Source organism: Cannabis sativa, chromosome 8 (genome assembly GCF_029168945.1).
Source record: "Cannabis sativa cultivar Pink pepper isolate KNU-18-1 chromosome 8, ASM2916894v1, whole genome shotgun sequence".
In the NCBI taxonomy this organism is placed as follows: domain Eukaryota; kingdom Viridiplantae; phylum Streptophyta; class Magnoliopsida; order Rosales; family Cannabaceae; genus Cannabis; species Cannabis sativa.
In genome coordinates, this window is record NC_083608.1 from 37403843 (window position 1) to 37469397 (window position 65555).

Sequence of the window (65555 nt, forward strand, 5' to 3'; positions counted from 1 at the left end):
ATAATACAAATATCTTTGATTGCTATATGGCTTGTGGAAATGGTCCGACTTGGCATTTTACTGCTTTTTATGGTGAACCGGCTGTTCATAATAGACATCTCACTTGGACACTCTTAGAACGATTGAGGGATGTTGCTCCTTTACTACCTTGGATAGTAATTGGAGATTTCAATGAAATCTTGTCAAATGCCAATAAGTCAGGTGGAGCCCTTCGTCGAGAGTCGCAAATGGACAAATTTAGACAAGTTCTTGACCATTGTCATCTTCATGAGCAGGCCTTTGAAGGTGATTCATTCACTTGGATTAAGGGCAGGCTGTCACTTGATGCTTTAAAAGAGAGACTTGACTGGTGTTTTGTGAACACTTCATGGTGTGATACCTTTCAACCAATTTTAACTCAGCATCTAGATTACTATGGCTCAGACCATCGAGCAATCTCTGTCAAAGTTTTGCAGCATTCGGCTACACACCAGAAACAGTCTGTGCAAAGAAGGTTTCGCTTTGAAAAAATTTGGTTACAAGAGGAAGAAGCTACTGATATCATCAAACAAAATTGGCAAGGTGCTGATGCTGAAAATGCGTGTGCAATCTTTAACAACAACATCAGTAACTGTGCTGGTTTGCTACAGCAGTGGCACAAACACAAGTTCGGAAATCTCAAAAAAAAGATTTCAAAAGTGCAGAAAACTGTTACAGACTTGAATAACAGCAGTCATCGTACCCCTATTGTTTTAAATGACCTGAAATGCCAAGAAAATATTCTAGATGACTTGCTAGCTCAAGAAGAGATGTATTGGCAACAGCGTTCACGAGTGGATTGGATGCAGAATGGGGACGAAAATACCAAGTTTTTTCATGCATATGCCTCTTCCCGCAAACAACATAATACCATTAAATCACTGGTTGATAATAATGGTCATGTAGTGAGTTCAAAAACTGGTATGACAGCCATCATTACATCTTACTTTGAGGATCTTTTTTCTGCAACTACAGCTAACAGAGAAGCTTTAAACCATATTTTGGACACCATTCCAACAACAATCACCTCAGCTATGAATGATGCTCTAACACAGCCTTTCACGAGTACTGAAGTGTTTAGTGCTCTTAAAACAATTAATCCCGATAAGAGCCCAGGAAGTGATGGAATGTCTGCTATGTTCTACCACCAATATTGGCCTATTGTTGGAGATGTTGTCACAAAGGTTGCTTTGGGAGTTCTTAATGAAGGGCACAGTATGGCATCTTTCAATCAATCACTCATCACATTAATACCAAAGATTAAGGCTACTCAAGGAATGAGTGATTTCCGACCAATTAGCCTATGTAATGTCATTTACAAAATAATTTCCAAGACCCTAGCTATCAGATTCAAAGAGGTTCTTCCCGTGGTTATCTCTGAAACACAAAGTGCTTTTCTCTCGAATCGACTCATCACTGATAATATTCTTGTTGCTTTTGAGTTGGTACATCATTTGAAACATAAAACAAGAGGAAACAAAAGCTACTCAGCCCTCAAACTGGATATGAGCAAAGCGTTTGATAGAGTGGAATGGCTTTACATTCAAGAAGTTATGCGAAAAATGGGCTTCCATCAGAAATGGATTTCTTTGATTATGAGTTGCCTGAGCACCACTAGCTTCTCATTTATGTTAAATGGAGAAGAGGTTGGGAATGTGCAACCTACTCGAGGTCTTCGCCAAGGTGACCCGCTATCACCATATTTGTTCTTGATTTGTTCTGAAGGGCTCTCACGTCTTCTACAACATGAAGAAGAAATTCAAAATCTAAGAGGGTTGAGGTTAACACGTCATGCTCCTTCCATTTCCCATTTGTTATTTGCTGACGACAGTCTCCTCTTTTGTGAAGCTACCAACAATTCAGCCATTGCCATTCATAGTGTCTTGGATATCTATCATAAAGCATCTGGCCAGTTGCTCAACACCTCCAAGTCAGTCATGTCTTTCTCCCCCAACACTACTCAAGCAGCAAAAACGTTTTTCCATCAAACTCTTGGAATGCCAATAAGTGAATGTCATGAACGTTACCTTGGTCTCCCTGCTTTCTCGGAGCGAGATAAAAAGGAAATGTTTAGTGATATCAAGGAACGAATATGGCAAAGATTACATGCATGGAATGAAAAACTTTTTTCAGTTGGTGGAAAAGAGGTGCTCTTGAAAGCTGTGGTTCAATCCATTCCAACATATGCAATGAGTTGTTTCCGTTTACCAGTTACTTTCTGCAATCAGTTGGAATCCATGATGGCTAATTTTTGGTGGGGCTCCAATAAAGATGGTTCAAAGATTCATTGGCGTAGTTGGAAATTGCTCTGTAAGTCTAAATTTGAAGGGGGAATGGGTTTCCGATCATTCGTACATTTCAACCAAGCTCTACTAGCTAAACAAGCTTGGAGAATTTTCCACATGCCTAATTCTTTGCTCAGCCGCCTTCTAAAGCATCGATACTTCTCCAACAACACCTTCTTGGAAGCTCGTCTTGGCCACTCTCCTTCTCTTACTTGGCAAGGAATTCATTGGGGTCGCCAATTATTGGAAGAAGGATTGCGTTATAAGATTGGTAATGGACACAACGTATTGGCTGGTGTGGATAAATGGATACCAAGCCATTTTAATTTTAAACCAGTCAGTTATATGGGCCCAAGTAACATTCCAGTTTCATCATTCATTAATGATCACAGAGAATGGAATCTCCCTTTGCTAAATCAACATTTTCAACCAATTGATGTGGATAAAATTGTTGCAATCCCATTAAGCTTTTTCCCAAGCCAAGATCAGTATATTTGGCATCATACTACAACTGGTTTGTATACTGTAAATTCTGGTTTTCATTTGGCTGAGAACTTAGCAGAAAACCGAGAATCAAGTGGTTCAAGTGCTCATAGGGATTGGTGGAAAACTTTTTGGGGCCTAAGTCTACCATCAAAAGTGAAGATCTTTGCTTGGAGAGTAATGCAAAATGCACTCCCTGTGGCCACTGCTCTTTGCCGAAGGAAAGTAATAAATTCTGCCACTTGCTCTTTGTGTAGTAATGCTTGGGAATCCATTGGTCATGCCATGTTTAATTGCACAAAGGCAAAGAAAGTTTGGAGAGAAACTAAGTTCAAAATAGACCATACTCATGCTCATAATATGCACAATGGTGACTATCTCATTCACTTGTCTTCAATTCACTCAAAACATGATTTTGAGTTGATTATATGTACCATGTGGGCTATTTGGCATGAGCGCAACAAGGTAACTCATGGGGGCGTTCCACGATCAAGTCGCACTATTGCCACTTTTGCAAACACGCACCTGGAGAGATATGCACGAAGTAGAACAAAAAAACGGCCTGAATCTCACTGCACCAGTACAGCTACTGTAACAGCACCAAACCAGCAACAAAATGGACTTGTTCGTCCACGTACGCATCCTACAGATCACAGAGCTGAATCGTCTACTGCTGTACAACATTCTGACCGAAGCTTCAAGGCGTTTCCCTGGACACCACCACCAGTTTCTGGCCTCAAATTAAATGTTGATGTTGCTGTAAACACAAACTTAAAAATTCTAGGATGTGGAGCAATTGTACGTGACCATCATGGTATTGTCATAGCAGCTCTATCCAAGCCAGTCCAAGGATGCTTTCGATCTGATGAAATGGAAGCTAAGTCACTTTTTCATAGTCTCAATTGGGTGTTACAAAAACAATTTCCAATTACACATATTGAGACGGATGCATTGCGAGTTTCTTCGGCTATCAATTCAGTTTCTCGGGATCTTTCTAGTTTTACTGACTTAATAGTTGATATTAGTTGTCTTTTGTCCTTTTTCTCAAGAGTAACTGTCTCTCATGTTAAGAGACAAGCTAACCAGGCTGCACATGGTTTAGCTAAGTATGCTCTCGAGGTGGATGAAGATGTCTGTTGGATGGGTGAAATCCCAAATCCTATTTTCTCTGTTGTTATAAACGATTGCCAGTTATAATAACATGGAAATTTCTCAAAAAAAAATATATATATAAATATATATTTGAATGTTAAAATGTAAAAGAAAACCACTGATTACATCGGATATCCCCTTTTACACTAATATTACTAATTCATATTTTTACATGCCATTAAAATGAACTTAGTTTTCTACTTGGTAGTGAAACTTTTTTAACTATCCAACCATATCATACATCAGATAATCCCCTTTCCCTTTTCTTTCTTAAAAACAAAGTGCTGCAGATAGTTTTTTCTCTTGTAATAGGGTGCAACATCTTGATGTCACCTTTCTTTTGGGGGGCTCTATAATTTTTCAAAATATATATAATGCAAATGTTTTTATGTGACCATATATTTTATAGTTATACTTACTAAGTATCGATCTCACCTCTATTTTGAATATTAATGGTAAATAGTTTAAAATAATAAAAGCAGTGTTCAAAATAATTAGCTATATACGCTTATTGTTTTCTAATTTTTTAATCACAAAATAAAAGTAAAATTTTTGCTTTTAAAAATTTTGTTTTTGAAAAATAAAAATGTGTTTTGTAACCACTTTTGTTTTTTAATTTTAAAAACAAAAAACAAAAGTGTGTTGTGTAAAGTTTATTTTTATTTTTATTTTTTGATTTTATTTTACATACCATTGTCTTTTAAATATTAATTTTATTATATGTACACATTAATAATTGTCTTTAAATTTCAACATTATTAATATCATTAGAGCATTCATTTTTTGTACGAGTAACTTTTCTTTTTATGTAGTTGTATTGGGACTTTGATAAACATATATATTATTAGTTTATTTAAAACAAATTGTACGGGTTTATATAAATTCTTTTATTTATTATTTATAACTGAGTGTTTAAATTATATTTCAGTATAGTAAATTATTTTATTTCTTTTATTTCAGTATAGTATTTCACTAAATACTAAATTTGAAAACGTTTCCACGCTTAGAAATGTACCTTATTTTAAAAAAAATTTACGTACTAAACTATATATGAATGAATATATATCAATTATCTTTTTGATATGACAATATCATAATAGTAATAATAACAATAATTGCCAGGTCTTAACGTGTATAAATATACATATATTTTATTTTTGGGTAAATACCCAAAGTTTTAGATTTGTAAGCGGTATAAATTCAATTATTTTTGGGAAATTTGATTTTCTATACTTAAAAAATTTAATTTTTTTTTTAAACCAATACATTTTACACTACAAAAAATATGACACTTTTTTCAAAATCCCAAAAATACCTCCCCTCTATCTACTTTGTCTCTCTCTCGGACCGAACAAAAAAAAAAGGCACATTGGTCCAATGGTCGGACCCATTGTCCGATGGGTCCGATTGAAAAAAAAAATGCACATGGTCCGATGGTCGGACCCATGGTCTGATGGGTCTGATTGGTCGGACCCCATCGGACCATATGGTCCGACCATCGGACCATGTGCATTTTTTTTTCTGTTCGGTCCGAGAGAGAGACGAAGAGAGAGAGGGGCTGTCGTGCGCCGTGAGTGGGGCCGGTCAACAGTGGGTGGGTGGGTTTGAGGCTCACGGTGAGAGAGAGGAAGAGAGAGGGGGTGGGGGCGGTCAACAGTGGGTGGGTGGGGCGGTCACGGTGAGAGAGAGGAAGAGAGATGGGTTTTGACAGAGAAAGGAGGAAGAGAGAGATGGTTGAGAATAATGAGAGGAGTATTTTAGGATTTAGGGAAAAGTGGTCATATTTTTTGTAGTGTAAAATGTATGGTTTAAAAAAAAAAAATTTAAGTTTAAGTATAGAAAATCAAATTTCCCTTATTTTTTTAGTGGCGTAAGTACCCAATGTTTATAAAACTGTAATTTTCTTCCTGTTTTATCAGTACAGATTCTGTTATTAACTTAAATATACACATATAAGACCCAAATTTTATATTATTTGGTCGGGACAAAAAATATATGGTATCAGTTACTTCAAAATCTTTTTTCAATAAATTTAAAATGGAGCCTGTATTGACGAAAATAAAGAAAAATTACAGTTTTACAAACATTAATACTTATGCAACTAAAAAAATTATTGAGTTTATGCCGCTTACAAACTTAAAACTTTTGGTACTTATGCTGCTATTTAATCTTTTTTTTTAAAGGGTAATGTATATTTATAGGTAACGTAACGCGAATACCTTTATCGCCACATGCAAATGATTGATCAGAGCAAATTGAGGGCGGTGAGGGAAGAGAAACAGAACAAGTGGGAGTCAAATAAAAACAATCAGCCAATTATAAACTAGTAACATTGCATCCAAGTGGATTTTGATTTTCTTTTCTTTTATCTAAGCATCAAAGGGGAATTGATAGTAGTGTACGTCTAAACAAAATAATATTAATATATATTCTAAATATATTTTTTTTATAAGAGAATTGCTATTTGGTAATTTTTTTTTATTATTTTTTGAAAGAAAGCTATTTGGTATTTGAAGTTGGCACTATATTATAGTATATATATAATTATTTAGCTGTTTTTCTACATTAATTATTTATTCAATCAAATTATATGAGATCCAAAATTAGGCTAATTACAACAATATTTGGCACTTTATAAGGTGTTGTTTAACATTTCTCTTTTGACTATTCTTTTTATTTTTATTTTTATATGAAATTTCTCTTTTTATAATTAGTTGGGAATATGTATGGTGGTGACTAGAGTGACACCAGATTAGATTAATTATATTTTGGGGTTTTGTGTGGGTTGTTTGTTATCTCTCTCTATACATATATATGACATAAAATATATAATAATGGAGTACTTGACTATCATATATATGTCCCACATCCATCCCATGCTACATATGTATATACAGCTTCTCTTGTTGGTTACTGGTTAGATAGCAATTAATAATTAATTGTGAATCATATGAATATCATAATATCACAGCTCACTTTTAACAAAACAACCTCCACCACGCTTTGAATTCTCACTACTTTTTCTTCTTAATGCGCGCATAAATATCGTATACAAAATTGTTAAAGAGTTACTTTTGGACCAGTTTATTGTATATTATAATTAGGCTATTTAGAATTTTCGCTCCTGAATTTTAATGTAATCGTGCATTTCAAATTTTTAGGTCATTAAAAGTTTTTCTTTTAACTATTTGTATTGTCTGATGCAAAAACGTTTATCCAATTTTATTAATGAATGTCTACCGATGAAAATTCATGAAACATAATTTTGTACAAGTTATTAATTAATGTTATGAGACATGATTGGTACATATCAAAGTTTGAGAGGTATGATTTAATACATGAACAATCATCACGTTACTTAAATTAAACAAAAATAGATAAAAATACTAAAATTTAACAATCTCAATAATTTGAAGGATTTTTAATAACTTCAAAAGTAAACATCTTAATTAATCTTACAATTAGAATAAACATTTTGTCCATTTTAAAAAAAAAAATCAAAATAATTTACAATGTGAAAATTTTAATTTAAATAGTCAGTTACACACGTAGGTATTTTGTTTTACACTTGTACAATTAATTATCTAAATTTTTTATTTGACATCATAAATTATTTAAAATTTCTCAAAGATAAAATATATACCTAGTAATCCCGTGAGTTTCGGAGCTCTTGAAACTGACTGGGAATCGTAGTCCTTTCATGGGAAGGGTGGAGTCGACATCTCCGATCGGCATTTTTATACAGTTTTTGTTGATTTTTCGTGCGATCATCATGGATTTGGAGCTGGTATCTCGGTTGACAGAGGTCTTGCGCCTGGATGATTCCGACGGACCGGTTCTGGCTTTGAACAAAGCCGGCGTTGAGGAAGGTAAGAGGAGTTTGGATTTGTCTCTGGTGGGCAAAGTCATTGGCCCGAAACCGGCCAACAAGGATGGAATTGAGAATGCAATGAAGGGGGTTTGGAAACTCAATCATCGTTTTCAGGTGGAAGAATTGAGCTCAAAGAACGTCTTTCGATTTTTCTTCGGTAGCCGTGAGGATAGGCAGCGGGTTTATGGCGGGGGACCTTGGACTTTCGATAAACAATTGATTTGCTTTGTGAAACCGATGGGATTGGGAGAGATTTCAAAGATGAATTTTGATTTTACATCCTTTTGGATATCGATCAATAATGTTCCGTTGGCATGTATGACCGAGTTGTTTGCAAGGGAATGGGGCGAGCGGATTGGTAAACTTGAAGACATTAAGCTTGTCAATGGGACTATGAAGGTTAGAGTGAGGATGAATATTACTGAACCCCTTAAACGTGGGCTGCGGGTGGCGGTTGACGAGCAAGGTAATGAGGTTTCATTATTATTTCAATATGAACATTTACCTGATTTTTGTTTTGATTGTGGTATTATTGGCCATAAGGCATTGGATTGTCCTTTGAGGGACTTTGGTGGGGATAATCCTAGACCCGATCGTGGGCGTTACGGTTCTTGGATGTGTGCTCCAAGTTCACCACCGCGTGATCGATTTCGGTACCAGAAAAAGCGTGATAACTCTCCTTCTAATAGACCGATCATGTCTATGGGAGAGGCATCGCGAATACTAGCGGCGGTGGAGAAAGGTCGAGTTCGTTATTCGGGTCCATCGCTTGAAGAGTTGGCGCCGACGGCTGTGTTAGAAGCCCGTGAACGTGAGGCTGAAGTAATGAAGGGAGTTGATGCCACGGCTCATATTGGGTCAATATCGGCTCGTGTGCAAGCCGAGCCTTTGGTTGCACAATCTGCCTTGGTTGGGACACGAGTGGAGGGGGTTAGTAAGACTAATAGTGTGGTGGAGAGGATGATGTCAACATGTGAATTGGGAGGGATAAATGGGGCATTGGCGGATAAGAATAATGGTGAGGGTAAGAATAATGGTGAAGGTGGTGAGTGTCCTTTGATGCATGTTGTAACCGATTGTGATAATGGTAAGATTGTGATGGAGGGGGAGTGTTCTATGGATGTGGTTAGTGAGGGAGTTGTTGGACAAGGGACCGAGAGTGATGTGGGGATAGTGGAAAATAATAATATGCTTGGATTGAATAGTGTTGATAAGGGTAAGGGTGTAATGGACATTTCGTCTCAAGTTGAAGTTTCATTTACCCAAGCTCTACAAGAAACTTTTGAACCACTTATTCAAGCACAAAAGGCCAAGACTTGGAAACGTCTAAATTCAGCTCGTGGCCGTGGGTCTAAAGGTAAGCCGAGTTCTATTCCCATTAGCCCAAAATTATCACATGTGTTAGTTGCTAATGCTATAAATAAAGTGAGTCCGAAAGTGGGAGGTGGAGGTAAAAGGAAAATGGTTGTTGATGTTCACTATGAGAATGTGAAGAAGGGGCGATTGGAGGAGCTGTCTAAGGTGGTTCCTGAGAATGATGGTAGTGTATTGGCGAAGCCTGCGGAGCAGGCTCGCCAGGCGCCATGAGTCTGCTATGCTGGAACGCACGAGGACTGGGGAATCCTGGTGCGTTGACTGCTTTACGAACGGTGGTTCGTAAGTATTCCCCAAGTTTAGTTTTTCTTTCGGAAACTAAACTTTATGGTGGGTGGGCGGAAGGCATACGTCGTCAGATTAGTTTTTCTAATAGTTTTCATGTTGATTGTGTGGGGAAGAGTGGTGGGTTGTTATTATTGTGGAACGATGATTGGGAGGTGTCTGTTAAGTCTTTTTCGGTTGGTCATATTGATGCTTTGGTGAAATGCCCGGGGTTGAATGTATGGCGATTTACTGGGTTTTATGGGAATCCTAAGGCAAGTTCTAGAAGTGATTCTTGGCAGTTGTTGTGTCGGCTTAAGGGTTTGTTTGATCTCCCTTGGATATGTGGTGGTGATTTTAATGAAATCCTTTCAATTAATGAAAAGAAGGGTGGTGTTGACCGTAGCTTGTCTGCTATTTCTGACTTTCAACAAGCCTTGGATAAGTGTGATTTGGTTGATATGGGGTTTGAAGGACAGTGCTTTACTTGGCTCAATAAACGGCAAGGTGTGGCGCATGTGCAAGAACGATTGGATCGCTACTTTTGTAACCAGGATTGGCATAATTTGTTTCCATCAGTCAAGGTCATTAATGGAGATTTTATTCATTCAGATCATCGACCTATTGTTGCTATTCTGGAAAATGTTGTTTGTAGTCGCCAGCATGACAAGAAGAAAAGATTCAGATTTGAAACTCATTGGTTGAAAGATAGTGAATGCCGTGACATTGTTACTCAAGCGTGGTTGTCTCCAGATGTTCCTTTGGATCACCAAGACAGTATTCTTGATATTTTTGGGAGGTGTGCTGATCGATTAGGGGCTTGGAACAAAACCAAGTTCGGCTCAATCCCAAAGTTGGTGCGTGAAACTCAGAAACAGTTGGATGATCTTCTCAGTGTAGATGCCCCGTTGGTTCGAATGGATGAAGTTAAACGCCTTGAGATTAAGTTGAATGATTTGTTATCCAGGGAGGAGTGTTATTGGAGGTTGAGATCTAGGGCGGATTGGCTAGCTATGGGTGATCGGAATACAAAGTATTTTCATAATAAAGCTACGGGAAGGAAGAAGAAGAATGCGATTGTGGAAATCATGACGGAAGATGGTAGGAAGTTCACTACGGAAGAGGATATTGTGGGTGAGATTGAACATTACTTTGGTACCATTTTTTCTTCGACATCTCCATCGCCACAACAGGTGGAAAATGGTATCGCCAATATCGGTGCTACAATTTCTCAAGAAGAGTGTGATAAGCTTGAATCGCCTTTCACTTATGAGGATGTGGTGTGTGCGGTGAAGGCTATTGGGGCTACTAAGGCTCCTGGGCCGGATGGGTTTCATGCTATTTTCTTTCAGAAATATTGGGATATTGTTGGTCCACGGGTTTCAGCGGTGTGTCTTGCGATTTTGAATGGTCACCAATCGGTCAGAAAGTTTAATAAGTCGAATGTGGTGTTGATTCCAAAAGTCTCTAAGCCGTCGCTGGTCAAGGAGTATCGGCCTATTAGTCTTTGTAGTGTGATGTATAAGATCGTGGCGAAGGCTGTGGCTCTAAGATTGAAGGGTACCTTATCTCCGCTAATTTCTTCATTTCAAAGTGCGTTTGTGCCGGGTCGCTCGATTCATGATAATGTGATGGTGGGGTTTGAATTGCTACATTCTCTCTTTAAAAAGAATAATGGTGTAAGGGGGTTTATGGCTTTGAAGCTGGACATGAGTAAAGCATATGATCGAGTTGAGTGGTCTTTTCTGAGTGCTATTATGGATAAGTTTGGGTTTCCTAGACGGTGGGTGGAGTTAATCATGGATTGTGTTACTTCAGCTCAGTATAGCTTTTTGGTCAATGGAAAGCCTCGGGGTTGTGTGGTGCCTACTAGGGGGTTGAGACAAGGATGTCCGCTCTCTCCTTATTTGTTTCTTTTTTGTGCGGAGGCCTTGTCTTCCCTGTTGTGTCACGCGGAGCTTAGTGGGGAGTTGATGGGGTTTCGGTGTTCCAGATCTGGGCCTAGGGTGTCTCATCTATTCTTTGCTGATGACAGTCTGATTTTTGCGAGAGCTAATGGAAGGGAAGCGGAATCTATTCGTCGGATTCTTCAGTGTTATGAGAGGGCTTCTGGTCAACAAGTCAATTTTGATAAATCTGCTATCACATTCAGTCCGAATGTTCTACCTGCGGATCGTACAAGTGTATTGGGTATTTTAGGCTTGGGATCAGTTGCTACTCACGATAAGTATTTGGGTTTACCGACGGTTATTGGAAGGAATAAGAAGCGGACTTTTGCTAGTATTTGTGACAAAGTTCAAAAGCGAGTGAGAGGGTGGAAGCGAAGTTTCTTTTCTGCTGGGGGAAGGGAGATTCTGATTAAGGCTATTCTACAAGCGGTCCCGAATTATTTGATGAGTATGTTCCAGCTGCCTGTGGCGACATGTGATAAGCTTCGTTCGATTGTCCTTCAGTTTTGGTGGGGTACTAAGAGTGATAAGAGAAAGATTGCATGGGTGAAGTGGGAGAGTGTGTGTCAACCGAAGTCTAAGGGGGGGTTAGGCTTCAAGGATTTTGTGCTTTTTAATCAGGCTATGGTTGCTAAGCAAGTGTGGAGATTGTTACACTCGCCTAATTCTTTGCCTGGTCGGGTTTTGAAGCATAAGTACTTTCCCCATTCGTCTATTTTGGAAGCGAAAGATCGCCAAGGGTCGTCTCATCTGTGGTCGAGTTTAATGTGGGGCTTGGAGTTGTTGCAGAAGGGAATGAGGAAGGTTGTCGGGGATGGTATGAGTATTAATGCTTTTCGGGATCCCTGGCTACCCAGAGCTAGAACGTTTCGGCCTATTTCTCCGTCTCCTCCTAGTGATGTGATGGTGAATGATTTGATTTGTGGGGATGGCGTCTGGGATGTCCATGCGTTGTCTCAATATTTTTTGGGGTTGGACATTGATATTATCCTTAGTATCCCACTGCGAAATGGTCTCTGTCCGGATCGGTGGTGTTGGCATTATACTTCCAATGGGTGTTATACTGTCAAGAGTGGGTACGCTGTTGCTCTGGAGTTGGTGGGTGAGAGGAATGGTAGTTCTTCTGTGAATCAGGCACATTGGTGGAATGGGATGTGGAAGATGAGGGTGCCGCAAAAAGTAAAGATTTTCCTTTGGAGAATGTATCATCGTGCCCTTCCGACTAATTCCCAGCTTATCAAGCGCAAGCTTCCTCTTCAACCGACGTGTCAAAGGTGTGGTGAGGAAGCTGAGACGCCAGAGCATGCTTTAGTCTTCTGCTCTTCCTTGCGACCGTTGTGGGCTCAGATGCGGGTTTGGAATAGGCTCGTTCGGGGTAGTGCTGGATCTTTGGCGGAGTTGTTGGTGTTTCTTTTTGAGGTACTTGATCTTAATACTTTTTCATTATTGGCGATGGTGTGGTGGTGGATTTGGTTTGATAGGAACTCGGTGCTGTTTGGGAAGAAGCAATCTAGATTGGATGTGATTGTTGATTTGGCTAGGGATGCTTTGGCGGAATTTCAGGGGGTGGGTGTGGGGGATGTGGGCCGGGTGTTGGGTGTCTCCGCGGCGTCAGGGGGGTTGTGGGGGAGTGGGGGTGGTGTGGGGAGGCGAATCAATTGGTGTCCGCCCGGGAGAGGGGAGTTTGTGTTGTCGGTGGATGCGGCGGTTACTCCGGGGAGGGGTTTTGTGGGCCTTGGGGGGGTTGTGCGCGGTGGTGATGGGGAGGTGTGGGCGGCTTCAGCTATTGGTGCCGTGGGGGATTTTCAGGTGGTGGTGGCTGAGCTTCTTGCTATCCGAGCGGGCCTTTGTTGGGCTATCTCATGTGGGTTCAACTTGGTGCGTGTGGAAACAGATTCTTTAATTGCTAGTTCTTGGATTCAGTGTTCGGATAATAATCTTATGTTTAAGCCTATTGTTGAGGAGATTATTTCTCTTTTAGCGGCTGCTGGTGGTGGTTCTTGTTGTGCCATTTCGCGTAATGCGAATGGTGTGGCCCACGCACTGGCTAAGTCTGTTACTAGTCCTTCAGGGGTTCATTTGTGGGCAGATGCTTGTCCTAGATTTATTGGTCCTCTTGTAACAGCTGATTTGCTTTGATTTAATGACATACTTTCTTTCAAAAAAAAAAAAAAAATATATACCTAGTACATCTTGTCTTTCAAAAAATAAAATAGAATATAATTCCTCTTAAGTGTCGGAAACAAAAAAGCACTATGGGCAAAAATGATGCCCACCTAACAAGCTTTATACATATGTATATGAAAAAATATTTACAGTTAAAATTTCTTTAATAAATGATTAGATATAATTAAGTTCTTTTTCTACTCCTAAGTAAATTTTTCTCGACAATGCATGTGTCTCTTTAATTATTATAGCAGTATACCGTCAATCAATGTGTGTGTGTGTATGACCTTTAGGCCAACATCCTTGGCTTATAGAAGATATTATTAGGATACATATTTAGGGAGAGATAATAAGACAATTTGATATTGTGAGAAAAATGTGTGTCTACCCAAAATTATAAAATTTAGTTATAGTCATGGATGGACCCACCTAAAGGTGAGATGACAGTCGTTCCTCTTGAAAAAAAAAAATTCGAAAAAAAAAAATATATTTTAATTAATTACAATATACATTTGTAATTAAATGTAATTAATATAAGTAGAATAATAATTTTGACATATTAGTTAAGTTATTGTACGTACTACATATGTTATAGAGATTAATTGTTTAAATCTTAATAAAACATCTTTATATTTAATATTTAGTGTACTTTTTGCTTCTCCTCATAAAAAAGAATATTCACCCTCAACTTTAGTTCTCCATCCGCCACTGGTTACATTAATTTGCTTATAATATCATTTTCCTCTACACATTCATGGATCACTTAATTACTTAATTATTGAATTAAGAACTTAATAACCACACCACACATTAAATTAAAGTATTAATAATATTTAAGTTTAGTTTTCGGTTGCAAATAAATAATTAAATTTAATATTTAATGATAATACACTACAAAAAAAATAGGCCTATATCTTGGTGGGCTCGGCCCTCCGTTATTGTTCTATCTCGACGGGCGCAACCTATCGTAAATTTGAATGCCGACATTGAGAAATGGTCATTCTCGACGGGCTAAGCCCGCCGAAATAGGTAGGCAATCTCGGTGGGCCTAGCCCCCAAAATAGATGAGCAATCTCGGCAGGCTAAGCCCCCCGTGATAAGTCAACTTTTTATTAAAAAAAAATACCGAAATTAAAATTCACTTATTACTGCCAATGTTATACATCTATGCTTTCACCCAAATTTTAAACCATAATAATCACTGATATAAAGCAAAAATAATTTTTTACACAAGTATCAATACATAATCATAACAAAAAAATTTCACCAAAGGTTTTCCTTTGAATTGAATGAACATTCCAATCAAGAAAATTCCAACAACTACTCACATAGAAACCAAGATAAATATCTATATATACATCAATAAATTTTTATTAATCATAAATAAAAAAAAAAATTAATCTAAATAACCCAATTTAAAAAATGAAATCAATAAAAAAACCCTTATAATGACATTGAAAGTTTTTGCCTTTGATATGAAAAGTCCACTTTATTTCAACTATTTATCTTTCTTTCAATAATACCATATTTTTTAATTTCAATTTTATAAATATCAAAATTATTTATTAATTAGACTTAACAAAGTCTCTTAATTAACAAATAAATCTTAAAACTTTTTTTCTTCACAATTAAGCTATTGTTTAGTGAAAATTCATAATAAGACATAGTCTAATTTTAGAATTATAATTGATTAATTAAAACCAATTAACTGAGTCTACAAGCAGTATTATCTCAACTAGTGTGGGGGACCATGAGCCTATATAATCAAGCTTCCAATAAGTAGAACTAGAATTTACCAAATAAATTCTTTTACTTATTAATTCCTCCTTGCGCCATTATAGATTTGAAATTGCACTCTTAATATATAGAACGCTCTATATGTGTCAAGATATAGATACGCTATACATAATCCATCGTTCTAATCGAAATAGTCAAAGATTCTCTATAGATGATCTACATCGAATAGGGATAAATTTATCGGTCTACCCTTCAATGTATTTTATCCTTAAAACACTTAGCTACCTGTAAATGATATTTCAGTAAACTAATATAATTACTGAAATGAGGCCTCAATCATTTATCTCTATTAAGCTAAGCTCAAAGGAAATCATCGTTTCACTTCTAAATACTTATAGAAACTATAGATTCCATATCTATGATCAGCGCTCCCACTTAATTGCACTATCATGTTCCCAAGATGCGAGTATTCGACCAACTGAGTTTTAACGAACGGCTATAATACAATTGAGATCGAACCTAACCAGATTAAGATTAAGATCTATTGACCTAAGATCAACTAACTGATATTGACTTAGATAGATATAACAGTAAGTTTATGATAACTTATCCAAGTTCAATATCGGTCCAGTCCGATGTATACTCCATACACTCAATCCTAGCATACTTTGCTAATGTCCAAGGTGTAAGTAAGCTCTTATCGCTGATTATCATGTCAGTCTAAATCTAGTGTACTGACAAATCATGGGACTTAAACTTTAAAACATATAATCACAATTATATTCCACTGTGTTAACAATATTATAATCATAAATAACTATATGTTTTAGATTTAATAGAATTTATACATTAAACATATAATCATGTGAACCATGCAACATAAACTAATTTATGATCTTTTATTAATTAGTAAATCTAATTATATTGAAATAAATTTTATTTAGGACACAAAACCCAACAACTACAGAGTTAGTGTTGTAGTATGTGCCCTCCTTCATGTGAAGCCTTGTGCAAAATTCTTCACACGGGCCTCGACACTACATGGTAGTGTTGCAGCATTTAAAGCTTGATTTTTGGCAGCAAGCTTCCTAGTGCGACGACTGATAATATTTTAGTCATAACTCTTTAAATATTGCTCAAAATTATATTAGTCAAAATGTTTTAAAAAGTTAAAAAAGAGATAAAACTTCTATGTTTTGACTTTCTCCAAAATCTGATCAAAACATAAGTCAAATTTTTTAAATTTTAGCTTTATTTTCTTATAAAATTTTCTTTATTTTGTAGATCACCATTTCTGAAATTTGACCAACTTATACAATTCAAGTGTGAAACATGAAAACTCATACAAATTAGATCTAACCAATTTTTGAGACTGAAGAATGGTTTGAATAATGCTTGTTATGAAATTTTCTCACTAACTCCAACCAAAACTCGTTTCTCAAGATGAACATCACTGCAGTATAACCTCAAAGTATTAAAAAGCAGGTCAAATAGTTAACAACAACAAAATTGGGTTATGCTTTCTTCACTTGTGATACATAATCTTTGTTACATAGTTTAGGTTGATGTTTCTTAATATGGTAATCTTACTAGGTTTTCTTGCTGCCAAAACTTTATAGTCTTCAGAAAACATTATACAATACAATGATTTGGCTTCTTAGTTCAAATGACAGATGCCTAGAGTAAAAAAGGGTCCGTCTAAAACTGCACATTAATCTACCTTAGCTAAGGAATTACACAGATAATCCTTTCATAAGCTTACTTTACCAGGGTCTTGGGTTGTGGGTGACTTTGTCAGGTGGAAACTGGATGAGTTTCCTACCTTTGAACTTGACTTGTTAGCCTTCACCAATGGAACAAGGGACTGCACGACATCTGCCATCAGCGGTCTGTAATCTGCCTCTGGTTGTACACACATTGCAGCGATTGCCGCCACCTGGATAACCTCCTTCATCGAGTATTGACCCTCAAGTGCGGGATCCATAATCTGTACAACCTTCTCCCTGTCTGTAAGTCGGGGCAAAGCCTATCACATAAGTGAAAAAAACAACAGAGAAATAGGATTAGAAATGGGACTTCATGGGTATTTAAAGGACTGAAACCAAAAACAAGAAGCGGATAATCTGCTAAGTAACTCAGCTAACAATTTTCCTAAGAACTGAAGAGGAGAGCTAGAAAAACTTACCCAAGTAACAAGAACACCTTCTCCAGAAGGTCTTTTCATATCAACTGGAACTCTGCCTGTTAGTAACTCCAAAAGGACAACCCCGTAACTATACACATCTGACTTGGTTGTAAGATGCCCCGTTAATGCATACCTAAATGACAGCAGGAATTGCAATACAACTTATATGGGATGCACAACTAAAATAAACACTTGAGCATCTATCTACAGTCAAAGCTTAAATCAGAACACTTACTCAGGTGCAACATATCCCTGTGTGCCCAATACTCGAGTTGAGACGTGCCCTCCAGCCTTGTCAGACCCGATCTTAGCCAATCCAAAATCAGAAACTTTCGCATGTAAACTTTTGTCCAAAAGAATGTTGCTGCTTTTAAAATCTCTGTGAATCACAGGAGGACTGACATGTTCGTGGAGATATTCCAAACCCTTTGCAGCTTCAATGGCTATCCTCAACCGTGTCTCCCAGTCCAAATTTAGAGACGGAGCATTTGAACCTGCACACATAAAACATGAAATAAAGTTCAGCAGCAAACTGCCTCCTCAAATATAAAATATTGCATAAAAACTTCAAGTATGAAACAATAGACAGTAGACACTAAGGATAACACATTGACACAGCAGAAAGAGTGCCAGCATATTAAATATATTCTTTTGAAAGCTGGTCATCTAAAGATTTCACACTCAGTTGGGAAAAGATTTACACATTATCTGATGCAATAAAATTAAGATGCCCATTAATTAGTCAAATAATAACTATGCAGTGTAGAAGCAAAACTAAAATTAGAGCACATAATTTATCCGTTATTCTGACATAATCACATACATTGTCCTCATTCACATACATTGTTTCAATATGTTCCTCTAGCAGCATCATAAAGGACCTCCAGGATGCAAGCCGGTTTATTCTGTACCCTTATCTCAGTTCAGGGCTTTCAATGTTTCATACCCAGCATAAAAAGTATTAATTAACCATATGAATTTCATTTTTCTAATTTTCTAAATTTTAAAAAATAGTTTATACTTTATAGTAGGACGAACCCAAGGACACATAAGTTCAGCCTATACCTGTTCAATAACTAAGATATCATCATGCCCCAAACCAAATGGAAACGAGAAAGGAAAAATGAGCCAGTGAAGCAAATAGTTAGACAAGTAGGTAAAACAAGTTTTCACAACTACAAAGATTACTTAAAACTTTTAAAACAATCACGCTTGTGTTGGGTAGCAGAAGATTAGTGGAAAGAATAATAATGAACTAATATATAGTGTGCATTATATATATATATATATATGACTCTGACACTCCCAAAGGTAATAATATGCATAAGGAAATAATTAAAGGTGCAAGGAGTCCAATTTCTTTTTTATTTTTTCAGTTCAGACATAATAAAAACTTTAAACTAATAGTAAAGTATGCTACTTACCGCCAACAGGGTACAAATGTTCCTGAAGACCACCATTTGGCATAAATTCGTACACCAAAACTTTGTGATTACTATGTGAGCAATAACCAACCAAAGTCAGCAAATATGGAGACCGCAATCTACTTAATAATTCCACCTACAATTGCATATCATTAGTAGCCCACTTCACATTTGAGATCAAACACAAAACCATTAATGATATGCCCACAATGAATTTCCACATTCATAGTGATACATCTTTAGAGATAAATAAATAAATAAATGCTTGATTACCCAGAACAAAATAGAGAAAAGTTGAATAAGTAAAATGATCAAACCTCCATTTTAAATTCTTCTTCTCCTTGCTTTCCAGCCTGATCCATCAGCTTAATTGCAACTTTGCGCCCATCACTCAGGACTCCTCGGTATACTAAACCAAACCCACCATGTCCAACCACATTTGACTTGCTGAAACCACTAGTTGCAGAATGCAGCTGCTTAAAGGTGAAAACTTGGAGCCCTTTTTCCGAAATAGGAGTAGTAACTTGAGGGTTTGAAAAGTCAGTTTTACTTTCATAATCAACTCCTTCAAAAGCAATTCAACCCAAAAGAATTATCAGTTTAATGCTCCTTTAACCACTAACCAAAGATATAAAGTACAACTAACCAAGCAGAGCAAAATGATTTCTCATCGTGACAAACACTACTTCAGAATTAAAACAAAGCATTTTTCAACCTTGAAATGCTAAAACATTTTCTTTTATTGGCAAAAATAGAAAGATATAATGTATGTAGTCATAAGTCGGAACCCAGTAAATTAGAAAAGGGAAAAGAAAATGATTTTTTTTTTTTAATAAAAAAATAGCAAAGGAGAAAAGGGTATTAACTGGCATTGAGTAACAAATGTTACACTTTTGGAAAGTTTGGCAAAAAGAAAGTGATTTTTTTTTTTTTGTTTTTGTTTCTTCAGCAACCAAAAACTGTGGAGTGGAAGCTGAAGTGAGAAAAAGAGGTGACTAAAAAAGTTTCATACTTTCTGTTGCAGTTCCTTTGCTACCAAACAGAGGATTAAGGATTAAATGAGGCTCACTTGAGCGGTTCTTCTTCCCGAGCCTTGTGACCTTGTTTCGGATATAACAGTAGTAGCTCAACGCCACCAGTAATGAAGCCACTGCTATTGAAGCAAACACAACAATGGCCGCCAGTACAACTCTCTCTTTTCTTCTCTCCTCGTCATCTGCCTCCATTATTTTTTTCTGAGCTTTGAATTAATAAAGGAAGAAAGAAAAAGAAAAAATAAGCTTTGAAGCCAACCCTAACCCTAAATGGGATGGAAAATAAGTTCAGTGAAGGGAAGAGAGTGGACCAGTAAAATCTGAGTTTCTCTTTTTGGACAGTCTCTCTCTCTCTCCCTATCTCCTGTGAGTCACTGTCTTGTTTTGTGGCGCGGAGTACAGTCTTATTGGAGAGAAAAAATTTGCAACAAGTCCTCATTTATATTATAATTAACTTTTCATCCATGGAATTATCACTATTTCTTATTTGAGATACCCTGTTTTTTAAAAAAATGAAAAATTAAAAAAAGTATTCTAGAATAATTAATTAATTATTATTTCTATTGTCTGAACTCAAAACGTTGTTTGTTTTTAAGAATAATTTCCATTTCTTATCCTCCGAACTTACATTATCTGATTATGCTTTTAAAATATGAGAAATGTTAAAGTAAGTGCTTAGCACTATTTAAAATGTCATATTACTATTAATATATTAAATATTAGTTTTTATATTCAGATGATTTAATATAATAATTTTTATAAAGTATTATTAATCATTTGAAAAATATCACCATAAATACTTAAATATGATTTTAATATATAATATATTGTAGTCATACAGCATAAATAATTAAGTTTAATCTTACTTGTAAATAAATACTTAAATTTAATTTTTGACAGTATTAATACCTAAGTTATATTTCTGTAATTCTGTAGGTACCTAACCGTTAAATATTAAGCCATTATATACACGTGTCATTTTTCATTGGTATATTTGAACTAATTTGTTTTTAATAATAAAAATTAATGACTTAGATCAATCAGGGATTGCCACGTGACAATTTATTTAACCAGGTACCTACAGAAGTTTTAATTATAACTTAAGTATTATTACAGCCAAAAATTAAACTTAAGTATTTATGTGCAATTGAAAGTTAAACTATAGTATTTATACCGCAAATTACTCTAAAAATAACTTAGTTGTTCACACTTTTCTTCACATAAAGGAAGTCTAGTTCATTAAAGTCTTAAGAGAATTTTGAGAGAAATCTTGGTTATTGAAAATGAATTGAATGAATATTGTTACAAAAGAGGTACTTATAGTGCACATACACAATTTAGGAGTGTGTAGAAAGTCATCCAATCTAATTACAACTGATCGATCCAATCCCAACCGATCCAATAGAATCGAATATCCATTCATAATTGGATCGGATCAGGTGTAAATTTTGAAAATCCAATCAGATTGAATCGGTTGTTGGATGGGACATCTGATCCAATGGATAACCGACCAAACTGATTCAATTATCATCCATTGGTCATCCAATTATATTTATATATTTTTAAAATATATTTATAAATTTATATATCTAATATATTTTATTTAAAAATATATATTAATTAATTTAATATACATTTAACAAATGAGATTAATAAAAAACCTTAGATCTAAAATATTAATTTTTATCTTTCTAAACGCTAATAAAATTGTTAATGCGTATTGAATAAATTTAATTTTTTAGCGGTTTTATTATGAGATCATGAGAATTAGGTTGGATTAAACTAATGTTTATTATATATGTTGGATTATAAAGTTTTGAATTATGTTTTATATATATATTTTTATTTTTAATGAAATTAACTTAAATGGTAGCTAAAATAGATTGGATGGATCCAATCCAATCTAATAAAAAACCAATCAATGTATCCAATGGTTGGAACCGATCCAATCTAATACATTCATTGGATTGGATCAGATCGGATGACTCGATTCGATTGGATTGGATCGGATGACAAAATTCAACATCCAATAAATAATTGGATTGGATCGGTTGGGTCCAAATCCATTGAATGTGATCCAATGAACATCCCTAAATTACACATACTAATCAGAGAGTAAAAGAGCTAAGTAATAGCTCAACTCATGGTTGGAAAAAGAAACGACATTGCAGACATCATCCATTAGCACTGCCTAAATAATCTCCCACAGATCAACCTCAATGAAGAAATAGAAAACTCAAATGACGAAGAACTGTCATCATCATCCAGCCAATCTGATGATTGGAAAACCGATGAGCAAAGTAGCAGTGATGATGAAGCAATTCCACCGCAATTTATGACCACCAACCATACAACAGCAGCCTCAGGAGTTGAAAGAGAACAGAATTTTAACCCAACATAACATATCATAGAAGAAGAAGTGTCTTCAGAAGAACGGCTTAAATCCACTAAATACAAATTTAGTGGAAACCCCAACACATTCATGCTTGATGATCTTCCTCCAAATCAATGGAGATCTCGCTTTCAAGAATTCAGAGCATGGACCCTTCTAGAAGCACAAAAATCGAGGGCAGAGATACAAGATATATTGCTACAATTAGTATCAAGATTCACTGGAATCTTACAAGATTGGTGGCAAAGCCTTGGAGAATATAGGCAACTTCAATTTTTACAAGTAGATTCTATTGAAACAGCACTAAATCACTTGTACGTTGAATTTTGTGGTCAAGATTCCCAAGTAATCGAACGTTTCAGGGCCGAATTTTTTAAAATGAAGTGTTGAACAATGAAAAAAGAGGATTTAGAACTGCACTTTCAAAGAATGACTAAGAGGTTTTATTTAATCAGCGGTGTCAACGATCCAAACCTCAAACAAGCATTCTTGGCGTTTATTCCAGAACTACTCGGAGAAAAAACATTTAGACTCCTTTCCGCAAATAACAGGACGCTGCAAAACACAACTTTTGGAGAATTATTCCAAATGGTGATGAGAGCCTTACAAAAGATGTGCTCTCAAAACAAGTTCTTACAAGAGTACATGAAGCAAACAAAACAACTCGACGGTCTTACAATCAAATATTCTACCAAAGACACATGCTCATGCTCAAAGCGGAAGGGTGAAAAGAAGAAAAGCTTCAAGTATAGGTCCTCAAAGAATAAAACTCCTTGGAAATTCCTTCTAAAAAAGAAAAATCTGATAAAATCATCAAATCGATGTTTCTTGTGCAGAGAAAAGGGCCACTTTGCAAACCAATGTCTGAAAGGCAAAACTGCCAAAATGATAACACACATAGAAGACGCCACTGGGGTGTCTCTCTTCGATAGTGACGTCGACTCAGTCTTCTCAGTCGAAGATGAAATATCCCTAAATAATATGTGCGCATTACAACTGAGTTCTGATTCCGACGATGACAGATATGGTGGACTCTTCAACATGCATGCATTCACTGCTGGTCAATCGATCCCGATTGTAAAAATGCAAGTCATCCCAACAAAATACTCAAGACCAATAAAAGTAGCTGCATTTTTTGACATGGGAGCATTATACACAATCATAAACCCGAACATCCTACCCCCCCGAACTATGGAAGAAAAAGAAGCAATATTTCCATGTTGGGAATAATCAAGTGCTCCGCACAAAATTAATCAGCAAGCCAATAAAGCTGCAATTCTTCCCCGGATGTTCTGTTGTCCACAGGGTCATTGGATCAAAACTTCCAGGAAAGGACCTCATAGTGGGATTCGACCTTTACACAAAAAAGAAAGGGCTTAGAATACTTCCACAAGGATTGGTCTACAAGAATTTCTTCACCCAATGGGAGCAAATCTCGAATTATTTTCACATGGCTCAAGACGTATTCTTACCAATCAAAGAAAGGTTGATTCAAAAGTCATGTGCAAACTCTCACTCTGAATTCTCAGCAAAATGCAACCACCCATTATGAAAAAATGAAGAATTCTACATCTCTCTCCCATTCAAACAAAATGAAGATGTCAATCCGACAAAAGTAAGCCACCCCGAAATGAATCTAGAACATCAGAAAATGGCGAGCTAAGAATGCCAGCAACTTCAATCACAAGGACTGATCGAGGACACTGACTCGCCATGGGTGTGCCATGCCTTTTATGTCAACAATAGGGTAGAGAAAACTAGAGGAAAACAAAGTCAAGAGCCAGGCATTTGAAGTTGGTGATCTCATCTTGAGAAGAGTGTTCCTAGCTTCTCACGAGTTGGGAGTGGGGGTTCTAGGACCCAACTGGGAAGGACCTTACGAAATCCAGCACAAAGTGGGTAATGGAACATATCAGTTGAAAAAAATGGATGGATTAGAGATTCCACAAACTTGGAATGCAGACCACCTGCGCCGATACTATCAGTATACTAGGGGTGTTCAGATCCAACCATATTCTTCTCTAATTACATTTTTTTTCTTCTCCCTTTTCATGTATGCCTCCAAATTAAATATAAATTAAATGAAATCAGAGAAATTGCTCAAAAAATGTATTTCATTAATGTATTCTGTTAAATCTTTAGTTGCATTTCAAGAAGTGACTAGGAATTTAGAGACGTCTCACTTCCCAGCTCACTTGGGGGGTAGGATACACAACTATGTATCCATGAAAATGTATAATGTCTTTCATTTTTTATTCTTTAATTTTCTTACAAAGTTAATTAAGTATGGGGGTAGGAGGTCTCGCCTGAAATTGGAACTTGAAGGAACCTAAAGTAAGTTATTCCCTTACCATATATTTTTTTTTTAAAAAAAAATCAATTGCCATAAATATGGGAGTGGAAACTTTGTTTCAATTTAGAATATTTTTAGCTATTTTCTTACCATACTTTAAAAGGACAGTTTACATCTTGTCGCTTTACATTGTTAATTAAAAACATGGGAGTAGAAATTTTTTCTTGAATTTGAAATATTTTTAGATATTTTCAAAACGCAAATTAGTATTGGGCTAAGCACAAAATTAAAGAGCTCTGCCTGAAATCAAAGACGCTTTGATATGGAAGTAAACCCCTCTATTGTCATGCCTAAAATTAATAATTTGCTAAGTTATCTAGTCCAAGAATAAAAGCATAGACTGAAATCTGCGAGTGCATGACCTCCTTAACAGAAACCAGGAGTCATCTGGAAGTAACTGCAGCCTTATACAACTTGGAGTTAACAATTGAAAAAGGTTTCTATTTCATGAAAAGTTTATAAGTCCGTAAGACGTACACCTATCTGGGAGAAGAAGTTTGAATCGAAGATTTTAGGTACTAATCTTTGGAACCAAGCACCAAAAAGTGTAAAAAGTAAAATTACTTCTCAACCCTTCCAAAAGCGAGAAGCACATGGAAGTGCATGACTTAGATCAATCATAATCAGAGCCTAAGTCTTAGAGTTCATGTCGTTGGAACCAAGAACTCGAGACATTTAAAGTAGTCTGAAAGACAGTTATGTAATTAAAAATACTTGAGAGGCAAGTTGGAGTAAAGATAGTTCACAAACATACATAAAATAAAAATTAAGTTATTACACCTAGCCTCACGGTTAATGCATAATAATTGTCTCTGCAAATACCAAAAGGGGGCCAGTAGTCTCCAAAGAGAAAAAACATTGTTAGGCTATTTTTAGCCTAAGTTTTGGGTCACATTTTATAGTTGTTTTTCTTCTTTATTATTATTTTTGGAATAGAATTACGCTTGTTTTCTTTGGTTTTAGGTTTCTACACTTGGAATGTAGAAATTGGACAAATTTCGGAAAACAGTGATCTATAAAATAGAGAAAATTTTGAAAGAGAATAAAGCTGAAACTTCAAGCCTAAATTCGACTATGTTCTGATCATATTTTGGAAAAAGTCAAAACATAAAAATTTTAGATTTTTTTTTTATCTTTCCAACACATCTTGAATCAGCTCATTTGGAGTTTGGATGAGAAAGTTATGCTCATTTTACTAAAACAGATTGAAGTAGAAAATTCCATCTCGTCGCGGCGAGATTTCCATGGCCGCGGCTAGAAAGTCTGGGCAGAAACGTGGTTTTTGGATGCACTTTTGGCCGCGGCGAGACCACTTTTGGTCGCGGCGAGCGTCCGTACGGTCAGGGGTATTTTTGTCCGACGAACCCTAAAAATTAGATATAAATAGAAAACTGCGATTGGAAGTGAAGGGAAGCGATTTGGAACCCTAAAACACAGCATAGAGCAGTAGGAAGAGCAGAGGAAATCAAAGTGAAGATCCAGAATTCATCCACCAACAGTTTCTTTCTCTATTCCTCTTTAATTTATTTATGTTGAATATTGTCATAGGAATGGTTATGGATTTATTTCTGAACTAAATTTCCATTTAGGGAGGATGATGATTGTTGTTTAATGTTTTGCCTAGTTAATGTTTAATTGTCATTCCTCCATTCTTGTTTGTGAAATTATCTTAATTTGTGTTTAATTTCATGTTTAAGATTGATCACCTTGTGCATGTTCTATGATCTCAATTCAAAATCTGAAAAGTGAGAATTGAGAATGCTAAAATTGGATAATCGATGTTCTATGTGAAACGAGAGTATTCACATGACTTATGTGACAAGTAGATTATTACCTAATGCTGATTTCATGTTAGTTTAATTAAGGAATTAATTAGATAACATGTGATTTAGAACCTAGAAGATCTGAAAAGAGCTAGGTTACTTTATAATCTGTCAATCACTTCAAGAATAGGATAGCAATTAGGCATTAACAATTTGGGTAAACAACAACAGGATTCTCCTCCCTATTATCTCATCTTGCTCAACTTTTAATTGTGTTATTTAAGTTTTCTGAATTACTTTCATTCTTTTTAAATCATAAATACTTTTGATTTGCCAAATAGAATTATAAGTATAGTTTAGTAGTAATTAATCCAATTCCCTGTGGTTCGACCTCACTTGCGTGAGTATACTACTTGATTGCGTGCACTTGCGTAGTAATTAATAATTTTCGCAACAAACATAATAATAAGGAACTCAAGATTGGGTTTGATCAACTCCTTCCTTAGGGGCAACAACATTAGTACCTAGAGAGTGAACGACCTATGGTTCGAAAGTCTCGGCCTCAAGATATGTACCAGCTTCCATTGCGTGCACCTTGGCCAAATAAGCTTCCTCCTCCTCACCAAGAACTAGGGTTGAGCATAAAATCCAAAAAATCAAAAAACTGTTCAAACTGACCTAGCGAACACCGTTGGAACCGAAACTGACGGAACCAAAAATCAAAAAAATCGCTAACGGTTAAAACCACCATTGAACGGTCAGTTGTTTTTAGTAATAAACTGACCGTTATACATATATATTAATTTATTAAGTTTTTTTTTACTTTATGTATTGTAGTTACTAATAATATATAATAATAATAACATATTATTATTTTATTAATATTAAAGTTAAAATAATAAAATAATTAGTTTTTGAACAATTAATTTGTATATTTGTAGTTGTTAAATGTAGAATAATGTGTTTATAGAATAAGTTAAATCATATTTTTTTTTTTAAAAAAAAAAAGTTCAGTTTGGGTGGTTTAAATCGACCAAACTGAGGTTCAAAACGATCAGTTTTAAGATAGGTTCTGAATTGGTCGGTCGATTTTTAGATTGTACCAATCCAGACTGAAAACTAAATTTTAGATTTTTATATAGAAAAAAACTGACCAAACCGACCGATGCTCAACCCTACCAAGAACCTTCAAGACTTTGGGATCCTTTTTTCCATAGATAATGGAGTGTGGTCATGAGGGTCATCTCTACGCTCTACATGTGACACACTTTTGCAACGTCAATGACTTCCCTAAGAGCAGCCTCCATGGTTTTCTCCATTTCATTCTTAGTTTTGATGGTGGCTTTCTAGGATTCCCTGACAAATTAAGGGTATGAAGCCGCAAACCTACTTAAAGTATCGACAACTACAAAAGCCTTGGACCTTTCACCAGTCCAGTTCTTCTCCATTGAAATGCCTCCTCCAAATCCTCTCTGCTTCCAGTCAATCTCCGGAGAAATTACCCTTTTTCTCCTGGCCTCAGCATCGGCAGCAAGCTCTCATATTCTTCCTTGAGCTCTGCGGCATTAACCTCAATTTGTTTCTTCGTAAGCTTTTCGGCCTATGCCGGCATTTGGGCATCCAAAATGTCAGCTCGCTCTTGAGCCTCCTTGTGCTTCCCAATAGTGGAAATAACTTCAGCTTTAAGTTAAAGGTTTCATCCCTATAGGAAGCGGTGGCCTAGTTAACATAAGATTCAAGCTTTTGATTAGCCTTCCTCTCGGCTTCTTTGGTAGCTTATCTCTTTGATGTTTCCAGATTGACTTCCATCTTCTCCATCTTAGAAACCAAATTCATGTTCTCCGCCTTGAGTTGAGTCAGTTCCACTTTCGCGACATTAGCTGTTTCAAATGTCCTCTCAATAATCATAGTCATTTAACATAGTAAAAAAAGAAAGGAAGTGTTAGAAGAAAATAAGGTTACAAAGAAAGGATATTTATCAAGAGTGTAAAGAAAATCCTACTCTGGTAGCCTGTTGATTGGCAGTGTGTGCCAAAAGGATGAGATCATTGTTGGATGCCACAACCCACTTCTCAGGGGTATGCTCACAGATATTGTTGGCGGTTAGGTCTATCATCTCTGCAAAGAAAGGTGTAGTGTCATTTCTGACCCTGGGCATAAGATATATGGCCAATGTCGTAATATCTATGATCGGACCAAAGCTCGTGCCCTTGGCCTTGCCTACAATCCTAGCCTTCCATCTGGCAGAGAGAATAAAAGCCTTCTTTTGAGCAGTGATTTGTTCATGGTCTCAACGTTTCTGAATACAAGCATTAACCTCTTTGACCTTTTTCCAAACCTCTGCTGAAACTAATGTTGGTTGAATAGGCCAGGCAAAATCAAAGGGTGGGAGAGAAGGAAGAGTAGTTGGAGGCTGCTATGTTTGAGCTTCGAGTGATTGAGGCTTTAAACTCACTTTTAAATCCTTAGATTGAGTCTCTAAGTTCCTCAAGTCCCTTTCACTTCTAAAAGGCCACTACTTGTCAGTTTCTTTCCTCACCTTCCTCTCATCCACGACATCTTTCCTTCGTCTTGAGTCTTCACTGCTGGGATCCTGGGCTTGCTTCGAACTGGGGTTATCCTCTCATCTTACCTTCTTGGCCTCCCTTTTCAAGTTCAAAGAGGGATCAGACTGTTTCAGTGTTTGGACAACATGTTCTGGGAAGAAAATTTCTTCCCCTTTCTCGTCTATTAGGATAGGTGCCTCTACACCATTAATGGGGAGTTTGTCAACAGTCCGCTCAGTGATGGGACTTGTTGAAGTGACTAAATGATTAGAGCTCCCCTAGAAGTAGAACCTTTTTCGACTGGAGCAAACTCTTTCCTCTTTGTTGGAAGAGCTGGGTGGAAGCCAGAAGGGCCAAACTTTGGGTCTTCAATTTGGACGAACCCACTGCTTTGCTTTTGCCTTTAGCTGCACCGACAAGCGTTTGGGCCGCAGCCTTGGCACTGATCATGGCTATGTTATCATTGATTTTCCCGATGACTGAGTCTAACAACCCTATTTGATGAGTCTAGAGATTTTTTACAAAATGGAAGAATGCAAAAAAAAAAAAAAAAGTTAGACACATATGTAATTAAAGGAATATATCTGACTCAAGGTTAGTTAAAAGCAGAGAGAAGACTCGAGTCTAGAAGCAACCGTTGACTTTGCTATATTTTGGTTTTTCCTGAGCAAACAAAGATACATCCTCCTTGTCCAAAAAGCTACCATACTCCTCAAAACCTGGATAAGACATGAGGAGGAATGGATCTATCTTATAAGACTAGGATGAGTATTTGAAGTGCTCTAAGCTCTTTATGATCTCAACTACCCTATCAAGATATTCATCTATTAGATACCTATATGGATCTACACTTATAAAATAAGCATCAAAGCCTCCTTGGTCGACATAAGCCATATTATCAAAACGTGGAGCGTAAGCGAGATGAAAATATTTTTTTACTTCTTCCAAAATTACTGGCTCCCGAAGTGCCCTCATTTTTGTCCACTACAATGAATCAATCCGCCAGTTTTGCCTCCTTGCTATTGAGATTCAGATCAACTCACTCCTAATCATCCAACCACACTCTGTCCAACTTCACCGCCTTTTGCATTTCCTCAGCAACCATCGCGATGTGCTCTTCTTTGACTTCCGGAGGATCGCGAGAGCTATCATGATTGATGAATGGTCCAATGCTATATATTCCAACAATGAGCCTGTATTTTTGGAAATTCTTTGTAGTGACCATTTTCCACCTGCAGAACATTGGGGAGAATCTTCTGATACCACACTTCTTTAATCACCAAGGCTAGGGTTGGAGGCGTTTGTTCTATATTGGAGGCAAGGTTAGAACCTCTTCCATAAGAATAATGGATGTAACACATAAGAAAATGAATGAGAAGAAAGAAAAATGACTGGAGTGCTTACCAGAGTAAAAAAGACCAGGGATAAGGTTGGAACCCTTTTCAGTGGAAACCTAGTGGTGACGAACCAATACTCTTGGAAGTGTGGGACATATTTGGTGAAGATGGTGGGGCAAGTTGACTTGTTGGAATGCTTTTACAGCCTATAAAAATGTAAAGACCGCTTAGTTTTAATTTGGAATTAGCAGATAATAAGGGTTTAATGATGAATATAGAATATTATTTATGATTTATCATTTTATGGAGATTTATTTGAATTCGGGGTGTATTATTTATGCCACATATGAAATTTTACATTTTTGCATCTTTTGTGCCCGGTAATATTGGAACGCGGTGTTTGGCCATCAGAATCACATCTTAGTATTTTAGTAGTAGCGGGGAAATATAGCTAAACATTGACAATGTCGGGAATATCCGAGGATTTAGAAATGACCAAAATACCCTTTATGGGCAATATGGTCTTTTTGGCCTTTTGTCTCTTTTGTCTTTAGTGACTTTATTTACCTTTCTAGGTTATGTTATAAATCTGATATTGGGACTTATTATAGAATTATTATTGATTTAATTCATTATCAAAGAAAATTAAGAAAGAACACTTAGCCATTCTTTCTCCAAACTCTCTTTCTTTCTTGAGCTCCCTAGAAGCAGCTAGGTTTTGGAATTTTTCAGCTTCATTTCTGGATAATCTAGCAAGTTTTTAGTGTTTCCAATTGAAGGTAATCCCTTTAGCACATTTTCTATTGATTTCTTAAGCTTGAAATTAAGATATTGCATGAATTTGTTAGTCAAGGTTCTGTAGCTTTTAGAATTGTTTGATTTTGTGTTATGATGTTATTTTGAAGTTATCTAAGTTACATTGAAGTGTATGGTGGCTGATTGTGAGATTTATTCAAGGTTTGAGCATAAGAGCTCAAACTTTGCTCTCACATGGTGAATTTTGTTTCTAGGTTTATTGCTTGATGTTATTATATGGATTATGTTGGTTATGGTATATTTAGGTAATTTAAAAGTTATTGTGAGGTTTGGGTTTGATTTGAAGAGTATAGGTGATTTTTGGTGATTTCTGCACTAAATCAAAATTTTGGTTCAAGGGGACCTGTAGGAACCGAAATTCCAGTTGGTCCCTAAGAAACCCCATAGAATTCCAATTGGGGAACCGGTCTACCAGTTGGGGCATTTTAGGGAGCCCTAATTTTTCCCATTTTTACAACATTTAGGATATTACTATGTTATCCATCGATAGGGAAAATTTTAGTTTCAAGTTTAAGTCCCCGAAAAGTGATTTAACGTGTCACTCATCAGTTTTACGAATAATGTGATTTAGGGGCTTGTAAATTGTCGAGCAGCTATTCCACTCAGGTTGGCCGGCATACCTAAATTCGAAAACAAGGTAAGATTAGTATAATGATATGCATATGTATTTACATATTTAGCGTACATGTTAGCTAAGCCTGTTAGATTACATTATAATAGCGGTATCAGTATATTTAGTATTATATTAGATATCGATAAATGTATGTTGGCTTAAGTATTATTCGACAATATCACATCGTACTACTAGAGTACGACTAGCGTACCAAGTATAGGCTAATAATATGGTCGATAGTACTGTACTACTAGAGTACATAGCGTACCGAGTATAAGCCGATATTATGGTCACTTGTACTGTCGTTTGAACGTTCTTGACTCAGTACCGTGTTGGAAACAGGGATTTGGTTATGGTTGGGTGTATGGGCGCCTGATTATAATCTGAGTTATAGTTATGTTATTGTTATACTTTTCTTAATGAGTCTGCCGACTCAGAAATATTGTTTGCATGGTCGTTGGGACAGCTAGACATATTTTGTATAGTCACTAGGCGACAACTTTTGTACTATACACTATGAAACTTTTGTAAATATTTTGTAAACAGGATCCCAATTTTATATAAGTAAGTTATTTTAGTATTTATAAATAGTTAAATAAAGTTTTAATTATTTACGATTTTTAATAAACTCGTTGATTAGCAACGAGTTGCACAATTAAGTTAAAAATCATGTCAACAAGCCTAAACTAGTAGGGTGTTACAATTTGGTATCACAGTCGCCAGGTTATCTTCTGAAGATCGTCACGACATGTACAATCATCATCAGCGATCAGCTCGACTCACGATTCAATAAGCCTTTATTGCTTTAGTAGTTTATTTGATTAGTATGTTATAAGAAAAGTTTGATAGGAAGCATGTTAGTAGCTTGATAGCTGAATAGGCATATGTTTTAATTTCCAAAATAAGCGGTAATCAGTAAGTTATTCTTGATCGTGATCTGACCAGGCTAGCTTTTGGTTTTCCTGGTTGTTCTAATATCATGGACGCCAGATGAAACACTAGGAATCAGGGTAACTCGGTCAAATCCAGTGGCAATCAGGGAGTTCAAATTCCCTCGAATGTACGTGGCCGAGGAAGAGGCCCTAGAGGCAGGGCACGTGGTCAGGGAGATGTTAACCCACTGCAGGCTGCCTAGGAGTGGGAAAACAAGTTTGCAGCAATGCAAGCCAAAATCAATGAGCAAGACGAAGAAATCAGACGCCTGAGGCAGCAGGGTGCTCTTACAATGCCTGCTCCAGAAATGCAGGTGGCTCCTGCCGCTGCTGTACAGGCAGGGCCGATTACTGCAGTAAACCGAATGGAACCACTGTATGAAAGGTTTTGCAAGGAGGCACCTCCAGTCTTTCTGGAAGGTCACGATGTAATAAAAGCCGAGTAGTGGCTGACGGTTATTACAAGAATTTTGAATTTGATGGGCGTCACTAGCAATGACAGAGTGGCCTGTGCCACATTCCAGTTGCAGGAGGTTTCCTTGGTTTGGTGGACATGGTGTCCTTGACTCGTGATGTTACTACTGTTACCTGGGAAGAGTTCCAGGAGTTGTTCAACGCAAAGTATTACAACGAGGCGGTCAGAATTGCGAAAAGAAAAGAATTTACTCAGGTGACTCAAAAGGAAAATATGAGTGTTATTGAATACACAACTCATTTCGACCGATTGGCTAGGTTGGCCTCGAGAATTGTGCCAATCGATTTCAACAAGAAAAAAAAGTACCTGGATGGATTGAATTTAAAAATCAAACATGACCTTATGATTTTTACTGACGACAACACCACCTATGCTGACATGGTGGAAAAGGCACTACGAGCTGAGGGCGTAGTTGAGTGCACCCAGGAGTCCCGAGGGGACTTAGGTTGCTGGTGGAGCCCCTACTCCTCCTACCTCTGGTTATGGTAGGGGTGGTAGCGACTCGACCACTGACCACTTACCACTGGCCAAAATTTAAATTTAGAAGATTAAATGCAATTGAAATTTAACCGCAAATTACTCTTTAAAAAAAATACTCTCACTCTTTCTAAATTCAAACAAAACAAATCCTCTCTCTCTCATATCTATTTTACCCTAAATCCAAACAAAGCAAACCAACTCCCATTCCTTCCTTCCCCACACACCTACGCAGCTAGGTAATGACCACCTGACACCTTTGGGCTTTTTTTGTCTCAGTTTTATTAATGATTGTTGTCGCTGCCTTCTAAGCCATCTCCTCGACTCCGGCGGTGGTGGTTGCTTGGCTCCAAATCTGAGCTCTCTGCTAACCAAAATGTAAAAAAAAGATAATAATAAGAATAATAAAATAATGTAGACAAGGCCCAACCCGGTTGTCCCACTCGTATCGACCCAAAACCTAGTCAAGCCCGACACACATACGGGTGGGTTCATTATTGATTTTCCCAAACTTAAAACTCAAAACTCGAATGCGCCCAAAATCTGGTACACACCTGAATATGCATCGCTAGTGGCCACTGCATGTGGTTCTTAGCTTAACTCGTTACTCTTAGACACTTTTTCCTTTATCCTTCGACAAGTGCATTTATTTATGGTTTTTAGGTTTTTCTAGTGATGCATTTTTGTCAATGGCCTAATGTATTGTATGTAGAGAGGTGGGCCTTGCACTACCACTAGGTTGGTGGCTCTAGGGTGGGGCGAGGTTTTTTCCTGGAGGCCATGAATTAGAAAGATCGGAATATATGAGTTACAATGCGAGTGAAATTCGTCTTCTACAATGTAGGATTACATGACACTACTGTATTTTCAATCTGAGTGGCAAACGCTATTGCTTGCAACAGATAAAGCACTCATTTGATGAATATCCTTCGTTATGAACAAACGACAAAAGTTAGTATCGTTTAGGAAAAGTTTTAAAACCAAATGAATGACATCGACAGTGATATTTATCCTCAATACAGCTTTCACTCTACTCATTCAGGTAGAATCTGAATCGATTGTCATAACATGACTGTCTCTTGCTCATCTGATTACAAGTTTTGCTGAGAGGGGAATAATAGTCTCTCTACCTACAAACATAAAGAAAACGACAAAGAAAAAAAGTTTTTGACGTTGATCTTACTGTGTAATTGTTAAGAGATATCATTTATAGCTTTAATAACTTAGCAGACTACAGCAAGAGTAAGAAACGCAAGCAAAACTTTCAATCTGTTCAAATGGGTAACCCCTACATAACCTGACTGTTTATTGCTTTGATGTATATAAGGGTCCAAGGGAGTCATAGATTGAAACAAAGGAAACACCTTCATCTCGGACATTCACCTCTTCTAGCGGTTGAGACTCTTCAAAGTTGAAAAGACTTGAGAAGTAGAATAAATGGAATATTGCTCTACGCTGGACTTGTCAGCTCACATAAGAGGCAAAGGCATCATTTAAGGTGCACTTTGTTGTAATGATCTGCGGCCTTGGATATTGATTGTATAGAGACAGGGAATCCTGGGCCCATCTGTGTATGTAACCAATGTGAAATGTTACTAATAATAGATGGAATGGCTAAAACTATTTGAATGAGATGTAAAGTGTCCGAAAAAGAAATGGTTTTGAGGGCTGACCGTGCTGCATATATGGAAGGATGTGATATACCCTGCGTATTTGGATGCTGCAGAAAAAAGTAAGTACACAAGTAAGCAAGCAAATAGCTAAAGTCCTTGTGAAGGAAAATATTCAACTAAGGAAGGTGAACCTTGAGCTTGAAAAGTTACAAGTATATAAAACTGAGAAAAGACTAAAAATGTTTCTGATCTTGTTCTTGTTCAAAGAAATCTAGAGTTTCTAAACATCACTCTGAGCTAGCCAAACATATTGAATCGAGTATGGCCAGTTGTATAATGTTAAATTAACATTGCTAATCAGCATTGAGGAAAATATAATCCTTTTTCTCTCTCTCTCTCTCTCAATCCTCTTTAAGTTACCATTTTAAGCATGTATTAGGTGAAGAGACATGTTAATATTCCTTCATCTGAAATTCATTTATGACTGTTGGTCCTAAACATCGAATTATTCATTTAATAGTTGGTAAATTGCTATGATGTGGTAGTATAGGAAGTAAAGGGCAGTGTATTGACAAGTCATAGCTATTAGTACATCTATAATAATGTTTGCGGAAACAAAAAACAGCATCAGTTACCCTTTTTCAAGCCTTGAGGTTTGGCAAGCAGAAGAGCGTTTACAAATGCACCAATATTCTCACGTAGAAAATCCTCTGAATAGCTTACCTGAAGAGTAATAATAATGTCATCATATAACAAAAAAAAAATAGAAAATAATAAATATGTAAGCACATAACTTTGTCTCCAGCAAACTACTCCTTGAATGCAACAGAATGTTTTATAACAAATAAATTGGTACCTTCCCAACTCCAACGTGGACAATGGATGTCTTGTCCATTTTAAAGTCCGTATGACTTGTTACTTTGTTGAGTGCCTCTGAAACATCATTTGTCACAGTGCCTAGCTATACAATGTATTAGTACAAAAATAACAATTTCACTCATCTCAAATAATTTTTGAATCAAAGATAGAAGACAATGAACTCACTTTACGATCAGGCCAAAGACCGCGCTCTCTAAGAATCCTTGAAATCTGAAAAAAGAAAGTCAAAACAGTATTAGATTGAAAAAAAAAAAAAAAAAAAACTCAAAATCACTAATACAAACTAGGAACAGCATTAGATTTTTAGAAAACCTTTCCCATTCGAAGAATCATTTCATTTGTTGCAAAACACTTGTCAACATTAAGCTTGTTACTGCCTGCAAAGATTCAAGCTCAAGTTTCAGATCCATAACCTAAATTGATTATAATTGAAAGCTTGTACTTATCCAAAGCTAAGTATGAATAACAAGGAAACAACGACATATGATTTAAAGATATATAATGTGAAAAAAGGTAATGGAATTATCTATTTTAAAAACTTAAATTGGACATATAGAGAGGGAAGTTAGGTCAATACTAGCAACTTCGTCTACGAGTTCGGCACCACCAACAATATCAGCTCCTGCTGCTCTAGCTTCATCTGCAAGTTCCCCTTCAGCAAAATAGGCAACCCTTACAACCTGATATTTGAAAATGTTAAGGCAATCAGCTTCAACTAAAGTGGCTAACAAATGTTACAACAAACGATTATTCAAGATTTTTAAGTAATACCTTCCCACTACCATGAGGCAGAGTCATGTTACCGCGAACTCCTCGTCCCTGAAATATTAAGATAAAAAGGTGTAAAAAGAAAATCAATGAGAAATGATTCTATAGTTATCTCAAACAAGCTATGTCCAGGTGTATAAAACCATATGATAAAACAAATTAAATTATGAAGAACCTACCAATTAAGTTTCAATTACTCATTCATATGTTAAAATCACTCACAAAAATACTTCATAACACTGAAAATCTGAAGGCCAAATTTGACAACCCTATAGAAGGATTATTATAACAAACTAAATGCCCCAACAATCAGGCCAGTTCACACCTATAAGACTCCAATTGTTCATACATATAAGAGAAAATCAAGCTTGACTAGAAAGAAGTCTTTTGCTATATAAGAGTCTCTTACCGCTCGCTTTGCATCAATACCCAATTTCACATGTGCTTCAACAGTTTCATCAAAATTGCATTTGGCACTAGCCTGAAAACTAGAAAATAACATATAAGATTAGTACAGAGGGTTTATACTACTTATTCTCAGAAACCAAACAGGGAAAAAAAAAAAGAGAAACCTCTACACTGACCTTGACTTGCCGAATTGCCTCCATTAAATCAAGAATAGGTTTTCTCTCCTTCTTCTCCACATCAATTAACATTGGGAAAGGAGCCACTACCTTGTCCTCCTCCAGAACTTTAAACACTCTCCTCCTCATTCGATTCTCCATTTCGATTTGTTGTTTCTCCCTCTGCAATTCATCGCTCTCAGTCGCCGGATTTTCGGCCGAAACCTTGTCTTCCGGCAACGGCGCTGTGCGTGAAGGATACGAGACCGGCGTAATGGATGGCACATCCCTCATGAACCGTGCATCCTCGCGGGTCCAGTTGGAGCGGATTTCCTCGTTCGGCGTCTGGCGAGTCCCACGGGGTTGTTGCGGCGGAGTTGTTGACTGAGGAAGCTCTTCTTCGGCCGGAGACTGGTCTTTGGGTTTGATGGCGTACGAAACAGGCTGTATTGGTACAGACTCCGTGGATCGTATTGGGGGTTCGGGTGGGGAAGGGTTTGGATCAGATTCGGATAATGGTTGGGAGGAGGAGCAAAGAAATCTGTGAAATCGGAGAGCTGGTGGAAGAGGTAGATTGTGGGAAGGGGAAGCTAGGTAATGGCGGCGAGCTTCCGCGAGGAGCCTAAGGGCCGCCATGGAAACCAGACGAGAATGTGTGTTTGGGAGTGGGAGAGTGAGAGTCAGAACCGGGCAAACTCGGGCTTTGGCCTTTGCGGGGTTTATGAGGTTTAAGGCAATGCAAGGTTTACACTTGCAGTACTAAAAGAAATGTAATTTCTCAATTTTTTTTTTGTGTGATAAATTTAGATTTTTGCTCTCTTAATTTTAAAATATGTCTTACGAACTTTTTATGTCGTTAAAAATTCATCTAAATTATTAAAATTGTTAGATTTAAAAACTTTTGTCTAATTTTACTAAAGAAAGTCTTACAAAATATAGAAGTACTATTTTGTATATGTTAAAGTTTAGAGACATATATTAGTATAGGACATGATTTAATATATGGACAATTACTACATTAGCAAAATTGAATAAAATTAGACATAATTCTTTAAATCCAACAATTTCAATAGTTTGAGCGGAATTTTTAACTGGTTGAAAAGTTCAGGGGCATAATTTGGTTGATGTCAAAGTTCAGGGGACAAAAATCTTAATTAGTCTTTTTTTTACCATTTCAAAAGGGAAAAAAAATTAACATTCTCTCTCTCTCTCTCTCTCTCTCTCTCTCTCTCTCTCTCTCTCTCTCTCTCTCTCTCTATATATATATATATATATATATACCTACTGAATCGACGATCTAAAAAAGAACAAGCAACACGAGCCAAACAATTGGCCGCCTTGTTCGCACATCGTTTAACAAAAATAATAGAGACATTGTGTTAAGAAAAAAGTAAACGTTTACAATAAGAAAATAATCAGCCTAAATAGAGAAGATATTTGAAGAGTATGACGGATTGTATGAACAACTATTTGACAATCAGTCTCTATAACAACTTGAGAAAGATTCTGATATTTGATCCAACTAAGAATCTCTTTGACTCCTACAGCTTCTACCATAGTCGATTGCACACAACTAGATGTTGACGGTTGAAACTCGCCAACTAATAACTTGTGGCAGAAAAGTCAAGATTAGAAATCAAAACTTCTAAAGAATATGAAGATGAAAGCGAGAAATGATAATATTCAAATTCTGGAGGACATGTTACGAGCCTGTGTGTTAGATTTTGGAGGTTTATGGAGCAAGTACCTACCATTGATAGAATTTTCTTATAACAAATATAAGAGTACAATAGGGATGGCTCCCTATGAGTTGTTGTATGGTAAGAAGTTGTTGGGTTTTATGCCCTAAATAAAACTCTTTACAATCTGATTAGTTATCAATATAAGAAATTTGAAGTGATTGATGTTTGCATGAATTCTACATGCTAATGGTTTAATATGTTTGATATGTTTATTACATTCATACACACAAAATCAGTTAAATCCAGATCATATGTTTATTCACAATTACAGTATCGTCAACACAGTGGAATGTGTTTGTGATCATATGAATCAAAAGTTTTGGTTCCTGTTTCATCAGTGTTATTGGATTTACACTAATGTGATAATCAGCGATGATGTGTACTTACACTTGGAGTAAGTGTTATGTTCTTTCCAGGACATTAGTAAAGTATACTAGTTTCGAATGTATGGAGTATACATTGGACTGGACCGATATTGCAACTAAGTTAAGATATTACAAACTTACCGTTATACATATCTTTCCAAGTCAATATCAGTAGTTGATCTTAAGATTAAAAGAATCTAAATCCTGATATGCTTAGGCTCAACTCAGGAGTGCTATTCATGTTCTTAGATTTATTAGTTAAGCCTACTTTCGGGTCAGGGTGATACGTATATTTTGGGAACATGATAGTATGATTGAGTGGGAGTCTTTGAACATAAATATGGAATCTATAGCCTACTTGGTGTATAGAAGTCAAGTGATGATTCCCTTCGAGCTTAGCAAATAGAAGTAAATGGATGAGCTCTTGTTTAACTGACTAATTATTAGATCACTAAACACCATTTACAGGTAGCTAAGTGTTTTAAGGGGCAAAATACATTGAGGGGTGAGAACGGTAAAGAAATCCCATCTCGATGTAAATCATCTATATAGAGGATCTTTAAATCACAATAAGATTATAACAATGGTTAAATGAGATAGTATATTGGTATCGTGAAACATACAATATGCTCTATATAAGTCTGAGAGTGCAATTCTAAGTTCTAAGAGTGGATTCAACGAAGAATTAATAAGTAGGAATTTACTTGGTAAATTTGGTTCACTTATTGGAAGCTCAGCATATAGATCCATGGTCCCCATTCTAGTTGAGAACATTCTGCTTGTAAGACTCATTAATTGATTCGTGATTGATCAATTATAATTCTAAAGTTAGACTATGTCTAATTTTATGAATTTTCACTAAACAGGGGCGAAATTGTAAGGAAAAGAGTTTTCTAGGTTTATTTATTTATTAATGGACTTTATATGTCTAATTAATAATTAAATTAAATGACAATATTATTTAATAATCTATTTTAGTTATTAAATAATTAGTTTCGGCATTTAAAAGGTTAGAATTGGAAAATTGGCTTTTTTGAGAAAATAGAGATAAAATTTGATAAAATTGTAAAATTAAGTGAGGCCCAATAACACCATATGGCCGGCCACTTAAAAGGCTTTTTCAAATTATTATTTTCATTATTTTAATGCCAAATAATTCTAAACCTAAACCTAGTAGTTGCCTATAAATAGAAAGTGATGGCTCAGTCACAACACATGCTTTGACAAGTTTTCAGATTAGCTTTCTGACAGAAATTTCTCTCTTCAGAAAACTGAGCCTTCCTCACTCTCTACCTTGGCCGAAATACCTCTCTCTCTTTTTCCCTTCATCTTTTTCGTGACCCTAGTGAAAGAGTAAGTGCCCACACACAGCAAGCAGTAACTCAATCATAGATTGGAAGACTGTGAAGGATCAAACTTGAAGAAGGAGGACATTCGGGCTCAGATCTTGATTATACTCTGCTACAGAAAGGAATCAAGGGTTAGAGATCTGAGTGGAAGGAGACATTTATTCCGCTGCATCAATGTAAGGTTTTCTTAACTTTATATGTGTTTAATTTATCGTTTTAGAAAGTTCATATTTAGGATGTTAATAAACATACTTGTGAGTAGATCTAAGATCCTGGTAAAATAATTCCCAACAGAAGTGTCAATCTCCAATTCATTAAGATGAAACTAGAGAAAAAAAGTATTTGGGTCCTGAGTTAGTTCAAAAGACCAGTGACACCATTGAAAAGATCAAGGCACAAACGCTTACTTCTCAAAGTAGGCAAAAGAGTTATGTTGGTTCTAGGTGCCGAAAGTAGAGTTTCAGTAAGGTAAACATGTTTTCCTGTGGATTTCACCAATGAAGGGTGTAAAATGATTCAAAAAGAAGGGCAAGTTAAGTCCCATGTTCATAGGGCCATTTGAAATACTCGAGAAGGTTATACAAGTAGCTTATCAGCTAGCTTTACCTCCAGCATTGCCAGTATATTTTTCATGTATCAATGCTGAGAAAGTATGTGTCTGATCCAACTCGTGTCTTGAGTTATAATGCCCTAGAGTTGGTATTAGATCTATCCTATGAGCAATAACCAGTTTAGATCCTTGATAAAAAGGATAAAATACGAAACAAGATTATAGCCTTAGTCAAGGTACTTTGGAAGAATAACAAGGTAGAAGAGGCCACCTGAGAATTACAGTCTTAAATGAGGACTCAATATTTAGAGTTTATTTAGGTTAGATTTTGGGGATGAAATCTTAATAACGGGGGGATAATGGGACACTTAGCACTAATTAATCTAATTATGTGATTATTTATGCATTTTATGCTTTATGGATCTTATTTTCATGAAAGTATGTGTTATAATTATTATTAATCGATTCTAGAGATTTTATTAAATTATAGGTGTGATATGCATGCTATATATGAACTTTCATATTTTCATATTTTTATGCTCGATAACAGTATAAATAGGTCGGATGAAAATTTTAGTCACATGGATATAAATTTGTATCAAGTATTTTACAGGGAAATATTATTGGATATCTTAGAATATCAGAGTTTAACAAAATAATAGAATTGGACCATTTTACCCTTAGGCTTACAAGATAACTTAGCAAGGAAGTAAGGGCATTTTAGTCTTTTTGCCCTAAGTGATTAGTCACTTTTTTGGAAGGGATATGTGGTCGTGGCTCATCCTTTTTGAGGATGACCAACTGCTTGGGAAGAAAACAAAAAGGAAAAACAAAGTAAAAAGGAAACCAAAAATAAAAACACAAGTCAAAAGCAAAAGGAAAGTAAAAAAAAAATACCAAATCACCTTCTCCTTCTCCCTCTCCTTCGTGGCTTCTGAACCAGGGCCAAAAACCAAAAGTTTCTACCATTTTCAAGCATAGTTCTTGCTGAAGTTGATCAAGGAGTTCAACCCCTAGCTCTTCCAAACATCTAAGGTAAAACCTAACAAAAAATTTATTGGTTTTCTAGGGTTTTCATTAGTATTCATTGTCTATTTGTACTTGTACCTGTTGAAGAAGTTTAGGGAGGCTAGGAAAAACTTCTTAAGGTTATTTAGAGCTGTTTAGAAGTTGTTTGAACTGTTTTGGGTTGTTTTAGCAAAAGTTATGCAAGTTTGAGTTCAAAGAACTCAAACCAGACTTGGTTATGATAACTTAAATTTTGTTGCGAATTGGGTTAAGATTTCTTCATAAAAAATGTTCACTATGATGTTTTTAGGTACTCTAAGAAATTTGGTAAGAGTTTGCTTATAATCGAATGAGTCATGCAATTTTTAAAATTAGGCAGTGGAGTTGAGGACCGTCTGATTTAGGCAAAATTTAGGAGTCCGTTTTTAAAATGGATCGTCTATTTTGAGACTTTTCTTGGGACCCCAATTGAGTGTTTTCTTAATACTTAGGGTATTTTCATGATATCTATCAATAGAAAAATTTTTAGTTTTGAATTTAAGTTCCCCAAAGTGTTATGGCAACACTTATCAGTTTTTTTTTTAGAATTGTGACTTAGAGCCTCCGATTACCAGCAGCTATTTCCACTTAGGTTGACTGACACACCTAAAATTGAAATTAAGGTAAGACTAGTATAACTCACATACATATGTTTATGTTTATGATTTTCAGATGTATGACATATCTGTTAGAACGATAGTTGATGTATATATGATTGCATCTTGATATCGTGAATATATGTTTTAGCAATTCATAAAGTATGAACTAATGCTACCAACACTAGTACGCTAGAGTATTAAGTGCATGTGGTATTATAGTTGGTTATACTTTTAAAAGCATGAACTAGTGCTACCAACACTAGTACGCCAGAGTACTAAGTGGGTGTGGTATTATGGCTAGTTGTACTTATAGTATAGATTAATACTACCAACACTAGTACGACTAGAGTACTGAGTGAATATAGTATTATGGTCAACTGTACTATGGTCAAGAACGTTCAAGACTCAGTTATACATGTTTAACATAGTTTATGACTTGTTAATAGGTGTATGGGTGCTTAGCCGCATGTTAGTTTACATGTTATGTTTTATGCTTTTTTTACTGAGTCTATCGACTTAAAGATGTTATGTTATGTGCAGGTAAAGACAAAGCTATTGTTGAACGACATTGAGTTTGGAACTAGATGAAGATTGTATATATCGAGACAGTTCGACTTGAAGTGTCAGATCTTCGGGACAGCTAGGGCTCACGATTTTGTAGTCGCTGTGCGACATCTTTTGATTATGTACAATCAAAAAATGTAGATACGGGATCTCGAATTTTATAAATATAATATAATTTATGTTTATTTATTAAAGTTTAAATTTTATCACTTTTTGATAAAACCTTGATAAAGCTTTGTCCAAGGACCTTGAAGTTTAGTTTATTTTTCTTTTCTTTATGTCTTTTGCCTTAAGAGCATTGATACTTTATTTTGTCTTACGTTTATTATCTTTTTTTATTTTTTGAATTTAGTTCTTTGGCTGCATTAAAGGACACAAAGGGGGAGAGTAGATACTCCAAAAACCTGTTTAATTGCTTTGTTTAACTCTAGACTTTCTTATTTGAGGGCAGTTTAGTTTTAGTTTCATTTATATGTTTGTTATAAGTTATGAATGTTTGCAGAAAGAGTTTTATCTCTATACTTATTATTAATATTTGATCGAATTGCTAAAAAGAGAGATTGTAAATTTCTTTATAGCCATATTTGATAAAATAGACAACATAACTATCAAAAAGATTTTTGAAATTATTTATGTAATTTTCTTTATGATTTTTTAAAAATTACCTTGTGAAAAGTCTTTTAAATTAGATTATTACTCATTTGGTTAAATAAATATGTCATTTCCTTAATTAGAGTATTTTGTATTGACTTTGTATTTTTAAGGAAAGAATTGTTATTCATTTTATTCATTGTGATATGATTTCTTTCTCAAGAAACAGTCTACAACTTGTATCATTGTTGTACAATTTATTTTCTTATTTATTTAAGGAAACTTTTGTTAAAAAATTGTCTAAGTGTAATGAATTTGATTGAACAGATTGATAGTCTGTTTGAACGAATTCTAATTTTCCCTTTTGGGAAGATTTTTCATTTAATGCCTAATTATTTCTTGATTCTTCTTCCATGACCTAAAGGGTTTTTAAAGGGTATAAAGACATCCTTAGGTTTGCTGATTTTCATTAGCTCTCTTAATGTATTTTCTTCTATGTTATTTTCAAATTTAGAGAGTATTTTTGTTGTGTGAAGAGCTTTAGTCAAACATGTTCTTAGTATTTTATTACTGTGTTATTTCTGTATTGTTTCTTTATGAAAATTGTGCAGGTTGAACACAGTTGGATATCATTCATCAAGCTTTGGGAGAAGACTTGTTCATGAGACTCTTTTCAGGAGGAAGAGTGTAAATGAGACACTCTTCAAGAGAAAGCGTGCAAGTGCTACGATTTGAAGGGAGTTCAAGATCTTAGTACTTCACAAATTTGATTAGGCGTTAATATTACAAGAGTTGCAAAAAATTCAAAGAGGGAGTCTTTCTTTGTATAAGACAATTTTGTTTTGTAATCACTTTGAAATTCTTCTAATAAATTTTATTCCTTGGGTGTGGTCCTGTGAACTAGTAGCAATCTGAAAAAGAGAACTAATACCATGTATAATTTCATGTGTTCTTTATAACTTTATGTTCGTTTTACTTTTTGTTAGTTATATTTTTAAACATATATCTATTCTATTCAAACAGTGTCTATTTAAGTATCTTATAGTAACAATACAATAATTAATTATTTAATTTGAATAATTAATTCGTTAATAATAAAAATGGAATTTCAAAATTTTAGGACTATTTTGGTACAACTGTACTGTGGAGAAAAACAGTTCTTGTTGTATTGTGAGAAAAAATAATTGCGAGTAAATTATAAATTTAAAAGTGCTATGAAATGTTAAGATTCTAATTATAATAATAATGATATTATAATTTAATTTATTATAATCACTGATATATAATAAATTATGTTACATGATATATTCATTATTTATGTCTTTATTTAATAATTGTTTTCTCAACATATGAATTATATGTTTTTTATAAAAAATAATTTTAAAAAATATTTTATAGTATTTTTAAATTATATTTTATCACATATAATAAAATATTATTTAAAAAACTCTAAATTGTTTATTTACATAACATTATGAAAATAAAAAAATAGCTTATAAATATATTTTTTTTTGAAAAAAAAGTTAAATGACAATTAAATATTAATTATTTGTCTTAATTAATTTATTTATTTTAAATATTTTCAGTTTTTATACTATATAATTATTAAGTAAATATATTTTAATATAAATAAATTTATTATTTTAATTAAAATAATATTTTTTAAAAATTGAGATGTGGAAGCTTTAACTTTTATAGTGCATTTAAAAAGGGGAAACTTACAAAAATACTAGAATTTGGGTTAACTTTTACAAAAATACTGTTACACGGAAATTTTTTCAAAAATACCGTGTTTTTATAAAACACCAGTAAAACACAAAGCATAACAACTCAAAACAACAGTAGAACACTAGTAAAACACCAGTGAAAACTTAACACAGTATACTACAGTATGAAACTTATAAAAAAATACAGTAAAAAAGTAAAAAATACCACCAGGCAGTATTTTTGTAAAAAAATAACAAAAGTTAGTACATAAATTTCCCTTTAAAAAGTGTGTAATTAGAATTGAGTATAATTTTGAGTAATGACAAAATTTAGTGTATTTATTCAACGAGATAATTACACTGGGTAATTATAGAACATTACAATTTTTAAATAATTAATTATTAAATTCTATAATTACCAACTCATTTATAAAATATAAAAATAAAAATTCATATACAATTACTGCCTAAAATCCAAACACATATTGTATTTTAAAATAAAATATAATTACTCTAATATGTAATCTCTAATAATTACACTACCTAATAATTTTAGATTCAAAACCTATTCTATCATGTAACTTTTTCCTATTTTCTTACTAATTCTTAATTGCTTACCAAATACTTTTAAAGACAACTTGGCACAACTTTTTCAAAAGCTATGCAATGGTCCTACGTTTAAATATAAAATTTGATAGTATAATATACATCATTATATGCCAGCCTGAGATGTTTTTGGATTCGATGGGTAGTAAGATCAAGTAGTTAACAATAATAAGTACATATAATACAAGAGTGCAGATATTATTTAAAATATTATTGAGAGATTATTAATTAATATTGACGTGAGGGGGAAATAGTATAGCACGTTCTTAAGCCAAAACAAATATTAAACAGTGACGACACCAATATATATACAAACAAAGAAAAGCAATCGTTATCTTAAATCTTAATCAAGATAAAAAAAACCACCACAAACACCACCCACTCCCACATCAACAGCTACGTACAGTCAACACTCAATAATCTCTGGAGACTTTTCCGTGGCCCGTGACTATGGATATCAGTAGCAGAGAAGAACCAGATTATTCGCCGAAGTGGGAAGAACTCCTCGGAAGCAACAACTGGGACAACCTTCTTGCCCCGCTTAATCTCTCCCTACGAAAACTCATCCTCCGCTGCGGAGACTTCTGCCAAGCCACATACGACGCCTTCAACAACGACACAAACTCCAAGTACTGCGGCTCCAGCCGCTACGGCAAGAACTCCTTCTTTACAAAAGTCATGCTCGAAAACGACACTCACTATGACGTCGTTTCATTCCTCTACGCCACCGCCCGTGTTAGCCTCCCCGAGGCCTTCATTCTCCACTCCATGTCCCGCGAGTCATGGGATCGCGAGTCCAACTGGATCGGCTACATCGCAATCACCAACGATGACGTCAGCAGAGCCTTAGGGCGCCGCGAAGTCTACGTGGCGTGGCGTGGCACCACTCGGAACTACGAGTGGGTCAACGTCTTAGGAGCCGAGCTTGAGTCAGCCGAGTCGCTACTGAGTCCGAATACGAAACACGAACTCGGAAACGACACCAGCAGCAGCGACAGCGACAGCGACAACGATAAAAGTCACCCGAAGGTGATGAAGGGTTGGCTCACCATATACGTATCGGCAGATCCGAAATCCCCGTTCGTTAAATCAAGTGCTAGAGTTCAACTATTGACGAAACTCCAAGAGGTGAGAGAGAAGTACAAAGAAGAGAAACTAAGCATAGTGATGACAGGTCACAGTCTCGGAGCGAGTTTATCTATTGTGAGTGCTTTTGATTTAGTGGAGAATGGGTTTTCGGACATTCCAGTATCGGCTTTTGTGTTTGGATCTCCACAGATAGGGAACAAGGCCTTGAAGCAGAGGATGGAGCGGTATCCGAATCTAAAGATTCTACACATAAGGAACAAGATCGATCTGATACCGCATTATCCGGGGAGGTTGTTGGGGTACGTGGATGTGGGGACGAGAGAGCTGGTGATAGACACACGCAAGTCTCCGAGCTTGAAAGAGTCGAAGAACCCGAGCGATTGGCATAACTTACAGGCGAGTTTGCACGTGGTGGCAGGGTGGAATGGGGAGGAGGATGGGTTCGAGCTGAAGGTCAAGAGGAGCTTGGCTCTGGTCAACAAGTCTTCGGCGTGTCTCAAAGAGGAGTGTTTGGTGCCTGAGTCTTGGTGGGTGGAGAAGAATAAAGGAATGGTCATTGATAATGGGGTTTGGATTTTGGCTCCACCTTTGGATGAGGACCTACCTGTTCCTGAATTATGATTATTTGTATCCAAATTATTTGTACTATTTTGAAAATAAAATTTTACCATTATTATATATGTGAAGGTTAATATAGTATAGTTGACAAGTTTTTATTTATTTATTTATTGTTATGAGAAAGTATGAAGTTGATAAGTCCTGCTTATATTGTAATGATTTTAGCAAGAAGTATGAGGAAAACAGAGAGAAAAGAAAAGCTTGAAAGCTTTGTATTTTATTAATTGTGTAAATGAAATTGTTACAGGAGCACATGTAGATAGCAACCAAGAGAAACTGAATTAGTTTGGAAAGAACTAATCTAGCTTAACCAAATAACAACCTAAATACTGAAGCTTAAAACTTCCTATAACATAAATACTTTTACATATCAACTAAATCTAATAAGAAGCAACTATCTATGTTCTGCTGGAAACAACTTGAAACTAGTTCAACCCATAGGACGGTATAAATCTAATAAGAAGCCAGTAGCCACTATCTACTTACTGTAATTATTATTATTATTATTATTATTTTGATGAACTACTTACTGTAATTATTATTAGATTTTTTTACATTTTCTTAGTGCGGTCTTTTCTTTCTCGCTATCCCTTAAAAAATCATCATAACACTCTTTAATTAGAATATATTTTCCAATCAACACTTTTCAAACACTACTACAAAAAGTATAATTCCCGTCGGTTTTTAAGTGTCATTTAAAGAATTTACGTTGGTTAAAAAACCGACGTATATACCGTAATCGCAAATAATTTTTTATTAGCGTCATTTTCAAAACGACGCAAAAAACAATTTTCAACATTTATAATAACCGACATAAAAGATTTACTTTTCTATTTTATCTTATGCGTCGGTTTCGAAATGACACTAAATGGTTTATGACATTTTAAAACTATCACAAAACATTTATTACGTCGGTTCAAAAATACCATATCAATTGCCAAAATACTTTTTTTTTTACTTATTGCGTCACTTATAAAATGAAGCACAAATGTAGGTAAGAAAAAATTGCAAATTTTCATACAATTTTTCTCACTTGCATTATCAAATTTTAAAATAATTCTATATAATAGTACATACATAATACAAAAAAAAAAGTTAAAATAACATTTTTAAAACTTATATAAAATTAATAATCAATTCTATTAACTAATCACTTAATATAAAAATTACACATGATTAGGATAATCAAGTCTCATGGCTTGATTAACACAAGGGGGAATAATCCCAATTCAAATGGCACTAACTTTGAAAGACAAAGTAAATTATGAGCTACAATACTAACCTCGAGAAATACAAAGGACAACCCACCCACTCGATTATGAACTCCTAAACTTCATATTTGATGTAGTAGTCCATCTTCATCATTGTTTGTATATTATTATTGCAAGGAAATTTATGCTCCTGCCACTATAATTAATTTTTAGAAATTTCATGTCATTTAAAAGTGAAAATACAAAAGCATAGAAAATGTAAAACAATGAATTATATATAGAAAGCATAAATAACTAGGACATAACAGTTTCTTTGATAAAGAAATATCAACTGCAGTATCTTCATTATTAGAACTATTATTAACTGTAAAAATGAAATCAACATATACTATAGCAGTGTACATAAATAATAAATGTACTCAAAACATAGAAAGAGAGAAATTAAGATCAATATTGGCTTACTATGCTGCAAAATATATGTCAATTAAATATTAAGATATGTTATTAAGTGTTAAACGAAACAATAAGAAGATTCTTCAACAAAAATATTATTGAGTGATTTTCACCTCTTGCTCTTCAGTTTAATTCTTGGAGTTCGTAATATTGAATCTTGAACTAAGTAAGCATTTATAGACAGCATTGCATCCTTAATCGTCTCCATGTCAAGCATGACCGTTACAGATACTGATCTTGAAGTTATCACAACCTTTATACTCTTTGCAATGTGCAGAATAAGAGAAAAATAGTTTGAAACATACTTCTGTTGAAGATATTTGAATATAATAATAATAATTCTACCAACTTAAGAACATGAATATGTGGAACTGGAAAGAAGCTATGATAAATGTCAAATAGCAAAAATAGTGATGTAGGAAAAATGTTACATACCTGGCCCAAACTTATTTTCTCCATCTGACCTCTTACTATCCTCGCTGCATTTACATTATCGTCACACTCTAGCGCTGAAGTGATAATGGGAGTACTAATTCTTTTGGCTCCGTTAATGATTTCTTTGATACGAGGAACTCCAAGCGTAACATCTAAAGAACATACAACATAAAAAAGTTAAATTAACATTGCTGCTGATCGTATAGAAAGATCAAGTATAACACATAGACTATTTTTTTTTTATTAAGCATTAGATAAATTAACAATTATCATATTATTTCCCCAATAAAATAGTAAGCAATAACAAATAAACCTACAGAATCTCTAATCTTAAATCACTGGTTAAGAACATATAGCATAAAAAAGTTAAGGTAAATAAATTAGACTAGCTTGAAAGGGAAACATATAGATTTTGAGAATTAAACTACAAAAATATGATTATACATCACGAAATTAAAATTATCAAGTCATAAATACAAGGGTGAACCTGAAATGAAACTAATTATATGAAAAATCAGTACAACAATACATTTGTATAGCTAGAGCCACCTTAATAGTAGTACTAGTATTCAAGTATTCAACAATACTATCATGAATACCTTTTTCTTATTTACAAAAAAGAATAAGACTAAGCATTCAAAATTCAACTCTAGATGGTGTGAACAAGAGAGGAAATGCTCATAGAGAATAATTCCTTATAAAGAACACATGATACAGAATTATTACAGGAAGGGTTTCTCAAGAGCACAAAATTATAACAGAAAATTTTTATAAGAGGGTCAGAATATTGAATACTACTCATACCAATCCATTTCCTTTAACAAATTTTTAATACTAAGTTCCTTAAGAAAAAAGTAGAACTTTAGATATAAATGTTGAAAGACTAAAAGGTAAAGTAACCAGTTTACCATTTCAAACATATTCATGACTTATATGAACTCCTTTAAGAAGACATATGACATATACATATACACATTTATATACATTACCTCAACTTTCTTGGGCTTGGAGTAAATAAAGAAGAAGAGCCCAATAAAGAGACCAAGAGGCAGTCCAATTCCAAAACCAATGATTCCAAAGACACTGCCCAGAAATATATTGTTCTAAAATTTAGAAAGAAACCTTAGAACACCATCGAGGAAAAATGGAACTGCATACACCAGACCAGAGTATTTGCATACAAAACCAAAAGAAAAACAAAGAGCGGCGATACAATATAGGACTTTGTTTTCTTGGAAACGTAACAAGGTTTGTATTTATATGAATGGAAAATAAATAAGATAGCAGATTGAACAAAAAACAAAAAACGGAGAGAGAGAGAGAGAGAGAGAGAGAGAGAGAGAGAGAGAGAGAGAGAGAGAGAGAGAGAGAGAGAGAGAGAGAGAGAGAGAGAGAGAGAGAGAGAGAGAGAGAGAGAGAGAGAGAGAGAGAGAGAGAGAGATTTATAAAATTCTGCATAATTGAACACAAGTATCACAAACTCTTCTATACAAAGACAAACAGCAGATACACAACAATGATACAGTACATTGGTTAAAACCACATTTGCTAAGTATTTGAAATAAAAATATACAATGAAGATTCATTCACCATAAACACCACCATTAATTTTTAATTCAATGCAACTCAGAGCAGAGTTTAGCTTACCCTCTTGTGTAACCATGAAACACTGCCGAATCGCACCAACATCGCTGAAAGTTTCCTCCAACTGATTAACCAAATAAAAAAAATGTAATCTAAATTAGCCAAAATCTAGCTCCATTAAGCATTCAATACTGATTAATTCCTAAAATACAGCTTAGAATCCTGAATTTTGTATACATATAAATTAGTTCAAGTGTTTTGCAATGGTTTCTCGAGAAACAAAAATAGATAAATCACATAGCTAAGATAATGTTTTTTTAGGAAAATTGCATTCACCACTGGAATTAACACCAAAATGAAAGAACAATTTAAAACTTTGACTCCACATGAACAATACACCCCTTACCTTTTCGAAAAGGCTCAAGAAAAGATGAAAACTTCTTTCACTCACCGACAACTCAGATCCAAGCAAAATAAAAAAAAAAATGATTAAAAATTCATGAAGCGAGAACTCACTCCCTACCAAACATATCTAACCAGTACAAAACATTAAGCAGAAAAAAAAAAGTTTGTAAAGACTAACCCCACAGGGTGTCGAATGGCGAAAAAGAGAGGTCTTAATGAGAGAGAGGTTGAACCTGTACAGTGCCGACTTCAGAGAGAAGAAATAATAAACAGAGGGGAGAGATTGACTGGGGGTGAGAGGCGCACAGAGAAAGGGGAATGACGGGGGAGATGAGGACCACTCGTCGTTGATTAAGGGAAAAGAAGGTCGAAAATCAGCAAAGCAACCTGATTTGGAAAGAGAATGAATAGTGGTAGCTGATTTTGCGAGTTAGGTTTAAAGGAAATAGGCCATTTCGTGAGTCATACTCGACCATTAAAAACTGACGCTGAACATCAATAAATTTTTAAGTTTTCTTTTTCTCCTCGATTATCTTATTAGCGTCTAATATACCACAAACACAAATAATGGTTTTTTAGTGTCAGTTTTAAACACTCACATAAATACATGACCTACTATTCACGTCGGTCAAAAAAATGAACAGTAGAGTTGACCGACGTGAATAGTGTAATTTGTAGTAGTGAAATCGAGAAGCTTCTGCCACGTCACCACGTAATACCAAGGAGAGAGAAACTTACAGGCGAGTCAACGAGTTGAGGGGCGAGAAGGCGAGAAGCTTTGCGATAACCGTACAGGCGAGTCTAGGAGCGTCGCTGGCATGTAGATGAGTCTAGGTGCGTCGCTGGCGTGTAGACGAGTCCAGGAGTGTCGCCAGCGCATCGACGAGTCTAGGATCATTGCCTGCGTGTCGACGAGTCCAGGAGTGTCGTTTTTTCGTCTAGGAGTTTCTACGATAACTGTTCAGGAGTGTCGTTCGGCCTAGGAGAGTTTCGTTGTTGATCGACGACAGATGACTCTGCTTCCGTGATCTTGAATGATTTGGAGTGTTCTTTGTTATTTACTGTTTACTGTTATTAGTTTTGACTTTCGTTTTTTTGTTTAATTTACTGTTTTTAGTTTTTGGTTTCATTTATTAATTTACTGTTATTAGTTTAAGTCCAATTATTATTTTTATGGGGTTAAAATTATTAGTTTTATGTGTTGAAACTAATTAGGTTTTCCCATTAGTCTTGTCTTTTAACATGGTTCTTTTGTTTTTCCTTTTAGTTTTTTCTGGTTCGATTTTTGTTGGTTCTTGTTTTATTTGTCACTTTCGGGATTCTGCTGGTTGTAGTACGATTATGGAAGACGGTATAGGGGTGCATATTCCTATTGTGGAGGAGGAGGAGGCTATCTTGTCTTCTGATGCTAGTGCTATGGATGGTAATGACTATGATGACAGGTGGTGTATCGTTGGAAAGTTCTTGACTGAAAGACAAATTGATTTTGAGGCTATGCAACATATGATGGCTTCATTGTGGCAGCCGAGGAAGGGAATGTTTATCAAGGAATTGGATAGTAATCGCTATCTCTTTCAATTTTATCATGAGATTGACATCCAAAGTATAATGAATCGAAGCCCTTGGACTTTTAATAGGTTCTTATTAATTTTTAAAAGGTTGCAGCGAGGGGAAAATCCAAGATTGGTTACCTTGAATGAAGTTGATATGTGGGTGCAATTGCATGATCTTAGACCGGAGTTTAAAACTGCTACGGTTGTTAAGGATGTCGCAAACTATATTGGGAAGTTTGTTCAATTGGATAAAAGGAATTTTATGGGCTTATGGCGGGATTATCTTCATGTTCGTGTGACTTTGAATGTTACAAAGCCATTAAAAAGACGTAAGAAGCTTCGCAATACCGTGGGATCGAGTTCTGGACTAACTTTAAGTATGAATATCTCTCCACTTTCTGCTTTATTTGTGGAATTATGGGACATTCCGAAAGCTTTTGTCCACGGTGTTTCGAGGTTGGAGAGGGTTAGATAATCAAGCCATATGGGGAATGGATACGAGTGAGACCTATACGTAGAAACCACATGATCAAAGCTAAATGGCTTAAGCAGTTTAATGCTGCCATGGACGATGATTCTGTAGCAAAAACCATGGCTCGTGGTGAGGTGTCTTGGTCTACGATGGAAATGGTTGAGAGGAATCGTTGTGTGTTGGGGTCGGGTTCGATGATAGTGGAAGAAACTTCGGGTCAACGTGAGGTAGGGATAGGATCATCAAAGGTTGTTAATGGGGATCCTATAATTAATTGTGGAAGATATCTTACCAGCTGCTAAGAATAAGGAAATATCTAATGATATCAATGAGGAGACTTTTCTTTTGGTTCTTGACACGAAGAGGAGAAGAATAATGGCTTTGGAAGATATTGATGGGGCCGATGTGAGGGGTGATGTGGCAACGGGTGAAGAGGTAAATGGTTCAAAAAACTTGAGTTTGGTGGGTACTGGTGTCCACGCCCACCAATCATTATGAATATTTTATCTTAGAATTGCCATTAGCTTGGGAACCCATGGACTTTACAATTCCTTAAGGATCTAGTGATCCAAAAGAAGCCCAATATTGTGTTTTTCAGTGAGACTCTATCCAATCGTTCTTAGACATGGAGAGTGCGTGTGACGTTGGGATTTGATGGCATGATAATCGTAGATGTCAATGGTAGGAGTGAAGGTATTGTGTTGTTATGGAAAATTGAGGATGAAGTGTCTTTGTTTGGGTTTTCTGATGCTTATATAGATGTGAGAGTTGCTTCTGAAGGTGTGCAGGAATGGCGTTTCACTGGTGTGTATGGGGAACCGAATAGGAGTAGGTGTGCTTCTACTTGGAATCTGTTACATACTCTTGCTACTCGTTCTAATCTACCATGGTGTGTGATGGGTGATCTTAACAATATTTTATCTCATAATGACAAAATGGGCGGTAAGAGGTATCCTGATTTTTTAATCCAAGGTTTTCAACAGTCTTTGGTTGATAATGGACTTCAAGACATGGAGTTATATTTAAAATGAAAAATTATTTAAATTAATAATTATTTAAAAAAATTTAATGAAATTAATTCTAAAATTAAGTAATTTAACTAAATTTTTTCATGTATATTTTTTTTTTAAAAAAATAATAATAAATAATTAATAATAAAATAAGTAATTAATTTAATAATTAAAAAATCTTTACAATAAAAAGACTTAAAAAAATTAGATAAATAATATATTATTTAATTAATTAAAAATAATTTAAATAAAAAAAATTTGTTAAAATATTGAGATTATTAAATAAAATTATGTTTTAATAATTTATAATAAGTTTGTAATTTTTAAAAGAATGTTACCAAGTTATATTTTAAATGAAAAATTATTTAAAAAATTTAATGAAATTATTTCTAAAATTAAGTAATTTTGAAAAATAATAATTAATAAATAAAATTATTTAGTTGATAATAAATATTTAAAATAAAAGTTAAAAAAGTTTCATAAAATGACATAAGATTACCGTTAGTTCAATTAGTACCTAAAATTATAAAATTTTGGTTACATTAGGCAATTTGATTTTTTTAAAGTAAATTTTTTGGTAGATGACAATCGATAAGTCTTGGGTGACCATGAGAAATCGTAAAAATCTAACTTATTGGGAAGGTCTCCAAGTCTTTATGGCACTTGCATCTAAACACATAGATTGTGATGGAAGAATTTTTTGTCCTTGTGTTAAATGTAAGAACACCAGATTGCATCCTTTGAATACTGTGGAGGCTGTAAGTGTCATGTTTTGTGTGGCAAATTAGATATTGCTTTTGTTTAGTATATCTGCATCAGTTTTTGTTTGTATAAACATCTTTTCTGTAGTTAGTTGCATCTGATTTCACTAAGTGCATTTTAGTGCCATGTGAGCTTTCTGCGTGTTTGTTAGTTTGTGCCAGCTGTACTTTGCTGGTTGGTTAGTTAGTCAGATTTTATTATCTTTAGGATATAAATTCATTGGATCGTTGTTCTAACTAACTCTCTTCGGTTAGAATCATTTTCTTGATTCTTGCTCTGCTAGGGCACAACTTCTTTTTGTTTTCTGTTTTGTAGTTTGCAGAGAGAAATTCCAGAGATCTTCCTGAGGTTGAAGATGGAGTTCGAATCTGCTTGATCTGAAAGGAGTTCAGATTACTTTGCTGAAGGTGGTTCAGCTGTGTGTTTCTTGTGTACTGAGATCTAAATGTGTTTAGATCTCAAAGCTTGAGGTTGTTCAAGCATTAGGTAACTTTGTATAAAAGTCAATTTAGATTACATTGTTTGATTTGAAGAATCAGAACTGGAAATTGTAATTGAATTGATTGTTTAGTGAAAGTTACTGTACCCGGTTCAAGGGAACCCAAGCACTACTCGGTTGGAATGCGTTTCCAATGTAGAGGAAGCTTGTAAATTCTGTGTTCATTGATTTTAAGTTCAGTTCATAACATAGAATTACTCTGTTAAGAATCATCAATTAGAACTTGTAGTAATTAGGACTTTCAATTGGTATCAGAGCTAACTTTTTCATGTAAAGAAATTGTGATCTTGGATTTGTCCTATTTTCTGCACATCGTTTAAGTTTCTCTGTCAATCTTTATTCTGTAATTTTCTGGAAAACTGACCCACCACGAGTCTCATCTCGTTGTGCAACAAAGTTCTTTGCTAAGTGTGTGCAGATCTACCTGAAATGGAAATGTTCAGAGAAGGAAGATCAACTTCCAGACCCCCCATGCTGGAAGGTTCTAACTATCCCTATTGGAAGACGAAGATGAGAGCTTTCTTGAAGGCTATGGATGAACGAGTCTGGATGGCAGTTGCCGAAGGCTGGTCACCTCCTATTGTTACTGACGAGGAAGGAGACAAGATCAAAAAATCCAGTGAATGGACTACTGACGAAATGGAACGAGCTAATTTCAATTCCAAAGCTCTACATGCCCTCTTCAATGTTGTCTTGACTAATCAGCTGAAAGTTATCTGGAACTGTGAAGTTGCCAAAGATGCTTGGAAAAAGCTGAAAAATCAAGAATGAGGGAACCGATGCTGTTAAAAAGGCTCGACTTCGATCTCTAGCAAAATCCTTTGAGAATCTGTCAATGGAGGAAGATGAATCCGTCTCAGAATTTAATGCTAAGTTGTGTGACATTTCTAATGAATCCTATGCTCTTGGCAAAATTTACTCCAACAAGAAATTGGTGAGAAAGCTACTTGGTGTTCTTCCAAAAAGATTCATGTCCAAAGTAACGTCTATTGAAGAAAGCAGGGATATTGAAGCCCTTGATCTAGATGAATTGATTGGGTCACTCCAAAATTATGAGTTAACTCTTGAGAGATGGGAGAAATGGAAGAAAACCAAGATTTATGAGAAGGAGAAAACTGAAATGGGAGTTGCTTTTATCCATAAGGAAGAGAACTCTAAAGAAGTTGATTTGTCTGAATCTTTTACAGATGCTAATCTGGCCCTTCTGGCGAAAAATTATGCTCGATTCTTAAAGAAGAACTTCAAGAAAACTAATCCTGGTAATAAGGAAAATACTTCTAGAAGGAACTTCCCTGGTCCTAACAGACAGTCTCAACAATCAGAAAAGAAAGGAAAAGGGATTCAATGTCACGAATGTTCAGGTTTTGGCCACATACAGGCAGAATGTGCAAATACTCTTAAGAAAAAGAAGGCCTTGGCTGTCACATGGAGTGATAGTGAAGAAGAAGAGTCTAGTGATGAATCTAAGGATGATAAGTCTGTAATGGCATTTATGGTCAGAGAATCTGTCCCTGAAGAAGTTGAGGGAGATGACACCTTGTCTGATTCTGAATCAACAGTTGATGAGAAGAATAAGGCTTATGAGGAAATGTTTACACAATGGAGCTATATGGCTAAGAGAGTGAAGGAACTACAGGATTTGAACAAAGCTCTTGATGATAGTAAATGTGAACTAGAAGATAAACTCAAGAAGATGACATTGGAGCTGTGTTCCAAAGATAGTGGGATATACAAATTGACTTCTGAACTTGTGAGAGCTAAGCAATCTCTTTCTCATGTTCTCTCGGGCACTGCTGCCCTGAATCAAGCTCTCCAAAATCAGAAGCCGTATGGAGACAGAATCTCTATTGGATACAAACTGTTATACAATCAAGGGCATGATTTGACTATTGAAGATAACTCAGCTTCATCCTCTGGTGATAAAATAAAGTTTGTGTCTGCCTCTCCTACTATCAAGGATGATCAACCGGAGATAATACCTGATGAATCTAAGCCCAACTCTGTCAAAAGAGGTCCTGTTAGTGAAAAATCAAGGGTCAAACAGGCTGATCGATTTGTTCCAACGTGTCATTTCTGCAATAAAAGAGGCCACATCAGGCCTAGATGTTACAAACTCCGAACTTACTTGACAAACATTATCAATAGGAAATCTGGCCAAGGTAACTTCTCTTTTGCCCCTCAACATGGACCTAAGAAGAAAGAGGAAATCCAAACGTGAAAATCTGGCTCTTGTTGCCCATACCTCCTTGTCAGCTATGAAAGATAACTGCTGGTATTTTGATAGTGGATGCTCACGACACATGACAGGTTCCTGCAATGATCTTCATAACTTTCATTCATCCAAAGAAGGTTTTGTCACCTTTGGTGATGGAAATAAAGGGGAGATAATGGGGCAGGGTGATCTAGATCTCTCAGATGTCTTCCCTCTGACTGGAGTGCTATTTGTAAAAGGACTGAAAGCAAACCTAATTAGCATCAGCCAACTAGTGATGTTAACTATGATGTGAACTTCACCAAGACACAATGCTTAGTCTCATCTGGAGGGAAAACAGTTCTCACAGAGAACAGAACGACAGATCACTGCTATGTCCTATCCAATCAAGTGAAATGCCACAGGGTGTTCTTGGATAAACCTGACTTATGGCACTACAGACTTGGGCATCTAAACTACAGAGACCTGAAGAAAATTGTCTCCATCAAAGCTGTCCAAGGGATTCCTGAATTCAGATTGGGAAGAGATCGTGTGTGTGGTCCCTGCCAACAAGGTAAACAAATTAAGTCTTCTCATCCTCCTATAAATGCCCTACTTACTTCCAAAGTACTGGAATTAGTTCTTGGATAAACCTGACTTATGGCACTACAGACTTGGGCATCTAAACTACAGAGACCTGAAGAAAATTGTCTCCATATAGCTGTCCAAGGGATTCCTGAATTCAGATTGGGAAGAGATCGTGTGTGTGGTCCCTGCCAACAAGGTAAACAAATTAAGTCTTCTCATCCTCCTATAAATGCCCTACTTACTTCCAAAGTACTGGAATTAGTTCATGTTGATCTGATGGGCCCAATGCAAACTGCAAGCATTGCGGGGAAAAGATATGTGATGGTGTGTGTGGATGACTTCTCAAGATATACTTGGGTAAACTTCCTTACAGAAAAATCAGACACCTTTGGGGCCTTCTCCTCTCTTTGTCTGCAGCTGCAAAATGAAAAGGGTGTCACCATTGGCAAGGTTTATCGGGTCAGAAGCGATCATGGGAAGGAATTTGAAAACGACATATTTGCTCAATTCTGTAATAAAGTGGGTATTAGCCACGAGTTCTCTGCACCTAAGACTCCACAGCAGAATGGGATAGTGGAACGAAAAAATAGAACTCTTCAGGAGATGGCTCGGGTTATGTTGTATGCAAAGGGAGTGGCTATCCGGTTTTTGGCCGAAGCTGTGAATACTGCATGTTATATTTGCAATCGAGTTCATTTGAGAACTGGTGCATCTCAAACTCCTTACGAACTGTGGAAAGGCAAGACTCCTAATCTGAGCCATGTACATATATTTGGGTGTACCTGTTACATACTGAATGATCGTGATCATCTTGGAAAATTTGATGCTCGGAATGATGAAGGAATTTTTCTTGGATACTCAACTAACAACCGTGCGTATAGGGTGTACAACAAACGAACTTTCACAGTCATGGAATCAATGAATGTAAAGTTTGATGATTTGGAGGTGTCAGACAATGGGTCTGGATCTGGAGAGGAAGATTCCCATGACCCATGTATCCCATCACTCCCTCTGGCTCCACTTAATCAAGAAACACCAGAGATAACACCATCTGAAAGCCAACCAGTCTCATCTGAAAATGGTGGTACCTCATCTGTTGATTCTATGGGAGATGAAGCCATCTCAGCACCTTAGCCTAACAGCAAGGATACAGTGTCTTCTCCTCACTCTCGATTATATAAGAAAGGTCCACCGTCTTGGATACAAAAAGCTCATCATCCCACAATTGTCATTGGGGACCCGAATGCCACTATGGTCACTCGTCGCAAGGTGTTAAATGTTATTGCATTTGCTTGCTATGTGTCTCTGGTAGAACCTCAAAATGTAACTGAGGCTCTTCTGGATGAATTCTGGAATAATGCAATGCAGGATGAAATGGGGCAGTTCAAAAGAAACAGAGTGTGGATCTTAGTTCCTAAACCTGATGGAGTAAACATTATAGGAACCAAATGGCTCTTCAAGAATAAATCAGATGAGTTCGGGACAGTGGTTCGAAATAAGGCCAGGCTAGTTGCACAAGGCTACAATCAAGTGGAAGGGGTCGATTTTGAAGAAACTTTTGCCCCCGTGGCTAGGCTTGAGTCTATTCGGTTACTGTTGGTTGTGGCATGTTTTCTGAAATTCAAGCTTCACCAAATGGATGTCATAAGTGCCTTTCTCAATGGAGTTCTACAGGAGGAGGTATATGTGAAACAACCCAAAGGATTTGAGGACCCAAACTTCCCTGAGCATGTCTATAAACTCAAGAAAGCTCTATATGGGCTTAAACAAGCTCCTAGAGCATGGTATGACAGGTTAATCTCATTCCTTCTAGCAAATGGGTTTGCTAGAGGTACTGCTGATAACACTCTCTTTATTAAACTCTTGCAACCAGGTATCTTTGTAGCTCAAATTTATGTAGATGACATCATTTTTGGGTCTACTTGTGAAAAGGAAGTTGTCAAATTTGTTGATCTCATGACTAGTGAATTTGAAATGAGTCTTATAGGGGATCTGAGTTTCTTTCTAGGTTTACAAATTAAGCAAACTGATTAGGGTATTTTTATCTCACAATCCAAATATGTTAGAAAAATGCTTGAGAAGTTTGGCTTAGATCACACTAAACATGCCCCTACCCCTTTAAGTACTACTACCAAACTTAGCAGAGACGAGTCTGGTGAGTCTGTTGATCCCACCCTATATAGAGGGATGATAGGTAGTCTTCTTTACTTGACAGCCAGTAGACCTGATATTTGCTTTAGTGTAGGCTTATGTGCTCGATATCAAGCTAATCCCAAACAGTCTCATCTATTTGCTGTTAAGCGTATTTTTAAATACCTATCTGGAACTTCAGAGTTTGGCTTGTGGTATTCCAGAGATACCAACATGTCCATTGTTGGATACAGTGACTCTGATTGGGCTGGGAGCTTAGATGATAGGAAAAGTACCTCGGGAGGGTGTTTTTACTTGGGAAATAATCTTGTGTCATGGTTAAGCAAAAAACAAAATTCAATTTCCCTTTCCACTGCAGAAGCTGAGTATATAGCAGCTGGAAGCTGTTGTACTCAACTGATCTGGCTTAATAAGATGGTTACTGATTATGGGTTTCCACAAAACTCATTGGTCCTATATTGTGATAGTACAAGTGCCATTAACATTTCCAAAAACCCAGTTCAGCATTCACGTACCAAACATATAGACATACGTTATCATTTCATTAGACATATGGTTGAATCTAAATTGTTGACTATTACTCATGTGTCTATAGGTGCTCAACTTGCTGATTTATTCACCAAGGCTCTGGATGCTCACACCTTTGCTCATCTTCGCAACTCCATTGGAGTTTGCACTATCTGATCTTGTGGAAGTTGCATCTTACATGGGTCAACTGCCTCTGGCTGTGGTAAGTTGGTCAATACTATTTCTCTAGGGAGTTCACATGGTGTTTGGATTATTAATTAGCTGTGTTTAGGGATGAATCCTTCGCTACCCCAGTTGTAAAGGCTACCTTTCTTGGATGAAATGGGAAGAGCTATCCTTGTACCTTTGAGTACCTAGGAAAGTTTGCTCCTTTTCGAGTCACTCTTAGAGAAAAATTCAAAGGATGACGGCTACATCTCCCTGAAAGAGTGAAAGCCTCAACTGGTTGGCAAAACCCAGAGAGTGCCTGTTTATCAATTATAAGAAAAAGGGAGAGAAAATTTAAAAACTGGGGGAAGTCATCTATCTTCTCTTTTGAGTGTCTCGTTTGAGATGAGTGAAGTGCCTTGGTTAACTTCTTGGTGCTTCACACGAGGTCACTTCACACACAAATGGTAGCTTGGTGATTCATCCTTGATCATGTGTCAATTGTTATCCTTTCATGCATATGATATTGATCCCTGTAGGTTCTCAAATCTTATTGACTGGCTTACTTGTGCTTTAAGTGTTGTTGTCCTGTGTAGGTGTCCTTCTAAAGATTGTTTTTCAAAGCATTGGTGTTCGTTTCTGATGAGCTATTTTTTTTTTCAAATTGAGTGTCTGTTTTTCCATGTGATAATTTTCAAAATTTTAATTCCCAGTTGTTTTTTTTACATATTGTCTATCTCGGGTTTGGGCTGTTGTGTTTTTTCTATTGTTAATGGGCTTGGGCTTCATTCTATATAACGATAAGGGCATTTTGGACTTTTTCAATAATTGGTAATAAATATCTGTTTTTACCATCATTTGATTTCACCAAACTTGTCAGTCAAACTATTCATCTTCTTAAGCTTAGTTCGACTTCGTTGTGGTATATACTGTTTCTGGGGTCTGGTGGCTGTGCAACAATGGGCAAAAAGACTGGACGTCTCGTGAAAACGTCTGCATTAACTGGTGATGGCTCGTCGTCACTCTCACCAACTGTGGAACCCCACTCGTCCCCCACTAGGTCTGAATCGCCTCCATGCACACCAATCCCAGGTAAGACTTCTTCCTCTGTAAGTCTTCTTAGAAGGTTTACTCGGTCCATGTCAATTCCTTTTGCCTCGACTAAGGCTCATCCACCCCCATCCACCACTTCACCCCTCCCTCCCACTGAGTCTGACTCGTCTCAGCCCCCTCTGTCGAAGCCTCACCCAAAAAGGAAACATGTCTCCTCTGATGCTACTCCTTCCTCAGTGGCTAAAAAAATCAAAATCCCTGAACCTAGTGTGTCTGAGCAAAACAAGTCTAATGCACCGTTTTACTCTAATGATAAATTGCTTAGATTTCAAGAGAATGTTTGTATTCGCCCATTGTGGCCTGAATATCGTGTTAAGCTTAAGCATTTTCCTAGGATTAAGGAGTTAATTGAAAATCGTGGGTGGTCCTTGTTTGTTACTCATCTCCAACCCCCAAATGAGAATCTGGTCAGGGAGTTTTATGCCAACCTAGATGAAAGCATTCTAAATAGGAAGAGTCACTTCCTTTATCTTGCTTATATTAGAGGTAATAGGTTTCGGTTTGCCCCCTCCACCATCAGTTGTGTCTTGAAAATCAAAACCATCACCCATCCCACATTTAATGATGAGTATAAACCAGAGTTTAAGAATGTAGGTGCTGAGATTACTAGCAATCCTAATTTTGTTTGGAATGGGAAGGAGTTACCTATCACGGTTCTCTTAGAGTTTTACAGGATCCTCCATAAAATTGCTATGTCCAACTGTTGGGCAAATTCACATATTTCAACGATCAACTACAATACAGCTCGATTTCTGTATGCCTTAGGCACTGGTGTAAGCATTGATCTTCCAACACTCATGTATGATCGAATTATGAGTTCTGCCGCTGCCAAGAGTATCAAGCATACCCTGCCTTATCCCAGCTTGATCAACAGAGTGGTTAAACGAGGTTTTCCAGCTGTTTATGAGCAAGATAAAATCCTGCCAGTCCCATCCATTGGTAAATCATTTAATCATGTGCATAGCAAACCACTTCCACTGTCAGTCATGGATGTCTCTGCTGTTGGGGCTTCACTAATGGAAGATTTACCTTCTGCACCAACTGCTCCTTCATCCTCTCGAGATGGGGCGGCTTCCACTCCTTGGCAATCTCAATTGATCGCCACAGTTACTGATCTGGCCACCTCCTATGCTCGTGATCAACTCAGGCAACGTCGCTTTAAAAAATCAGTCATTGATGTTCTCACTGCTATGGCCAATGTCCTCAAGGAATCTGAAGCTTCTCCAGCTGTTCATTCTCAGGGGATTGTGTCTAGCTCCTCTGCTGATGAGTCTGACCAACATAAGGCCTCTCCTGGTCTCTCTCCATCTCATGCAGCCATAGATCCATCTGCTGAACAAAGTCAGCCACAGATGTCTGCAGCCCTTCCAGTACCTTTATCTGCTGATGTTCAAGGTGCTCAGGTTATTTCTCCATCAACTGGTCTTGACAAAGAGATTGATTCCTGGTTTCAGCAAGGAGAGGATATTGGGGCTGGTATTCAGGGGGAGTCTTCACACACTGCTGTAGTCCAGGGGGAGCCTTCAAATGTGGCAGCTGTTCAGGGGGAGATTTCCACTGTGGCTCCGTCATCTGCTCCTGATGGTGGTGACTCAAGGATTCTTGGTTCCTGTGCTCATCTGATCTCTTATTCCAGCAGTGATTGATTATGATCATCGAGGGGGAGTTATTTTACCTTTTGATATAAACTTTGTACACAGTTTTTTTTGGGTTTGTGTTAATATTTTGGATAGTGCTTGTGTATCTTTTTGTTTTTGGTTTGTCTAAAATTTTGGTTGGTTTAGTATGGATTTTCGTTGATCATAATTTGCCAAGGGGGAGATTGTAAGTGTCATATTTTGTGTGGCAAATTAGATATTGCTTTTGTTTAGTATATCTGCATCAGTATTTGTTTGTATAAACATCTTTTCTGTAGTTAGTTGCATCTGATTTCACTAAGTGCATTTTAGTGCCATGTGAGCTTTCTGCATGTTTGTTAGTTTGTGCCAGCTGTACTTTGCTGGTTGGTTAGTTAGTCAGATTTTATTATCTTTAGGATATAAATTCTGTTGTGACTGTTGTTCTAACTAACTCTCTTCGGTTAGAATCATTTTCTTGATTCTTGCTCTGCTAGGGCACAACTTCTTTTTGTTTTCTGTTTTGTAGTTTGCAGAGAGAA

The 65555-nt window shown here is 36.0% G+C and overlaps 4 protein-coding genes across 5 annotated transcripts; 2 read left to right on the forward strand and 2 right to left on the reverse strand.

Annotated features, from left to right (window-relative positions):
* Positions 1 to 16790: 16790 nt before the first annotated feature.
* Positions 16791 to 20325, reverse strand: LOC115697992 (probable serine/threonine-protein kinase PBL7). Of its 2 annotated transcripts, none has more exons than XM_061101941.1 (6): positions 19978 to 20325; positions 19226 to 19473; positions 18909 to 19044; positions 17720 to 17978; positions 17485 to 17617; positions 16791 to 17325 (listed from the first exon to the last, which is right to left on the reverse strand). In XM_061101941.1, the coding sequence occupies exons 1-6, from the start codon at positions 20132 to 20134 to the stop codon at positions 17050 to 17052; spliced, it is 1209 nt and encodes a 402-aa protein (XP_060957924.1). In that variant the 5' UTR covers positions 20135 to 20325; the 3' UTR covers positions 16791 to 17049. The 2 variants fall into 2 exon arrangements, with proteins under 2 accessions (XP_060957924.1, XP_060957923.1); XM_061101940.1 differs by having other exon boundaries at positions 19921 to 20325.
* Positions 20326 to 34799: 14474 nt separating this feature from the next.
* On the reverse strand, positions 34800 to 38236 carry LOC133030289 (uncharacterized). The gene is made up of 10 exons (XM_061102888.1): positions 37491 to 38236; positions 37316 to 37387; positions 36910 to 36957; positions 36716 to 36818; positions 36451 to 36515; positions 36304 to 36348; positions 36116 to 36220; positions 35895 to 35982; positions 35320 to 35366; positions 34800 to 35213 (listed from the first exon to the last, which is right to left on the reverse strand). Exons 1-10 carry the CDS (start codon positions 38103 to 38105, stop codon positions 35136 to 35138), a joined length of 1266 nt encoding a protein of 421 aa, XP_060958871.1. The 5' UTR covers positions 38106 to 38236; the 3' UTR covers positions 34800 to 35135.
* Positions 38237 to 46776: 8540 nt separating this feature from the next.
* LOC115700482 (phospholipase A1-IIdelta) lies at positions 46777 to 48515 on the forward strand. Its single transcript, XM_030628024.2, has one exon. It carries the CDS (start codon positions 47039 to 47041, stop codon positions 48296 to 48298), a length of 1260 nt encoding a protein of 419 aa, XP_030483884.2. The 5' UTR covers positions 46777 to 47038; the 3' UTR covers positions 48299 to 48515.
* Positions 48516 to 57514: 8999 nt separating this feature from the next.
* LOC133030592 (uncharacterized) lies at positions 57515 to 60592 on the forward strand. Its single transcript, XM_061103384.1, has 4 exons — positions 57515 to 58838; positions 58987 to 59114; positions 59159 to 59422; positions 59543 to 60592. Exons 1-4 carry the CDS (start codon positions 57515 to 57517, stop codon positions 60590 to 60592), a joined length of 2766 nt encoding a protein of 921 aa, XP_060959367.1.
* Positions 60593 to 65555: the final 4963 nt, after the last annotated feature.

Excerpts from the sequence above, each read along its gene's own strand:
- LOC133030289 (XM_061102888.1), bottom strand. The coding sequence starts at position 38,105 with ATGGCGGCCCTTAGGCTCCTCGCGGAAGCTCGCCGCCATTACCTAGCT. Across the intron at positions 37,388-37,490 it reads AGGCAATTCGGCAAGTCAAG|GCTAGTGCCAAATGCAATTT; the intron begins GTCAGTGTAGAG and ends TCTAGTTTTCAG. Across the intron at positions 36,221-36,303 it reads GTCTTTGGCCTGATCGTAAA|CTAGGCACTGTGACAAATGA; the intron begins GTGAGTTCATTG and ends TACATTGTATAG.
- LOC133030592 (XM_061103384.1), top strand. The coding sequence starts at position 57,515 with ATGGAGGAAGATGAATCCGTCTCAGAATTTAATGCTAAGTTGTGTGAC. Across the intron at positions 58,839-58,986 it reads CAATAGGAAATCTGGCCAAG|GTTCCTGCAATGATCTTCAT; the intron begins GTAACTTCTCTT and ends GACACATGACAG. Across the intron at positions 59,423-59,542 it reads TCAGATTGGGAAGAGATCGT|ACTTGGGCATCTAAACTACA; the intron begins GTGTGTGGTCCC and ends ATGGCACTACAG.
- LOC115700482 (XM_030628024.2), top strand. The coding sequence starts at position 47,039 with ATGGATATCAGTAGCAGAGAAGAACCAGATTATTCGCCGAAGTGGGAA.
- LOC115697992 (XM_061101940.1), bottom strand. The coding sequence starts at position 20,134 with ATGGAGGCAGATGACGAGGAGAGAAGAAAAGAGAGAGTTGTACTGGCG. Across the intron at positions 17,979-18,908 it reads ACATTTGTACCCTGTTGGCG|GTTCAAATGCTCCGTCTCTA; the intron begins GTAAGTAGCATA and ends TTATGTGTGCAG. Across the intron at positions 17,326-17,484 it reads AAGGTGTTCTTGTTACTTGG|GCTTTGCCCCGACTTACAGA; the intron begins GTAAGTTTTTCT and ends CTTATGTGATAG.